At 37.9% G+C, this 70,917-nt stretch overlaps 5 protein-coding genes and 1 long non-coding RNA gene across 23 annotated transcripts; all 6 read right to left on the bottom strand.

The window, feature by feature from the left end:
* Positions 1-12,815: 12,815 nt before the first annotated feature.
* LOC112191845 (sugar transporter ERD6-like 5) lies at positions 12,816-16,732 on the bottom strand. Of its 2 annotated transcripts, XM_024331281.2 has the most exons (17): positions 16,447-16,732; positions 16,049-16,111; positions 15,852-15,941; positions 15,708-15,767; positions 15,273-15,338; positions 15,123-15,188; positions 14,910-14,985; positions 14,754-14,818; positions 14,571-14,663; positions 14,405-14,482; positions 14,173-14,301; positions 14,022-14,084; positions 13,890-13,949; positions 13,651-13,704; positions 13,472-13,531; positions 13,249-13,363; positions 12,816-13,135 (listed from the first exon to the last, which is right to left on the bottom strand). In XM_024331281.2, the coding sequence occupies exons 1-17, from the start codon at positions 16,600-16,602 to the stop codon at positions 13,014-13,016; spliced, it is 1,416 nt and encodes a 471-aa protein (XP_024187049.1). In that variant the 5' UTR covers positions 16,603-16,732; the 3' UTR covers positions 12,816-13,013. The 2 variants fall into 2 exon arrangements, with proteins under 2 accessions (XP_024187049.1, XP_040372348.1); XM_040516414.1 differs by lacking the exons at positions 14,754-14,818; positions 14,910-14,985.
* A 6,771-nt stretch (positions 16,733-23,503) lies between these two features.
* Positions 23,504-27,720, bottom strand: LOC112191846 (sugar transporter ESL1). Of its 5 annotated transcripts, none has more exons than XM_040516798.1 (18): positions 27,271-27,720; positions 26,727-26,789; positions 26,470-26,559; positions 26,313-26,372; positions 26,145-26,210; positions 25,961-26,026; positions 25,808-25,883; positions 25,677-25,741; positions 25,489-25,581; positions 25,284-25,361; positions 25,078-25,162; positions 24,945-24,988; positions 24,805-24,867; positions 24,673-24,732; positions 24,520-24,573; positions 24,387-24,446; positions 24,177-24,291; positions 23,504-24,057 (listed from the first exon to the last, which is right to left on the bottom strand). In XM_040516798.1, exons 1-18 carry the CDS (start codon positions 27,415-27,417, stop codon positions 23,957-23,959), a joined length of 1,386 nt encoding a protein of 461 aa, XP_040372732.1. In that variant the 5' UTR covers positions 27,418-27,720; the 3' UTR covers positions 23,504-23,956. The 5 variants fall into 5 exon arrangements, with proteins under 5 accessions (XP_040372732.1, XP_040372733.1, XP_040372735.1 ...); XM_040516799.1 differs by having other exon boundaries at positions 23,507-24,078; positions 25,677-25,711; positions 27,271-27,718; XM_040516800.1 differs by lacking the exon at positions 27,271-27,720 and adding an exon at positions 26,943-27,255 and having other exon boundaries at positions 23,508-24,078.
* Positions 27,721-33,422: 5,702 nt separating this feature from the next.
* On the bottom strand, positions 33,423-37,546 carry LOC112191847 (sugar transporter ERD6-like 5). 6 transcript variants are annotated; one of them, XR_005808013.1, is made up of 18 exons: positions 37,306-37,545; positions 36,952-37,014; positions 36,699-36,788; positions 36,549-36,608; positions 36,286-36,351; positions 36,142-36,207; positions 35,839-35,914; positions 35,700-35,764; positions 35,426-35,518; positions 35,193-35,270; positions 34,973-35,057; positions 34,842-34,885; positions 34,688-34,750; positions 34,547-34,606; positions 34,370-34,460; positions 34,043-34,102; positions 33,820-33,934; positions 33,424-33,711 (listed from the first exon to the last, which is right to left on the bottom strand). XR_005808013.1 is itself a non-coding variant. In XM_040516124.1 (18 exons), exons 1-18 carry the CDS (start codon positions 37,447-37,449, stop codon positions 33,590-33,592), a joined length of 1,458 nt encoding a protein of 485 aa, XP_040372058.1. In that variant the 5' UTR covers positions 37,450-37,546; the 3' UTR covers positions 33,425-33,589. The 6 variants fall into 6 exon arrangements, 4 of the variants coding, with proteins under 4 accessions (XP_040372060.1, XP_040372058.1, XP_024187053.1 ...); XM_040516124.1 differs by having other exon boundaries at positions 33,425-33,711; positions 34,353-34,460; positions 37,306-37,546; XM_024331285.2 differs by having other exon boundaries at positions 33,427-33,711; positions 34,370-34,423; positions 37,306-37,544.
* A 7,303-nt stretch (positions 37,547-44,849) lies between these two features.
* Positions 44,850-52,789, bottom strand: LOC112191742. Of its 8 annotated transcripts, none has more exons than XR_005808206.1 (11): positions 52,361-52,789; positions 52,165-52,289; positions 50,525-50,590; positions 50,164-50,208; positions 49,645-49,886; positions 49,021-49,158; positions 48,857-48,932; positions 47,879-47,968; positions 47,704-47,751; positions 46,469-47,535; positions 44,850-45,448 (listed from the first exon to the last, which is right to left on the bottom strand). It is a non-coding gene; the product is annotated as an uncharacterized LOC112191742 (long non-coding RNA). The 8 variants fall into 8 exon arrangements; XR_005808207.1 differs by having other exon boundaries at positions 49,645-49,912; positions 52,165-52,281; XR_005808202.1 differs by having other exon boundaries at positions 52,165-52,281.
* A 656-nt stretch (positions 52,790-53,445) lies between these two features.
* Positions 53,446-55,752, bottom strand: LOC112193199 (probable LRR receptor-like serine/threonine-protein kinase RKF3). Its single transcript, XM_024333270.2, has one exon. The coding sequence runs from the start codon at positions 55,531-55,533 to the stop codon at positions 53,707-53,709; it is 1,827 nt and encodes a 608-aa protein (XP_024189038.1). The 5' UTR covers positions 55,534-55,752; the 3' UTR covers positions 53,446-53,706.
* Positions 55,753-67,569: 11,817 nt separating this feature from the next.
* LOC112193126 (probable LRR receptor-like serine/threonine-protein kinase RKF3) lies at positions 67,570-69,750 on the bottom strand. Its single transcript, XM_024333162.2, has one exon. The coding sequence runs from the start codon at positions 69,627-69,629 to the stop codon at positions 67,776-67,778; it is 1,854 nt and encodes a 617-aa protein (XP_024188930.1). The 5' UTR covers positions 69,630-69,750; the 3' UTR covers positions 67,570-67,775.
* Positions 69,751-70,917: the final 1,167 nt, after the last annotated feature.

Below are 70,917 nucleotides of genomic sequence, written 5' to 3'. Positions count from 1 at the left end.
ACGTTGGATTTGCGCTTCCAACAATCGTCCGCCACTTAAATGTCCTTGCTAGGCGATCTCCTTACCGCTAGATTTGCGGATGTCACTTTGATGAGACAGTCTTCCCGTCGTTAGGGGGAGATAAGAACACGAATGTTCAACAGGAACGACAGGAATTGTCGTGGTCTGTGCCCACTATGTCTCATCTTGATCCCTATTAAAGTGACGAGATCACACAAATATGCTGCAAACATGCCTGCAAGGAAGAACGTCCCTACGAGAGGACGTAGCGCCACCCTACACGGAGGTAAGCATGGCGCCAATGCCAAAGAGAGTGGCACTCTGGCGTTACAGGCCATGGCCCCAGCTAGGATGCGTGGGAGGCCCGTGGGTTCGAAGGATACTTTGGCACATTCCAATCCTTTAATCATCAAGACTCAAAATCCGTCTCATGAGTATCTTCCGGGTTATGGTTATCGTTGGGGGACGCCTCAACGTCAAACCCTATTCCTGAGAATATAGAGCTCTATGAAACTTACACTAGTGTACATGAGACGTGGGATAGAAACTCCATCAGAATTGATGATGTAGTTGCGTATTTTGTTGCGCATGAGTTTTTAAGTCAGATGATATCGAACCATACTCCGTTGATGAATGAATACCAATGTAGAGAGTTTTTGGCCTAAATGGAAAGATGCGATCCAGGTTAAGATGGATTCTCTAACGAAGAGGAAGGTTTTCGAGCTAGAGATACCAACACCTCCTAACATAAAACCTGTTGACTAATGGGTCTTCGTTAGAAAGCGTGATGAGAAAAAGAGATGGTAATCTCGCCTTATGGCGCAAGGCTTCTCACAAAACGCCCTGGAATCGACTACGATGAGACATATTCTCTCGTAATGGATGTCATTGCACTCCACTACCCTGTCAATTTGGTAGTTTCCGAATAAACTGAACATGCAGCTTACAAATGTGGTCACTCAGTATCTCTATAGGGATCTAGATACGGAATATACATGAAGGTTCATGGTGAACTTCATTTACCCAAGTCAAGTGGCTCTAGACCACGGAGCGCGTTTACAATAAGGTTGAAACGCTCACTAAAGTGACTACTTGATTGGGAAGGGATATGCCCACGCGTTTCTATAACAAGTTTCGGATTCCATCGTGGTTCATGTTGGACATGATCTTCATTAGAAGCCCTTAAAGAGTTAAGGGAAACCGCTGAACACTTGAAATCCGAGTTTTGAGATGAAGGATTTTGGGGAACACGATTATGTCTCGGTTTGGAACTTGAGCATCGTGTCGATAGATGTTTAGGCATTTTGACAAGGTCAAGACTTCAAGCACCCCCATGATCATCCGTAGTCTTGATCCTGAAAAGGATCCTCTTCGTTCGAAGGATGATGACGAAGATGGGCTAGGGGAAGAAATGCCCTAATTAAGTACAATAGGCGTATTATTGTACCTAACTCAATGCACAAGACCGGACATCTCATATGTTGTGAACTTGTTAGCTAGATATAGCTCTGCGCCAACGCGACGCCATTTGATTGGTGTAAAAGATATCTTTCGATATTTGAGATGTACGATTGATATGGGCTTGTTCTATCCCTACAAAGAGATGATAGATTCGGACCCATCACACACCAGATACGCCGCCAACGCTGGCCTGCGTTCTCTATCCCCATCCCAAAACGACAAGTGTTTTGGAAGGTTTTGCTGATGTTGGGTATCTCTCTGACCCACACAATGGTCATTCCCAATCTGGTTAAGTGTTCACCATGGGAAAAGACCGTGACATCTTGGAAGTCTACATAATAGACCCTAGTCGCTATATCTTCGAACAGTGCAGAGATCATTGCTCTTCACAAAGTGGTTCGTGAATGTATATGGATTGGATCCATAATTATGCATGTTCGAACAATTGTGGTTTGAAGTCTACCACAGATGAGCCTACGAGCATTTAGGATAATGCTACTTGTTTTGAACAAATGAGGTAAGGCTACATCAAAAGCGACAACACCAAGCATAATCAGCAACAACATACACTCCTCGAGATCAAAGTGAACTAGGTTCGATCTGAGGACAGTGAGGCAGACTTGTTTACTAAGTCATTGCCCAATACCACGTTCGAGAAACATGTGGCAAGAATTGGCTTGCAGAATTTATCTGAACTCCCATGATCGTAGTCATCAAGGGGAGGCGCAGACATCAGGGGGAGATGTCTACATGTTCGTCTCGAATCTTGAAAGGTGTGTTGTGCTCTTTTTCCCCTTCGACCGAGGTTATTTTTGTCCCACTGGGTTTTTGTTACTCGGCAAGGTTTTTAACGAGGCAACGAGAGAAGCACCGCGTTTGGGCAACACAAGGGGGAGTGTTGAAGGAAAACATAATTTGTGTTTAGCCCAAACTCTAGGTTACTTGACCTAGTGGTAATAGGATTTAATTAGAAGGATCTAGAATCCTAATCAATGTAGAATTACTTTCCTTGTATGATTGAGATTCTATGCATTGTAATCCTCTATATAAAGAGGCCCCTATTATCAATGAGAACACACAGAAAATTCCTCTCAAATTCAGTTTCTCTACAACAGATTCAAATTTTTTTAATATATAAAAGGTAAATTAGTAAAAAAAATTCAGTTATGGAGAGCAAGCTCTCTTATCTTAATAATAGTATAGATATAGAGTTGTCCAAAATTACTTACAGAAATTTGAATTACTTTACATTATCCGATGGATCCAACCTTCAAGATGACATGACATTAATGCCGCCCGCTTATTGTTGACATCATTTGGACATGGCAGATTTTCCGTCAGATACAATCACACAAAAAGATTTTATCTCTATGAAGACACTCTCACCGAAGAGCTTAAAAGATGACGCTTAACTTTGGGTTAGAGGTATATGACCCCTAGGCTATTAACGTAATTCTAAAAATACATATATATTAAATAGGATCAATAAAAATAAAAATAAAAAGAGTCTTAGGGGTTACCCACTCATACAAATATTGAGCCACGTTTTGAAAAAAAAAATTACAATTTTTTCTTTTTTTTGGTTAAACAATGTAAGACCCGGCTCAGCTCGTTTTGGAAGACCCATCTTGGTTAAACAATCTAAAAATACACAATTTTATCTTCTAATTTTATGTTGGAGGAGCATACAATCGGTAACAATTTGATGCAACAAATCAGTATATCATGTATTCACACTTGGTGCATCTTCCATCTTTCTTAAACATTTGATATTTCACTGTTTTCTTTCCATCTTAAGAGTTGGCATTGATTTAGCAAATAGGGTAAACATTTGTCCCAAATGAGAAAGATGTTTACTTCACAGTGTCAATAAGAGTGACTTACAGCACAGCCATAGCCCAAGCAGGGGCAGACCCACATGGGGACCCAATGGGTCCCGTGCTCCATTTTTTCAATTTCTGTACATAGAAACTTGTTTAAATAGCCTAGAGTATAGCAACCACAGTATCAGCCAACTTGGTGTAGTGACAAGATATGCACGAATTTCCTCAGGTTCGAATCATAGATGTTGGGAAAGTTGCTTTTTTCAATTTATTTCTTTCTTTTCTAGAACAATAATATATTTTTCCTTATAGTTTTAAAAATTAAAAATAAATTATATCTCCCTAATGAAAAATTATCTAATATCAAAAGTTATAAAGTTCATTAATAAAATCTATAATTTTGAGAAAAATATTAATAATACCTTAATTTTATTTGACTTTACTATTTTTTATTAATATTTTGGTATATATTTACATTCTAATTTTGTGCCCCACTTGATAAGAAATTCTGGCTTCGCCACTGAGCCTAAGGAACCACATAGTGCGACCAATGTGCTCAGAACCACAACAAAGGTGGCCGATGAGGAGGACCCAGTTGGTTTTATGACGTCACTGTAACCACCTGAAGCTTCATTATTATTGGACTTTGACCCTGATAGACTTAGTAGCCCTTCTTCCATGGTTTCCCTGCCCCTGGCTTTCTTCAGGGGAACAATGATCAAGTTACAAGAAAAAACCGAAAGGAGATGAGTAACAGGAATTGGAGTTCAATTATTGGTCTACATTCCACAATGAGAAAAACATGGATGTGCACAGTAGAGTAGAGCAAAGTAGCACTGAGGTAAAGACTTGTGGACTTACAGTTGGAGCCATGAGTTGGGCATTGGGTAGGTCAAACTCCAACATCTCTCTCTCTTTATTTTTTATTTAAAAAAAGAATTCCTTATTTTATTTAAAATTGGGTTTTTGTCCATTTACCCCATTTCTATATATTTTTTTCTCACTTACTCTATTAAGTTTTTTTAATTTCCTCTTACTCAAAACACTCTAAGGAGGTATTCCCTAATACCCCATTAAGATTTTTTTTTTAATATCATTTTACCCTCACCTTTGTTACTTAAAGAGAGAAAGAGAAACAATAGTGGACTTTGTCGGAGGCCCGTCACCGGTCGCAGGATTCCGGCCAACTTTCTCCGGATTTTGGTCACTGGCCACCACCCAACGAACTTTTTTGAAAACCTCACCGGAAAGGTCTATTGCCCCCAATAAACATATATTGTTCCCCAATAGAGGGGCACTAGACCTTATTGCTCCTCAATAGACGTCTATTGCCCCATAATAGACGTTTATTAGGGGTAAGAGACGTCTATTGCCCCTCAATAGACTTCTATTGCCCTCCAATAGGACTTTGAGTCTCCAGAATAGGAACTAGTCTCCCTAAATTTAGACAAATAAAACTTTGATTATAGAAAAAAAAAAAAAAAAAAGATTACATCAATTCAAAACATCTATTGCCCCTAATAGACGTCTATTGTCCCCCCAATAGACATTCAAAACTGTTTTTTCCCCATTCCTTCTGTCCCAAATCTGATTTGGGCACCCAAAGAAATACTCTGGGCACCAAATCGAAGGACACCCAGAAATCTGGTCAGATATCACCGGCGGCCGTGCTTGCTGCTCCCTCTGATCCTCGAAATGATAACACAAGCCAAGAGTGAAGGTCTCTGCCAGGGTTCCAACGTCTCCGCCTCAGCCTGGACAGCACCTCCACGTCACCGGCACCACCGACTTCTAGTTTGGGGCCGATCTGAAGATAGAGAGACTGGGCACCAAATCGGAGCAAAAATGCTAATATAGGCCAAAAGCGAAGGTCCCTGCCAGGGAGCTAATGTCTCCAGCTCAGCCTGAACAACAACTCCACATCATCGGCGCCGCCAACTTCTGGTCTGGGGTCGATCTAAAGATAGAGAGACTGGTCTGGAGTCGATGTGGAGAGAGAGAGAGAGAGAGAGAGAGAGAGAGAGAGAGAGAGAGAGATCATATGTCTTGGGTCGAGTGCCGGAGCCGAATGATAAGGTAAGTCGCCGGAGCCGAAGGTCAGTAAGGGAGAGACAGAGACAGAGAGAGAGATCGGGATGAGAGAGAGGAGAATGGTGCGGCTGTAATTCTTTAATTAAGTTGAGGGTAAAATAGTCATTTGACGTTAAATTGTGTATCTGGGAACAAAAATCTGTTGTTGTGGTAAGTGGGATAATTTTCGTTTATTTTGGTGCTTTTGGTTAAGAACCCTTTAAAATTTTTGAAATCAGAATCATATATAGAGCTGTCCAAAATTACTTACATAAATTTGAATTACTTTTGATTATATTAATATTTATAAATATTTTTTTATTAAAATTTTTTGTAAGTGTTATTAACGTAATTCTAAAAATATATATATATTAAATAGGGTCAATAAAAAAAGGGTGCGGCTATTGTCACCCTACCATTTTTTTAGTTAACCCTACAAACATTTGAATTATTGAAAAACTATATTACCAAAATATAAAATGACTAATAAGTACACTAATTTTCTAAAATCCAAATATGTAAGAAAAAATAAATATATAAGTAATTAATTAAATACAAAGACTACTTAATTTCTTATTGGATAACATTAATCTTTATCTTCTCCACCCAAATTTGAATTTATTACTATTTTTTTGTCTTTTTGTCACCTTCTAATCGTTAATTCGTTATTCAATTCACAAAATTATTACCTTTAACTTCATCAAAATCTTTGCAATATTCTTTATGAACACTGAAAGTAAAAATTTAAAACACGAAGAAAAAAAATCAATCTCTTCTTCATTAATCATAGTTGTAAATTTACTAAGAGTTTTTCTATTAGAACCTCCAAATTTGCTCACTTGACCTCTATGCTTTTTACCCCTCTTATCAAATTTTCAAATACTAAATTTACTCACTAAACCTCATTAAACTTCCTCAAATAACCTCACTCATATAATTTGCAAACAAATTATTAATTATCTTTCAAATAAAAAATTTAGTCATTTCAATGATTTAATCACTCTATAAATCTTAACTAAATATACATTTCTTAATCAAACTTGAGTTTCAAAAATGAATGTCTAATCAATAAGAAAAGTTCATGGCATTAATCCAAGTACAATAATGCGCCTATTGCACTTAGATATGGGACTTCTGGCACCAATATCTCTTTGTTATCATCTACAGGATGATACGGTTATTTCTAGACTTCGGACGACTATGGGTGTGCTTGGTTTTATCCTCATTAAAGTGTCTTAACATCTTCTAGATGTAATTTGGTTGATGGACCAAAATTTCATCTGCACTGTCCTTGGGCTTCAGGTCGAGACAATAATTTGTTTCCCAAGGCCTTTCATCTCAAATTCTGACTTCAGGTGCTTTGCGGTTTCATTGATTTCTTTAGGAGTATCAATCAAATTCATGTCTTTGACATAGACTGTCATAATTGCAAACCCGAAACTTGTTTCCATAATAAACACGCATGGGCATAGTTTATTATTCACATATCTCATCCCGATCAAATATTCACTTAGACGGTTATACCACCTCCGTCTAGATTTTTTCAATCTATAAAGTGAACGCCTCAAAACTAATGGAGAGCGTGTTCTGTGATCTAAAACTATTTGCATCGGGTATCATAAGTTCTTCAGGCTAGGAACTTTCATGTATATCTCTGCATTATGATCCCCATAGATAGAGGTGGCAAACGGGCCGGCCCGGCCCATTTTAAGCGGGTCTAGTCGTGCTTCGTGCCGTGCTTGGGCCAGCCCATTTATTATCATGCTGGGCTCGTGCCGGCCCATTTACTTAAACATTAAGCTCGGTTCGGCCCATATCGTGTCGGGCCATGCTCGTGCCTGGCCAATAAACGGGCCGTGCTCGTGCCTATCCACTATAAAACACGATTTTAAAATATTAATTTGAATAAATAAAAAATAATTTTATTTAACTATTTAGAAAATTCAAATAAATTAAGTTCTACAATATTTTTCTCAATTTTAGTTTTTTAAGATTAGTTTTCTAATAATTTTTTATATTCCACTACAAGAAAGAAAGAAAAAAAAAACTCAAAATATATTGCTTTTAGTATATTATTGTGAGATTAATCTTTATTAATATAATGAAGATTTAGTATCATATTATTCTTTCCTTCATTCCATAGTTGTATTATTATGAGATTAGTCTTTATTCATAAACATATATTTAATATTTAGAAAAAATACTTTATGTCAAAACAAGGATATAATGTTTTTTTTTTTTCACTATTTTGACAACATAAAAGAAATAGCATTGGTGGAATTGGTGGAATTGTCATGAGATTTTAAGTAACGAGGGTCTAATATTCAAATCTCATCATTGTGGTTTTTAAATATTTTTAAAAACAAAATGAAATTTTGTGTTTGAAACGGGTTGGCCCAAATATGTCGTGTTCGGACCAGGTTGGGCCAATGGGCTAATATTTCTAAGCCCAACCCGGCCCGTTATTCTAACGTGTTTGGGTCGTGCCGGGCCACTAAAGGGCTTGGGCCTTGTCTGGCCGCTTTTAAGCGTGCCGGGCCCGTGCCGTGCTCGTGCTTAGCTGCCCGTTTGCCACCTCTACCCATAGAGATAAGCTGCGACCGCATTCATAAGCTGCATATTCAGTTTTTCGGAAAAATACCAAACTGAAAAGTTAGCGGAACGTTTTGACGTCCCTTACAGGTGAATACGCCTCCTCATAATCAATCACAGGGCGTTGAGAAAATTCTTGCGTCACTAGACGAGCCTTGTGTATCACAATCTTGTTTTTCTCATTACGATTCCTTACAAATATCAAATTCTACAGGTTTTAACATGGGGAGATGTAGGAACAACAGGTCCAAAATACCTCTCTCTTTGTCAAGACATCTAATTTGACCTGGATTTCTTATTTCCTTTTTTTTTTTGCCAATCGTCTCTTCGTTAATATTGATCAACAAAGCAATGTTCGAGGTCATCGCTTATTATAATTTCGGTGGCCACCGCAAATACTAATATATCATCGATGATAATCTCAATTTGATTCCAAATCTCACTAAATTTATCGAGATTTCTCTATTCTCGGGAATGGGTTCAAATGTTGGAGCGTCCCTTAACATGGTCTCTTTTAGGACGTACCCATAATCCAGATTTATCTCATGAGATGAATCGGTTTGAAATTGTGATGTGAAGAGGATTTGTTTGTGCCAAGTTTACCCTCTTCTAGGGATAAGAATCCTTCGAACCTAATGGTCTACCTCGCTTCTGGGCAGCGACATATGACTGGTTAGCCACCATGGTCGTACCTTGTCTATCTGGGACTACACATCCTATATGGACTTCTATCCTTGCAGGCACATTTGCAGCAGGTATATATGATCTCGTCACTTTTGCTAGATCAGAGAAAGTTTCTAGCATATTGTATTCTTATACTCTATAGATCTAGAATTGTCCGCACTTCACTATTTTCATGCGGTTTGGGGACCAAGATGAGACATTGTGGGGACATTACATCTTAATGCACACCATTCATCAGGAATAGTCATGTTCTTATCTCTCCCTAACGGCAGGAAGACTGTCTCATCAAAGTGACAATCCACAAATCTAGCGGTAAAGAGATCGCCTATCAAGGGCTCTAAAGAGCACATAATGGATGAGATTCATAATCGACATACATGTCCATCCTTTGTTGAGGACCTAATTTTGTACGTTGTGACGGCACATACGACACAATTGGCACGTGAACTGCATGAGTGTAAGTGCGAAACATCAGGTTCGTACCCAGTCACCAGTTGTAACGCGAAGTAAGGTTGGTAGCAGTGGGCCTTAATGGGACCAATATAGCTGCAAGCAAGATTGCATAGCCCCACGTAAAAACTAAAAGCTTGGTGCGCATTACCAAGATTCTATTTGCGAGACCATCTTGGGCGTGAACATAGCGAACTATATGTTTAGCATCAATCCCAAGGGATATGCAATAATCACCGAAAGATTTCGATGTAAACTCTCTGGTATTATCAAGTCTTATAGACTTTATGGGATAATCTGAGTGGTAAACCCTCAATTTCATGATCTGGGTGAGAGTTTAGCAAAAGCAACGTTTTCTTGTGGACAATAGTGTAACATGTGATCACTTTGTCAATACATCAACCAAAACCATTAATATTTAACTGGTCCTCATGGTGGTTGGATATGTCCACAAATTTTCCTTGCATTCTGTGCAGAAAAGTGGTGGTCTATGTACTAGTCTTTGAATATGATGGTCTTGTATTGAATATTTTTAACTAGTATGGCATAGTGTGTCATTATATACAAGACCCTTATTTAGAATGGGATGCACTTGCGATGAGTTGAGGATACGGTGCATCATAGTTTGACCTGTGTGTCCCTAAACGGTCATGCCATAGAAAGTAGTTGCTTGAATTAGTTAGCTTCTAGCTAATAGATTTCAATTTTCTCCAATGTACGCTTCTGGCCGCACACTTGGAGGTTATGCAAAGATATCACACTCATTTTTCTCAGTGGTTTCAATGTGGTAACCGTTGGTTTGAATATCCTTAATACTCAATAACATTCTTCTGGAACGTGGAGATTATAAGGCCTCATTAATGGCAGGTTCAGTACCATTGGATAACATACAATGGGTTTTGCCATAACCCTCTATCAGGTTGGATTGACCTGATTCGGTTGGCACAGAGGCATGAACAGACATAAGTTTAAAAAATATCTCTAATCTGAGAGTATGGTGTGTGTAATAGAACTTTTAACCAGACAACAAATTTCCCCACAAGACATGCCTATTCAAAAATTTAATTCAATGGATCACATGTATGAATAAGTTTATTGAATTAAATATATTCAAACATAACCACATTTCTACAATCCAAAATAATTGAAAACATAAATCACCAAAATCCGAAGATGTTTTATTCATTAAGATGAAATAGATATGATATAAGGGGCCAATTATACTCATGTCTTCGAGTCATAATCCTCGGTATGTTCAGTAACTTCCTGAAAATCCATGATCTCTAATGTGGAATCAATAGAAAATGACCCTTCAATAAAGTTGGTATTTCAAGTTCCGCGACCGGCGTAATACTCATCTACTGCTTAGGCTATCGCACAACAGGTGCGGGACCAGTAGTAAATTGTTCCACATTGATAACAAAGATCATGCTGATTTTGGTGGCGGCGGGCCGAATCAATGTTCCTTTCCACTTTGACTTGTTGGGCAGGGGCAATATAACATGGGGCCATGTTTTGGGTCGGTTATATGGGCCCACCTCTCTTTCTTTGTCTCGAAAGATCGGACTTTTTGTCCCTTCCATGGCCACAATTTCTCATTTCGCAATTAGGTTTGTGATGAGTGCTTCAAGCAAAAGTGTTTCTTAGGTACCGATGGGCTTGGCTTGATCATTCCTCAGCAGGAAGTTGTTGTTCATTTCAGTGAACAACAAGATAGTGATCAATTCTGAGAATTAGTAAAGTGCCTCTCTTTGTATTGTTTTGGGCAGATTGGCTTGTTCAATATCTTGCTAATCATGTCTTGCTTCAGGCAAGAAAATGGTCATTTGATGGTTAAAGTACTCTTCCAGATCGACCCAAATAGTATGTGGATCCTCTTCATTGGATACTTAACTTGGAGTGTTTTCTCCATATGTTTCTTTATGAAAATTATGGCACTCGCCTTAAAAGCCTCAGTGACGACATTGTCAATATCGATTGTTGATCTCATCTTCTTTGTAGTCAGATGAATTTTCACATCTTGAGTCCACTTTAGATAGTTTCTTCTGGAAACCTCCAAAGTAACAAAGTCAAACATGTTGAGATTTGACATATTTTACAGGAAAGGAACAAATAATATTAGTGCTTTGGGTAATATCGTCCATAAGCAAGTAATGAGAACTTCAGGTTCTATAACATGGTATGAAAAAATCGGATTAGACATGTAAAATCTACTGGTTTTATCATGTGTGGTGAATTTATGAAAGAAACTTCCAATTTCTTAAATGGCATTATCGAAACTACAAGTTCGATTTATGTATGAACTACTGGTTCATTTAGAACTTCTAGTTCATTAGGTACCTGCATTTTCTACACATATATTCTAGTGCGAAAATTTAGACAAGTAACACAATAATATTGAATTGAGCAAATTGAAATAATCTCACAAATTGGATAAATAAAAATCACAAATCAATTGAGATATTAATTGCATGCTAGTAATATAACAGATTAATTATCACACAATTATGTGAATAAATGTTTCTGGCAATTAATTACACATATTATATATGGTGAATCTATTTACAATATGAAATCATTTTTCCTTTTATTTTTGATTCTGCTGGACCAAAGAATGAGTGAGCTTGATAGTGAAGCCTATCGGGCTTAGTCTGCGGGCTTGTGACCCGGGCTTTCATGTGTAAGTCAAATGGTGTGTGAGACCTGCTGGGCTGCTAGGTCCTGCTGAGGGAGAGTGAGCCTGCTAGGCTCAAACTGGTCTGCCAAGGAATAAAAAGTTATTACTCAACCATTTTGGTAACTCCAATTGAATACGATCAGGTAAGGAAAGATGAGGTTTGCGTGGAGTGAGGCTCACTTAAGAACACAGCCTCATCTGAACCTTACCTAGACATCGCATCCAAATGAATGAGCCTACTTTGAGAAGATTCATAACCTTTGTTATGGCAACACATGGCCAGTTTTTGTTGTAGCCTTGCAACTTGGGCCTGAGCTTCTAGCTCGGATTTGTTGTTGTGACTTTAGACTTGATTTTGAGCTTCTGACTTAGCCTCATTTAATATTCACAATTATAACATCAATATATGTTATTAAATCAAAACGTAAATAAATTAATACAGCGGTTATGTACCTATGGAAATGGGTTCAAATCCCATTAATGCTTCTGGCATTTCATATAGGTAATAAATTGGGTAAATGCTTCTGGCATTGTGGTAATATTAAATATGAATCATACATGATACATGTCAATGTGTCATGATATATGTCAATCAAATCCAAAAACATGAACAAATATATATGACAGATATAATCAAATCCAAAAACATGAACAAATATATATGACAGATATATATGTATCAACCAAATAAATTAATAAAGTAAATTTTAGGGGTTCCCGCATCATAGTGATTGTTCATATTCAATCAATAGGCTCAATAAGCATGAATATAAAATTAGATTTTGGAAAGAAAAATACTTGATGAAGAACAGACGAATCTTCAGTTTATATGTGCAGAACTGAGAAGGTTATTTTCTCAGCCAATCCAATAACTCAGGAGTTATTCGCCTCTTTTCTTGATTGAATGATGAACCACCTCTTCTCCGCAACTCGCAATCTGAATCCTAGAGCTTGTCTTGCTGATAACGTGTTGTAAAATGATAGTAACAGAATTTAAGAGAGGGAGAGTTTAGACATAGAGAATGAAGTATGAGAAAATGGAGTGATTATATTCATCTCACAATGAGGTTTATATAGGAGTATCTCAGGTTTACAAAATGTAACTATTTAACGATTACATCAATCACTCGTCTGATTACAATCAATCAATCGCTAATTATATTCTGTTAATCACCAATCAATTTAATTGGCGTATATCACGCAACACTAATTGCTATTACATGAATAGCCACATTAATATTTACAACGTCATCTTTTTAGAGAAAATAGGCAATTGATGCTTGCATTTCTTCTAGATTTCGCCCTTTAGTTTCCGGCACTAGCATTGCTACGAACAGGACTGTTAACCCGCTAATGGCTGAGAAGAAGAAAAATGTGCCTGAAGTAGGGAAGTGCGACACCAATTATTAGACTGTACATAACTTGGGAAGCAAGAAACTGAGAATAGAGAGAGAGAGAGAGAGAGAGAGAGAGAGAGAGAGAGAGACGTACTTGCTGAGCTCCATTGCATCATGAAATTGAAGGTGTATGTTACAATCCAAGCAGAGGACCAACTTACCAAACTCAACAGGCTTCCAGCTGAACCTTTAACGTTTATGGGGAATATCTGATATGGATATTCCAACTTTGTTACAAAAAGCTTCATTAAGATCTTTTACAATCTCGAATAAATTAGCGAAAGCACATGAAGCTCAAGAACAATAAGCCTACCCACCTCTGACATTATAACCCAGGGTAATCCTGCTACGCCTATTGTGTATGATACACTTTGACCCTGAGTGAGAATGACCATGAGATTTTCATATGCTACCAACTTGGAATTGGTTAAAGTTGAAAAGATGACCAACATTGCCAAGGGAGAAAATACTTGTCTTTTGGTTAGAATGTGCTTACCAACAAGCCGATGAACACCAAATTGGGAGTGACCCCCTTCCACAGATTGAGGTCCTGCAAATAGACCATAGATCAAAGTATGATCAGATAGATGTATATGAAAGCAGAAGATTAGTGAAATATAGTTTGGAAAGAAACTTGAAAGTAAAATGCCAATCTCAAAGTATGATCGATCAATTTTATATGAAGCAAACAATAATGCAGACAGAAGATTATCACTATACAGTTTGGGGTGAAACCTGAAAGCAGAATGCCAATCCCACAAGAAACAAACTCAAGCACAATCCACCAGCCGAAACCTGCAAACATTCGGTCACCTCAGTAGGAACTTGATGATATTCAACACCATATAGTTGGGGTATCCCTCTCACCATTAGAAGTGGTCGTCTTCCAACTTTGTCTGTTAAGAGCACACTCAAGGCAACACCAGGAATCTGTGAAAGAAAATATCCAAATATTTGAGATGTGATGCTTTAAACACAGTTCTCTATCCATTTGCTGTTGTGAAACTTGTATCTTTACCCCAATAAGAGCAATTGATATAGTCCCAACGCTCGTTGAAAAACCTGCATCTGCAAATATAGAACTTGCATAACCAGATACTGCATTGGCACCACCAAAATGTTGCAGGGACATGAGCCCAACTCCAACCTAAGAAAACTCAAGCATGTGTAGAAAGGTCAGTCTGATCATGAAAAGAGAGTAGAGACGGTACCTGAAACACTATAATGTTTATAATCCTTTGAGGCCTTACAATTAGTGAGTAAGAATATCTCTTCTGGAACAAGTCTATGACTTTTCCCGAGTGCTGCTCAAAGGTTTTTGTATAATCCTGCAATAATGCAAGAGCCTCGTCTTATTCATGGCTACCAAACAGTATATTTTTACAAGAACAGGAAGTCAGAAAGAGGAAAGCTTACCATGATTTCAGCTGCTTCTTGAGATATGTCGGCATTCTTTCCTCTAAGATGCTGAAGAACTGCTTCAAAGTCTTTTTGTCTACCAATTTTGGCCTGCAGAGAAGTACTATATCAATATACTTGAGCAGTGTAGTTCAAAATTCACCACCCAGCGTTTGTGTTCAATTATAGAATTGGACTCACCAGCCACCTTGGAGACTCTGGAATGAAAAATAAACCTATAGTGTGTACAAGAGATGGAATAGCACCTGAATGCAAAGCTAACTAGAATCAAGTGCTGGATTCAATTTTGATGTAAATCAATTTATACATGGACTGAATGACCAACAGATGATTTACTTATCACGGCCAAGGTTCGCCAGGTTATGGCAGTTCCAAGGAAAAATGCCAGTGCTACGCCACAACTCATCATCAACTGTGCATGTAATGGCATTTAGGCAAGAAATGAGAGAGAGAGAGAGAGAGAGAGAGAGAGAGAGAAGGGAAACACTTAGAATAATAAGCTAGCAGTTGATCTCATATTCACAATTGATCTTGAACATATGATCATACCTGATGAGCTGAAGTAAACCTTCCTCTCAGATCCTTGGGTGTTATTTCTGCTATGTATACAGGTACCTATTTTTTAACAGCATTTTGATCATAACACGTGTTCTATGGATGAGTGACAAACGAAAGTAATATATGCAAATTTCTAATTACCACATAGCAAATTATCGCGATGCCAACTCCCAATGAAAACCTTCCAATATCCAGCCACCAAGCACTCTGCATCAAGGATTCAACTCAGCTACTGATTAAATCATCAGTAATCTTGATCTTGCATTCTTAAATACTCGATTTACATTATTGGAGGTTGCCAGAAATCTTTAAACTATTACCAAGGTTCAATGAAGTATCTAAACAGAGTTCCTTTGAATCTTTTCAAGTAAACCTAAGAAAAATAGGCATTCAAGTCCACAATATGGACAGAAGTTCAAGTTAATCGGCTATCCATAATCTATGAAAATCTATCACATTATCAAAAATCTATCCTAAGCTGCTTCTATGAGCTTGAAATAACATCCATCTTTTCCTAAACCATGTAGTACAGCTTGAAATCATCAGAGGTACATGAAGATGGGGAAGAGAAGAAACCTGTGCAAATGCCATGGTGAGCCACCCAGCAGCACTGAACACTTGTGAGAACCACATTGTCTGCAGAGAACAAAATAAAATTTTTGAATACATAAACTGACAACCTGAACCAGGCCTAGAAATGAAGGGAATCCGAAAACTTACACCTCTACGACCAATGAGATCCGTTAGCTTCCCATTTACTAATGCACCAATTATTCCTCCAATTGTCAAAACTGAACCAAAAAGTGAGTACTGCATAATGTTTGAGAACAAAGTTTTTCAAATGCAAAGACCCAAAATTTGACAGAAGCAAAAAAAACAAAAATAATAATAATAATAATAATAATACTAGTACTTACTGCTGCAATAGTAAGGCCCAAGTCTTCCAAAATTCCTGATTCAGCAGAGGATGAATATCCTACCTGCAAAGGTTTGTCATTGTGTACTCCCAATCCTTAAAGCAAAAAAGTCTTCTGCACTATTTTTATCTCTAAGATTTGTGTAAGGAGCATTGAATTAATACTAACAATGTTATGCAGCAAAGCATATAGAAGTATAGAACAAAATAAATGAGTCCTAGAAAGTGCAATTTCACAGCAAAGCATTCTCAATACTCATCAGACTTATCATTAGTTCAGTAATAACATTTTATTTCTTTTTTAATTCACTTTATACTGTTTCATCCTAAAATATGGTAAATTTGGCAGAAAACACCCAAATGAGAAAAATATGCTACTTTACTTTGAGAGTCACTTACAGCACAGCCATAGCCAAAGGAACCACAAAGAGCCACCAATGCGCTCAGAACGACAACGGGGGTGGCCGAGGAGGAGAACCCTCCTGGAGTTATGACGTCACTGCAATCACTTGAAGCTCCATTTGACCCTGACAGAGTTAGTAGCCCTTCTTCCATGGTTTCTCTGCCCCACAGTCACTTTCTTCACGAGAACAATGAGAAGGTTGTAAAGAAACCAAAAGGAGATGAGTAAGAGGAATTGGAGTTCAATTATTGGTCTACAATAAGAAATGCACAGTAGAGTAGAGTGGCCCGGTGGTCAAGAATTGTTGATTGAATTACAGTTGGACCAAAAAGTTGTGTAGTTTTTCTAGTCTCTCATTGCTTTGAAAATATCATCCCTTCACGTAATGAAACAACTTACGCCTGTACGACCAACGAAAATGTTCACCTGGTCAGCAACTGACCAAGAAAATAATGTTCAACCACCCTTAGATGCAAATCCAAGGGCAAATAGAATTATTATTAAGTTGAGGTGTTTTGTTTTCCACCCTTGGATGTAAATCTAAGGGTTGTTGAGCATAAATTTTTTGGTCAGCAACTGACCAGGTGAACACCACCGGTACAACCAATAAGATCGGTTTTTTTTTTTTCCATTTACTGAATTGGCCACTAATCATCCCTCCAATTCTCATATTGGAACCAAAATCCAACGAAAATACTAGTACTTACTGCAGTAAAATACTAGTACTTACTGCCGCAACAGTAAGATTCAACTCTTCCATATAATCTGATTATGGGTCATCATGGGCCGGGTTAGGGCCGGTCCTACCCTAAATTTTAGGGCTTAGGATCGGGCAGGGCCGGGCCTAGTCAAAGTCAACAAAATTTAGGGCCAGGTAGGGTCGGGCCGGGGCTTAAATATGCTAACCCTTACCCGCCCGAAAAGCCTGATTCGCTAGGGCCGACCTTCCGAATAAGGCCAAATAGGGCCGAAATGGGCCTTATTTTGTATAACCAAAAAAAAAACATTGTATTTTTTCCTCAAAATGTGGCTAAATGATTATATAGAAAATTACACACAAGTGTCATTTTGAAACTTAAATTAGTCTTAAGGCCACAAAAGGTTTTTTGTACACATAAGGCCACTTCTATCTTCAAACTATTTCTACCTTAACGATTTTACCCTTCGTGGAAGAAAACCAACTCCATCTCTCTCCCCAGTCCCCAAACAAACAGAAATTCACTTTTTCCTCTCTCTCTCTCTCTCTCTCTCTCTCTCTCCCCTCCCCCCGATCTCTCTTGCCTCTGTAATCACCGAAAAACATCAATTCCGGTCACCATCTCATCACCGTCACCATCAATTGAACCAGGACACAAATCCCAGCCACCCATCGCTGATTAAGACTCCGGCCACCACACGCAATCCAAGGCTGCGGTGTCGTTCCTCAACTGTAATCGAGCTCCGGCCACCCTTTCAATTAACTGCCACCACCAATGAGTTCAGAGGAAGCCGGACATCTATCCGAGCCCACCGGTCGGACCAGACATGGTCGCCGTGCACAAATCACCCACCGGTTCGAGCACAAATACAAGACTCGCAGATCAGCAACTCCAGATGCCACAGAATCAATTGGATCTCCCAGATCCTTTCGACTTCGCTGTTGTCTCCCTCCGCCGACTCCGGTCTCCCACAGATTACTGTTGCCGTCGACGGATTCCATTGGTTCTCCCACAGATCGACATCGTCTCTGCCTTCGAAGCCAAGTCCAACTTCTTCTGGCAGCTTCAACCTCGTTCGGTCGTTCCCATCGCCGGGATCTGAGCTTCAGTTTGAATCCGTCATTTATGGTCAGAGAGCTCTCCGATTGGCATGAAATCGAATCGGATTCAAATCCCTTCCAACCACCGCCTTTGTTTCATCATCTCAATTGCCTCTAATAACGATGTCCTTGAATTTTTAATTTTTTTTTTTTAGAGTTGGTTTGTTTTGTTATCTTTTCTGTTTTTGTTAATGATGAATGTTATTCCTCATATGAATTGACTGTGTAATGTGCGAGTAATTACTTGTCAATGTCGGTGAGAGTAGCTTTCGGAGTTGGTAAGAGTAGTTTTTTATTTTGGTGAAAGTAGCTTTATGTTGTTGGTGAGAAATGTATGTTGATGAGTATCTTTTGTTGTTGGTAAGAGTAACTTTTGGCGGTGATGATTGTAGTTTTTTGCAGTAGTGATAGTAGTTTTTGACATTTGGAAGAGTTGCTTTTGTTAGTGGTGAAGATAGTTTTTTGTAGTGATGATAGTAGCTTTTTACTTTGGTGATAGTAGCTTTTGTTGATGGTGAGAGTAGCTTTTTAGTGTTAGTGAGAGTAGCTCACTGGTGTTGGTGACAGTAACTTTTGTTATTAGTTTGAGTAGCTTTTGGTGTTGGTGAGATAAGCTTTTGCTATTGGTGGGAGTAGTTTTCTGGTGTTGGTAAGAGTAACATTCATTGCTGGTCACAGTAGCTTTTGGTGCTTGTGAGACTAACTTTTGTTGGTGGGGATATTAGCTTTTGGTTTTAAGAAGCACAGGCTTTTTTGGTAAGTAGTAGCTTTTGTTGTTGATGATAGTATCTTTTGTTATCTCGCCGGAAGTTACCGGAAATCTCATCAGAGTAGCTTTTGTTGCTAGCTACAGTAGCTTTTGGTGCTAGTAATAGTAGCTTTTGGTGCTAGTGATGATGCGCTGAAAGCAAGCGCACAATTTAACCCTGAAATATTGTTAGTAGTATAAGCAAATAGGGATCGTTCTATTCCGGGGATTGAGGGTACACCTGTCATTGTGAAACAAATAAAGAAAAGTATTATTTACAAAAATAAAATAAAGAATAAATATATACAAGTGAACAAAAATAAGGGGGGGGGGGTTTTAAGAATTATAGAATTGAAAATTAAAATAAAGAAAATATAAAAACACATGTACAAAGAATGAAACATAAGAAACAAAGATTAAACCCAAGTTTATCATTGAATTCGAATTAACCCTACATTGTTCTTCCAAGTCATGTGAAAGGAGTTGATCATGTGAAACATTCGAAAGCAAACGATTTCCCATATTTTACTTTTCAATGCTAATTAATCTAAGTGAAAGCACATAGACTAATCCTATCAAACATGTAGTCAAGCCCTAGAAAGCTAGTCAATCATGACATGTTCAACGCATGAAACACATAGAAAGGCTATCAACTCAAGTGTACAACTTAGTATTAATAAGTTCACCTAATTGCAATCCTCTTCAATTGAATTCGATTTTTGTCCAAAACCTTTACTACTTTTAATTTAAGTTCATAACACAAAAAGTTGAATCATGTTCTTAAATCTAGCACCATTCATATCAAAACCCTAAGTGTTTTGAACCACATAAGATTAAAATACAAAAGATATCTATAAAGCAAATTCAATCGAACAATCACACATAAGCAACTTTGGAATCACAACATAAGAATCGAAATTCTTTATTTAAACATAGAAGTTGGGTTTAAACTTTACCCTAAACATTATTGTTAACTAGAAACAAGTTCATATGAATTCAAACAAGGAAAACAAAAGATCATTACAAGGAAAAAGAATAAATTACACCGTGAGGGGAGATGGAGATGGAGAGCTTGAACGTTGGAATCTTGAATCTTGGAAGCAAGTCTTCAAGGTGGACGATGGAGGCTATGTCCTCACGGCTTCTTCTTCTTCTCTTTACTTGAAAATGCAAAACTAAGAACTAGAGAATGGAAAAGGAAAGTGGAAAGGAAATGGAGAGACAAAGAAGATGAGATGGATGAAGGAATGTGTGGGAAAATGGAAATGAAATGGAGAGACAAAGAAGATGGAATGGATGAAGGAATTGGTTTTAGAATGAGAGGAGAAGGTGTTTATATAGGGAAGAAAAAGAAGAGTGAAATGATGAGTGGAAGAAAAATAATGAAAGTGGAGTATGAAAGTGATTTGTAGAATATGGAAAAGAAAGAGAAATGATGAAATGAAAGCAAAGCATGAAGGTGCAGCAACATAGAAGTGATGATGATCTATTAAAGAGATTGTAGAAAAAATATATCCAAGGAAAAAGAGAAAAGCATCTAGCTTTCTTCATGTGGGTGGGAAACATGAATATGTGGTGTTGAGCTGTTTTCAGGTCAGTTTCTGCCCCTTTATTCCTTCAATTATTTCTCCATCAAAACTTCATATTGGGCCTCCGATTTCTTCATATCAAATGTTCCTCTATGAGTGTAGATCATCCTGACAAATTTTCAGAGCTTCAATCCATGTGGTTGGGCCGGAAATATTGCTGGACCTCTTACAGGTCCAGTTTTCCGGTTTTGCTTCTGTAGAAAATTGGGCTGATTGTTTGAAGGCCTTCCACTCATATTTTGCTCTGGCACTCTTCATAAGAAATGATCATTTGGGTGTCTAGAATGGATCTGGAAGGTTTCAGCTCATTTGAAGTTCATTTGGTCAGGCGGCCGCTCCTTCTTCTTTGCTTGGCTTGGTTTCTCCTGGCCGGAGTAGGAATATGTGTAAAATTGATCTTTGAGTACATTTCCATTTTTCTCCATCATTTCCAGGTAATTATGGACCTAACGCTCATTTCACCTTCATCTACTCCAATGTACCTAAAAATAGAAATTGAATTAAAAATCGATTCAGTTAAGAAATTAACTAAGCAAAATGTGAGGAATTAACTATTAAAATATCACATTAAAATGCTCATATCAAGTGACAGTAGCTTTTGTGGTCGCCGGAGACCTGCCGGAAGTTGGTCGGAGATCGGCCGGAGACCTGCCGGAAGTTGGTCGGAGATCGGCCGGAGACCCGCCGGAAGTTGGTCGGAGGTCGACCGGAGACCTCGCCGGAGAGGGGAGAGAGAGTGATTGTTGACTTTGTACTCTAATGGCATTTATGTAAATATGTTGGTTTTTAATATCCAAAATATAACACCATTTTTCATCTAGTGGCCTTGTGAGGGAAAAAAACTAGTTGGTGGCCTTATGGCTAAGAAAACATTCAAATGTGCACTTATATGTAATTAACCCATGATTATATAAGTAATACAAGACTAATTGTTTTTTGTTGATCATATTTAATACACACACACACATAGAAATTAACTTATAACATTTATTAATTTAGTTAAGGTGGTTATATTCAACTAACTATCTCTCTAAATCTATCAATATTAATTGTTGTGTAACAATTAAGGAAAATAATAGTTAAAGAAAACAAAGCCTATGTAATAGAAAATAATAAAAATAATATATAAATTTTAGGGTAGGGCCAGGCTTCATTTGCATGACCCTTACCCTACCCTATTTGAGAAAGGGTAGGGCCGGCCCTATGGGCCGGGTGGGCTTAGGGTCGAAGGGCTAAATGATGAGGCCTGATTTAACAGGATGAATATTTTATCTAAAAAGAATTGTCATAATATAATTTATGTCTAGTGCCTGAGCTAAAAAGTTTTTAACACTATCTATCTCCTCATTTTCTGTAAGGACTCTTGAATCAATATTTATGAGTCATTATAAAAAATTTGATGGCAGGATAGATACGACCTAAAGAACAATGAAACCAGTGAAACTTCCTTTGAAGCTATTGGTTTCCATAAGAGCACCAACAATGTTCATGAGAATTACCAATTCTTACACTTTTCTTCTTTCTTACTATGATTTTTCACTAAATCCCTAACCCTAAACTCCAACGCGCTACACGCGCACCTACTTTGGTGTAGTTTCAGTCGAGGTCCTCTCGTCCGACGGCTCTCTACTTCGGTGGGGCTTGCCTCGTAGTCGCTGTGAGGCTGCCGGACGGGCGATGATGGTCTAGGGGTGCACTATGGTTCATGGATCTGCAGTGGCTCGAGGTTTTTTCGTCTGATCGGTCTTGCTGGGGTCGAAGCTTCTATGTGGCTGGGGAAGTCATGGATCTGATTCAAGGGATGGCACGGGCTGGTGTTTCTGGCAACTACGGCAGCGCAGCGGCATCATGTGATGCAGCCGGTGCTCTAGGGGCACAAGGGATCTTTTCTTTTTCGATCGGGTCTGGTGTCGTTCGGGGTATTTGTTGACGGTGGTGGTGTTGTGGTGTGGCGGTGGCGGGCTTGCGGCGTGCGGCATCCTCAACAAGGGAAGACAGCAGCGCAACAGGGCTAGGTCAGCTTGGGCCTCGGGCTCTGCTCTTCTTTGGGCCATTTGGGCCGTTAGTTAGCTGTTGTTTATTTTTCTAGTTTCATTTAGGCCTTTTTGAGGTAGTCTAGTGGATTTATTTCCTACCTAGTTTTAGTATTTGGTCTTGGTCTTGGTCTTTGTCAGTTTAATTCTCAGTGTATCTAGTTGTACACCAATTGAGGTCTCTAGGCGACTAGATTCACTGGTTTATGAGTTAGGTTGGGAGGATCAGACCCTCTAGCGCCTCCGGCGTAGTACCAAAGGGGGATCCCACTTTGTCTACGATGTATTCAATGTCAAATGAGTGACCTAGTTTTTACGTACCACTGTGGGTACTAACACATCTTCTTGTCTGTCTAATGACAGCGAAATGGTATGTAAGGGTCATTATGGCTTTTCATCAATATATTGGCTTTGCCTTCTTAAAAAAAAAAAAAAACTATGATTTTTCACTATCCATTTTCAATCTAACATATGATGAATTTTTACCCTATACAACCAGAGAATAAAATACACCCAAATCAGAAAAGTGCATACTTTAGAATGCAATTAGTGAGAGTTACTTAGAGCACAGCCATGGGAGAAGGAACCACACAGGGCCACCAAATCAAGTGCTGAGAAAGACAACAGGGATGGCTGAGGAGGAGGGCCCTACGAGAAAATCTCAAAATCATGGATTGAACCAAAACGAGTATAGTACCACTTTAGTCAGGACAGGTTGACGTTCAGTTGGTTCAACCTGAGTTCTTTTTTTGGAATCAGAAATTGAGTTGTCTAAGATTGCTAGTTACAAATTTAGAATTGCGCGCTTTAGTTACATCATTAACAAGAAACATGGTTATGGATCCAACCTTCATTGTCGCATTGCCATCAGCATCATCTCCTACCAGATCTTCTGATAGAAAGTCTCCAAGTTTCTCAAAGATGGTAAGGAAAAGTAGCTAGGGGAATATATGTTACAAACAGTAACTTGGAGTTGGATACATCAAATTATTTGATTGTATAACCTCCTGTCAATTTGTTAATTAACATGATTTGTTTCATTATGCTTGATTTCATGATACTATGTATCACACGATGCTAACCCTTACAAGATATGGTCTTGATGTTGGTAATTGACTACTTTTCCAGAAGCAAGTATCCACATGAAGATTTACACCCTCACCTGAACAATTTGGAGGATGATACTTAGCTATATAAGGGCGATTTGGAATTCGCACTTCCAAATCATTTACAAAAGCATATGAGCCATTTGTTCTCTTTGGTTTTACAAACCATTTACATTCTGAGTTTTCTTCATCATTATAACATACAAGTATACAATATGTATAGGTCATCTTATTAATGAAAATGGGAGATTGATGCTTGTAATTCTTCTAGATTTCTCCCCTTAGTTTCCGGCACTATCTTTGTAACGAACAGAATTGTCAAAATGCTAATGGCTGAGAAGAAGAAAAATGTTCCTGAAGTAAGTGCAGGTGACACCAATTATTAGACTCACACATCATGTAACCAGCAAGAAACAGAGGGGAAAATTAATATAAACAAAATATTCAGATACCTGCTGAGCTCCATTCCATCACATAGTTGAAGGTATATGTTATAATCCAAGAACATGACCAATATACCAAACTCAACAGGCTCCCAGCTGAACCTTTGATGTTTACTGGGAATGTCTTGATACAAAAAAAATAAAAAAATCCTATTAACTTCCAGACAAGAACTTGGTTAAATCAGGATAACTTTGAGAACAGAAATTTAGGGTACCCACCTCTGACATAATAACCCAAGGCAATCCAGCTATACCAATTGAGTACGATGCACCATAAACCTGAAAGGATCAGGAGACAAAATATGTGACCATGTTTTAGCAAGAGAAGAAAAGGATTACTTGTCTTTATTACCATCATGCCGATAAACACAAAAATGGGAGTGAGCTCCTCACACAAGTTGTGATCCTAACATAACAGAAAAATATACTCCAATGATGATCATTCTTATATGTAGCAAAAAACAACATAGAAAAAGAATTTTGACAATTTAATTTTGGGAGCAACCTGGAAGTAGAAAGCCAAGCCAATAAGAAATGAACTCAAGCACATTCCAGCAGCAGAAACCTACAAACATCTGGTGAATTAACTTCTTGTTGATATTCAACATCAGATATTCAGATAGTCTCCAGTTCTCACATTTAAAAGTGGTCGCCTTCCACATTTATCTGTTAAGAGCACACTCAATGCAATTGCTGGAACCTATCAAAAAAATATCTCCATATTTGAGAGAACCATCAACAAAACTCTCTATGTACTTGCAGAGATGAGACTTGTACCCCAATAATAGCCAATGATACTGTCCCAATGGTACTTGAAAAATCTGCAAGAAAACAAAATTTATGAAGACCATGTTTTCGGTGATATTGTATTCAAGTATATATGAAGCAATTTTGGAAATTTTTTTATTACCAGCATCTATAAATATACTGCTTGCATAATAAGCTACTGCATTGACCCCAGAAAATTGCTGTAGTAACATTAGCCCAACTCCAACCTAAACAAATTGAAATATGTGTAGAAGGTCAGAAAGATCATCTAATGGAAATGTGAGACAGGAAATAACATGACATGACATGATTTCTAAATTTGTCAATGTCTCCTTTGAGTCAGCTTACAATCAGTGAGTGAGTATATCTACGCTGGAACAAGTCTAGTATTCTTCCTGAGTTTTTCTGAAACATTTCTGTATACTCCTGCCACAATATGAGAACCATCTTATTTCTTGTTTGCATGTAGATAGTTGTAAACTCAAAAAAATATAGTTCCCTTCCAAACAGATAGCTCTTCACAATAACATGAACTCGGAACTGTCTAAGTTACCATGATATCAGCTGCTTCTTGAGAAACAGAAGCATTCCTTCCTCTAAGACGCTGCAGCACAGCTTCAAGGTCTGTTTGTCTACCAACTTTAGCCTGCAGAAGAGTGTCTCAACATTTTATGGAATCCAACCGGAAACTTTCTCTAGTCATATTAACATTTTCCATGGAAAAGATTGAATTGGACTCACCAGCCACCTTGGAGACTCTGGAATGAAGAATAAACCTACAATTTGCAGTAGGGATGGAATAACACCTGAAATTATTATCTATCAGTATTGAGTGTTTTATCTAACTTAGATGCAAGGATCGGATAATTTACCGAGTACAGCCATGGTGCGCCAATGTATAGCATTTCCAATCAAAAAGAACAATGAAAAGCCACAGCTAATCAGCAGCTGCAGTTAGTGAATTTAGCTAGTAAGAGGAGCAAGCACAAAGATAGTGATCAACTCAGAACTTTATCTCATCGTACCTGGTTAGCTGAAGTGAACCTTCCTCGAAGATCCTTGGGTGTTATTTCTGCTATGTAGACAGGCACCTGCTTATGAATAAGAAGTCGTTTCATTATATATGTAAGTCACAGATTTCATTGTCCACAAAAAAAATGTAAGTTACTGACTTCAAACTTTTTGTAAGCAACAAGATAGACTTATTACCACATAGTAAATGATACCAACACTGAATCCCAATGACAATCTTCCAATGTCCAGCCACCAAGCATTCTACATCAAGAATCAAACTGATCAACTACTGATTTAAACCACAAATTTGATCATCCTTGCATTCATGCATTAAATGTATATGGAGATGGAAAGGAAAGAAACCTTTGCAAAAGCTATACTAAACCACCCTGCAGAACTGAATATTGCAGAGAACCACATCGTCTGTTTGGTAACATGGACAGGAAAAGAACAGAGGAGTTTCAAAATAGTAACACCTGAGTAAGGTCCAGATATTACATACAGGTACTGCAAAACTTACACCTCTACGACCGATGAGATCTGTTATCTTCCCATTTACCAATGAACCAATCACTCCTCCAACTGTCATTATTGAACCAAATACAGTGTACTGCAACTCGACAATTTAAGCATAATCAGAAGATCAATTTATCAAATGCATACAACTGAAAAGTATAGATAATAATTAATTAAGTTCTACTTATGTGCAAAGGCAACACCCAACAGTGTTGAAGTTCAGTAAAATGTACAATATAATAACATAACAATATTTCTTACTGCTTCAACCGTAAGGTCCAAGTCTTCCAGAATTCCAGATTCTGCAGCTGATGAATACCCTATCTGTAAAGCAATTATAAGTGTAATGCTTCAACAAAGATAAATGTATTTTATCTCCTATTTTCTGTAAGAGGTATGCAATCGATGTCTATCATTATTAATAACTTGATTTAGCAAAGTAAAACAAAAACTGGTTGATTTTTCACAAAAACTTACCAGGACCCTGCTTTTTCCATGATTTTGTCAGACTCCTCAAGAAAATTAACACAATTTATTAATCCAACAACCTTGTGTAGGCTATGAAGTTACTAGTCTCTCCAAACTATCCGGGACCAGAAAATAAAGAAACTAGAAAGTTATAACAGAAAAGTTTAGAAAAATAAATCAAGCAAAATCCTAAATAACATGGGAAACAATTTAGGATCACCCCAGCTCTTTCCCCATCAATGTTTTATTCTATTTCTGGCCGGTTCAGGTCATTTGTTTCATTCATCATCTTTTTACCTAACTTTCTTCTTATATGAACAAATAGTATGTGACTCACAGCACAGCCAGTAGAGAGCGAAGCACAGAGGGCGACCAAAGTGCCCAGAAGAACAACGCTGGTGACCGAGGAGGACTCTCCATTGGCATTGGACATAGTCAGTAGTCCTGCTTCCATGGTTTCTCCTTCCAAGGAAACTCCTTCCATGCCTTATTTCCTTGGAAGATGATGATCAAACTTTTGCCAGACACGATGACTACTTAGAAGACAGGGAAGCACTCACCAGAAATTCTTGTGGAACTTATTTCAGGTGACGTTCCGTTTCAATGAAACAGGAGACTCGATCATCTATTCCACAATGATGGTTTCTGACTTACAATTACGTCTCTTTCCACCGGTCATATATCGTGGGGAGGTGGTATTCGTACTTCAGCAGTTAGGCCTGATACGTACAGTTATATCATTGGATCAATTAGGACACTCGTGTATAACGAAAAAGTTTGCAATACATAATGTCACTAGTCCTACAGCGCATTATTATTTATCGAATTGGCTATAGTGTTGGAATGTTGGTAAAACAAGGAATGTGTGCCAAAGTGTTGAAAAAGGTTTCCTTGTATTGTCGCGTTCTTGCACCGAACTAAACTAGGTAGCAAAATGGAATTGGGCCGGGTTGACTTGCAGTTGGATCATCCGTTGGCAACTCATATATCAAGAACCTGAATGGGAATTGCGACCAAGAAGCTATTAAATTGTGCCATTAGTTAGTTATTAGAACGATCGATGTGTGTAAGAGCAAAATTAATGTTGTTGGCACCTGATCTTCGTTTCCTCTGGGGAATTGCGAAAATGTTCATCATCACAGAGCTTTATAATAACAATCTTACATATAGCAGCCGTATCACGTAAAATTTTTAAAGAAATTATTTGTATTCCTAAACTACCCCTGCTTTATCAAATTATAATACTTAAAACATCTCCTTTAAAGGCATTGATTGGTCAGTTGTCGTAGACATGTGGTATGGTTGACATACACAAGATTTTCTTGTAACGATATATTACTGATCAACCATTAGCTATTATTTCAATGACGGGATCTGAGATTTTCAGGCCCGAAGCGATTTGTAAAAATTTGATCACCTTCAAGAGAAAAAGACTCACTAGCGTAATACCCGATTGTGCTATATCTATCTATACTATTATTAATAGAAGAGGCTTTGTTAGCCAAAACTCAAAATTTTGACAAAAATAATCCTAAAAGATTAAAATACTTTGATAATAAATTGGGTTTTTGTCTATTTACCCCATTTCTGGATATTTTTTTCCCACTAACCCCATTAAGTTTTTTTAATTACCTCTTACCCAAAACATTCTAAGGGAGGTCTTCCCTAATACCCCATTAAGATATTTTTTTTTTTTAATTTTAATACCATTTTACCCTCACCCCTTTGTTACTTAGAGAGAAATAGAGAACATGGAAGAGAGAGAAACCATAGGAGACTTTCGTCGAAGCCTGGTCACCGGTCGTAGGAATCCGGTCAACTTTCGCCGAATTCTGGTCACCGGCCGCAGGAATCCGGACAACTTTCGCCAGATTCCGGTCACCGGTTGCCGCTAGCCGGAATTGCTGAAAATCTCACCGGAAATGTTTTTTTGCCTCCAATAGACATCTATTGGCCCCTAATAGAGGGGCAATAGACCTCTATTACCCCCTAATAGACGTCTATTGCCCAAATAGTCTATTACCCCCTAATAGACTTCTATTGCCCCTAAGAGCAAGTTCACCCGTAGTCAAGAAAAGTCGAGGCGTCGACCAGTCAAGTTACTGTTCACTGCCACTGGACATAGGTTTCCACACGTTTTCTTTTTTGACCAGTCAAGACTGTTCACTTTTCATCCAATTTCACTGGAAATTTTCACAAGGTGTAATCCTCAACTTAAGGATTGGATAATAAAGTACACGACACGACGAGTTTGTAAGAATTTTCAGGGAATTTTTCGGACACCCGAGCTATATGTTATGATTTTCGAAAGTTTTGGACTAAAGAAATTATTAATGGAAAATAGAAAATTACGTGGAGCGATCTGAGCCATCCAATCCTCCACCGCTAAATCCCAGCCCATGAAGCAAATTAAGCTTTGTGTATAAATAGCCCTTGCATCTGATCAAGGCTCCAGATCACTCTAGAAGCAACCTGAAGCCTCGACCCGTGAATGGGGAGACTGCGACCCGACACCATAATCCGGCCGGTGCTCCACCGTCAGGCCACCTCCGGCTGGCGTACGGCCACCGATCTTTTCCTATGGTCGTCGCGGTCACTGTTCGCTCAATCGTCGGCTGTGGAGGGAGAATCGACAGTGAGAACATTGAAACTTTGCCGACGGGTTCAGCGAATTCTTGCGACTCTGGCCATCGTTTGGGCTGCATGTGGTATGAAAATCGATCTTCTCGTCAACGTTTACATGTTTGTATGATTAGTTTTCGAATTCGATCAGGTTTTAATGATTTCCGTTTCTGGGTTGGTTTCGACTTCACCGTGTTCTTCAACACTGGCGACTTCTCTGGCCTTTCTGGGCTTCGTTTCTTGCTGGGCTGCACACATAGGCCAACAATTGAGAAGCTTGTTAAGCTTCTGGCGTGAGAATCACCAGTTCATCATCATCCTGGTCTGGGCAAGGAATTTTGGGAAGCAGAATGAGTTGCAGTTGATTCTCGAAGGTAAATTTCTAGGTTGTCTATCGCTGACGTCGGCCAAGTCCGGCTTTGGGCCGAGCTGGCGTCTCCTTAGACTGGTAATAATTTTAGTCAGGGCGTTGCCCTTTTTCTTGGCCTCGGTCAAGGAAAGCCAAACCTTGGCTGGGCAAAACTACACTGGTGGAGGGATGAGTTTCCCCTTGCCCAGTCAACACATCATCAATCCTTGCTGGTGCCCGGTCAAAACTACACCGGTGGACTTGATCTAATAGACGACTATCAGCCATGTATTGCCCCCCAATAAAACTTTCGTTTGCAGAATGCAAACTAATCTTTCTAAAATTAGATAAATAAAAATTTGATTAAAGAAAAAAAAAATCACATCAATTTAAAACATCTATTGTCGGGCAATAGACGTCTATTGGCCTCTTTTTTTTCTTTCTTCTGGGCTTTTGCCATATTTTACCACCAAAAAAAGAAGAAAAGAAACTAATTTGGGTCAAGCACCAACAGACCCGACCTAATCAAGGACCCGGTCGGAGTCACTGCAGGTATAGTGGTGGAGAGAGAGAGGCTGAAAAGCTCTTATCGATCTCTCTCTTCGGAATTGGAACCGGAAGCCTCCGATGTTGTGCTGGACGTCAAACTCAGTGGCTCCATTTTCGATCTTTGGCTGTCGAAGGCGAAACCATTTGAAACCGGACTGGAAGAAAGCTTCGATCTCGTCCTCATGGTCCGGAGCCTCCATGGCACGGCAGTGCAGGCGTCGTGTTGTGGGGGGAGAGAGAGAGAGAGAGAGACTGAGTGTTTTCCGATCTACATCGGAGGATGAGAGAGAGTGTGAGCAGATTGAAGGGATGAGAGAGACGAAGACGACAACGGAGGCAAATTGGCCAATGACGTCGTCTGTCCGATTCCGACGAGGAAGGAGCGAAGGGGATAGAGAGAGAGAGAGCCGACATCTGGTGTGAGAGAGAGACCGGATCTGAGGGAGGAGAGAGATTAGAGTGGCATCATGTAGTTTTTTAATTAGGTGAAGGGTAAAGTTGTCATTTCTCTTTAAATTGGGTTAGTGGAAATAAAAATCTATTACTGGGGTCTGGGGTAAGTGAGATAACTTTGGCTCATTTTGGGGATTTTGGTCAAGGACCTATAAATTAAATCACAAGGGTAAATACGACAATTATAAAATAGATTTTTCTTAAAAAAAATAAAAAGAAGTTATTCCACAACACACTTTTTTCTCCCACTATCTCTCCCTACAGGGGAATTATTAGGTAGTCCCGGAGTACCACGTGGCACTGCCATGTGGTGGTCCCAACCAATAATATCACTCAAATCTGGTGGGGACCATGCAGAGGGGGTTAAAAAAGAAAAGAAAAATTAAATTAGAAGCCAATCAGAAATAACTACAAGTCACATGGGCCAATAATATCATCCCGGACCACCACGTGTACTATGGTCCGGGACCATGTAATAATTTCCCCTCTCTACAATAACTGTTTTATTCAATTCTTTTCTTTTTTATTTTCTCAAATAAATAAATAAACTACTACACATGCTGACATGCAAAGCATGTATAGAGAAGCCGAGAAGGCTAGTTTAAATTATATGAGGCGAAGAAATGGGTGGCCATTAGGGTGACGGTCACTTAATTAGACCTCACTCCAGGTCCGGCCCCCGGTCCTTTTTTGGGACTTAAATCATAGATTAAAGCACTAATGCGAGTTTTTCTTCCCATGTTGAATAATATCGGTGTTGAATATGAATGTATTCATATTGCATGAAATGATCAAAGTCAATCCAAAGAGCGGAACCAAATCAAAAAATTGCTACTGCTAGTAGCCTAACCCCAGTAGAAGTTAGCCAAGTATAAAATCACTCACTCTGATCACAAAAGCCATTAACCCTAATCCTGCTCTCACTTCTCTCTCCCTCTGCCTCTTCGATCTTCTGATCTCATATATTCCTCGGTCGCATTCTCTATCATGGAGGCAGGTACATTAATAGTGATTAACAATGTCATATTTTCGGTCATTCTTAGGCAACGAAAAGCCGTTTCTTTGTATAAATGCATGTTGGCTGTAATAGAGGGGTACGTTTATTCCTCTAATTTGCTACTTTTTTCATAAATGATCATACATGCATGGTGGGATTGGTGGCCAGTGATGAACATCGAGGGATCATTTTTTTTCTTGTGATTCTAATCCTTCTATGTTATATCTGTCCTAGCCTCTTACTAAGAAAGTCTTCAAATTTGTCCAAGTTCAACAAATATCTTTAATAAGGTATGCTCACCTAAGGGACAGTTTTTAAGGTACTGTGAGGGACAAGTGAATCTGACAGCTGAAAATAAATGCACAGTTTTAAGTTATTAAAATTTCTGTTTTTATATTTAATACATGTGGTTAAGATGATAGTCCGAAAGCCAAGCTCTTTCACTGTTTTTATAAATTCTGGTGCTTAGTTGTCCTTAATTTCTATATGACAGAACTAGGGTTGGAGATAGTTAACGAAAGTTGTCAGCCTGTCCAGGGGTGCCCCCGCGTCGGTCGTGGCTCCTTGCTTCATCGAAGAGTGGCGGGTGTTACCGGACGGGGTCTTGGGATCTCAGGGGTCCTACTTTGCTCTTCTTTTTGCTGGTCAAGGTGAGGTACTTTTCTTCTCTTCTCTTAGGTGGCGTCGTCAGTGTGGAGGATGGATGGGTGGCGGTCGGCGTGGAGAAAGTGGTCAGAGGCCAGATCATGGCGGCAGTATACCATGGATCGTATGGCGCTGACTTCTAATCTATGGTGGGTCGCTAGACGGAGATGGCAGATGTGGTGGATCTGAGTTTTCAAGATGGTGAGCATGGCAAAGGCAAGGCACGGTGAGTCTTTCATCGATTTCTTGGTGATAGATTTGTTGTGGTTTGCTGTATGGTTCAGGCACCTTCGACTTGGGGAGCTTGAAGACATGGGGCTGCAATGGTGGTCTGCCGGTGGGTCACCTAACCACAAGGGTGAGGAGTACTGTGGCGGCAACTATTTTCTTTTGGTTAGAGTCTTGTTTTTAGTTAGGTTGTTGGTTAGGTTACTTTGGTCAATAGTTGGTCCCTACTCGTTTGAGCTAGGGTTGGGTCAAATTGATGTGCCATGGATGTGGTGTCTTTCCTAGGGACGAGTTGGTTTAATTTCGGTTTTATCTTATCGTCAATGTGCTAACAAGCGATCCTTGCACGTGGTCTGGTTTCATTGGGACGCGGTGTGGAAGAGGGCGCTGGTTTCTTTGGCGGTTGTCTATGGGGTGTTATCGAGTTTCTCGGGGTTATCTATAGCCTGTGAGGTTGGGCGAAATAGATGGTTAGGGGTTGGGCTCTTTTGGCTCATGGATGTCATTCTTGATGACGGACCCGTAACTAGTTCGGTTTTTAGGGAGGAGAGTGGGGAGTTCTTGTCCACCACCGGTCATTCCCATATTATGTAATCTTGGTTATTTTCAATAAAGGATACTTATTCTCAAAAAAAAATTATGTAATCTTGGTTATTTTCAATAAAGGATACTTATTCTCAAAAAAAAAATGTGGTTAAGATGCATTTGTCTCTCACAGTCCCTTAAAACTGTATCTTAGTTGAGCAAATCTGTATCTTTAATTACAAAACCATTTTATTCTGACTTAAGGGAATGCTATATATACAGAGGTCATCATCTTTGATGGGAGATTGATGCTTGTATTTCTTCTAGAGTTCGCCCCTTGGTTTCTGGCACAAGCTTTGCTACGAACAGAACTGCTAAACCGTTAATCACTGAGAAGAAGAAAAATGTTCCTGAAGTAGAGTAGTGTGACACCAATAAGTTGATATAAATAACTCAAGTTGCAAGAAACAGAGGAGGAAAAAAATTAAAAAAAATTTAAAAAAAGATTAATGACAGACCTTCTGAGCTCCATTCCATAATAAAATTGAAGGTGTATGTTATTATCCAGGAACAAGACCAATAAACCAAACTTAACAGGCTTCCAGCCGAACCTTTAATGTTTACTGGGAATATCTGAAATGCAAATCGATCATCGTCATTGTTACAATAGTTTATTGTTCTGTCAAATTCCAGAAAATAAATTAGTTCTGAAAGCACACATGAAGCTTAAGAACTAGCTACCTCTGACATAATAACCCAGGGTAAACCTGCCATGCCAATCAAGTATGATGCACCATAACCCTGAACAGTAGACAAAGATGCTGACACATTTGTCTAAGGAGAAAAAATGAGAAGGAATTTTGTTCATATTGTATAAGAAATTCTACTTAATTTGCATTATCGCTAGCTTGCTTCGGTAAATAAATGTAGCTCTACTCGATGCAGTGGCGGAATAGTTTCATGTAATGATAGCTCTACTCAGTGTAGCGCTACCACTACATGGAATCTTCCATTTCATGGAGTTGGTCTACATTAATGCACCAAAACGGACCCCATATATTTTATTACCAACATGCCGATAAACACAAGAATGGGAGTGAGCGCTTCCCACTGGTGTAGGTCCTGCAATATCAAAAAAAGAACAGAAGAGAGAAAAGTACTAATTCAAAATTAGGATTGCCATTTGTATATGAAGAATATCAACATAGACAGACAATTGGTATCAAATTTAGTTTGGGGAGAAACCTGAAAGCAGAAAGCCAAGCCCACAAGAAACAAACTCAAGCACATTCCAGCAGCAGAAACCTGGAAACATATGATAATCCATTTCACTTTTTAACTTATTAATATTCAACATCAGAAACTTTTATTCTTTGTGGTTCTCACCAGTAGAAGTGGTCGTCTTCCCAATTTGTCCGTTAAGAGCACACTCAATGCAATAACAGGTATCTGTGAAATTAAATTACAAAGATCTACCCATTTGAGATATGGACCGAACAAAGTTCTCTATTCACTTGCATTTTTGAAACTATTTACTTACCCCGATAATAGCCAGTGAAATAGTCCCAATGCCACTTGAAAAACCTGCCAGAAAATGAAAATGATATCATATCCTCTGTTATATTAATGACTTTATATATATGAAGCAATTTTGGAAAGCTTTTGATTTACCGGCATCTTCAAATATAGAGCTTCCGTAATAAGCTACGGCATTTGCACCCCCAAATTGCTGCAGTGACAGTAGCCCAACTCCAACCTAAATCAATTCAAATATGTATGGAAAGGTCAGACAGATGATGGAAGGTGAAACAATACAAGATTTTTTTTTGGTCTGAAAAACAATACAAGATGTTAGTTTCAATTATATTTACTTTTGAGTTAGGCAGCTTACAATGAGTGAGTGAGCATATATCTTCTGGAACAAGTCAAGCAATGTCTCTGATTTCTGCTGAAAGATTTTTGTACACTCCTGCCGCATAGCACGTGTTATTTCTTGTTTCAGAAGAAATGTTTTGTTAATAAGTGATTGAAAAATTGATTCCCCTAGTTCTGGACTTGTGGCTGCTGCTAATATGTAAACAGAGAAATTTACAAAATAACATCAAGTTTGAGCTAGCAAGTTACCATGATGTCATCTGCTTCTTGAAATATGTCAGCGTTCTTTCCTCTAAGGCGTTCCAGAACAGCTTCAAGGTCCTTTTGTCTACCAATTTTAGCCTACAGAGACAACAAGTGTATCGATCAATCTTTTGAGCATTGTAATTCAAAGGAATTTCATGCCGTTTTTCAAGTGAAAGGACTTTTATATATGCTGATCCTTAAGATTGATGAGCAATATGAAGAGTCGTCCTTTCTAGGACTAGCATTCCTCGTAAGATATTGATCAAATTGGACTCACCAGCCATCTTGGAGACTCTGGAATGAAAAATATGCCTAGAATTTGTAGTAGACCTGGAATAGCACCTGCATATATATATAATCTATTAGTATTAAGAGTTTGACTGAAATTTGTTGTGCAAAAGAATCAGATTATGTACCGATTGCCGCCATGGTGCGCCAGGTTATGTTATTTCCAATGAAATAGAATAAGGAAAAGCCACAGCTAATCATCAACTGTGCAGTCATGAAATTGAAATTTACGTTAGTAAGTGATAAAAGTAATCTGGGGTCTGATACCATGATAAAGTAATTTGGGGTTCACATCCAAAATCAATTGGCAATTAATAGAGTGGCCCAAACCCTTATAAACTCATAGGCAAGATCTCATTTTTCTCATGTGGGATGTGTATATTCTCAGCAACAGAGAATATATAATGAGTTGGAACTTTATCTCACAACACCTGATTAGCTGAAGTGAATCTTCCTCTGTGGTCCTTGGGCGTTATTTCTGCTATGTACACTGGTACCTGCTTATGATCAGAAGTTGTTCATTACGTGTTACAAGGACAAGTTTTAAAGACTTGATCACAATAATTCACAATTACCACGTAGTAAATTATCCCGACGCTAAATCCGATTGAGAGTCTTCCAATATCCAGCCACAAAGCATTCTACATCAAGCATTGAACTAATTAACGACTAAATGGCTATGAGTAATTTGTCAAAAAATCTAGTCGAAATTGCTTCCTCAACAACAACGACTGAAGTTCAGGGCTTAAATGAGCTTACATTGTTTTGATGAACCCCATATATATGAACATTTAACATTCATTAAATGTATATATAGATGGAAACAAAGAGAAGGAACCTGTGCAAATGCTATAGTGAGCCACCCTGCAGTACTGAATATTGCAGACAACCACATTGTCTGTTTGACAATATTGACAGGAAAGGGACGTAAGGTTTAGATAATACTGCAGTGGGTTTAGAAATTAAGGTTCCATCAGCAAGAACTTACAGCTCTACGACCGATGAGATCAGTTACTCTGCCATTCATCAATGAACCAATGACACCTCCAATTGTCATTATTGAACCAAAAACTGAGTACTGTATGATGAGATGACGTTTTATCAAATGCATACTGTAGACTTCAGATACTAAAATCTACTTTATATGAAAAGATTACATTCAACTGTCTTGAAGTCCAGTAAATTGTATCAAATGCATAAAAATATGTTAAAGATCAGTAAATTATTACTATGGTACTTACTGCTACAAGAGTAAGGTCCAAGTCTTCCACAATTCCAGATTCAGCAGCTGATGAATACCCTGTCTGTAAAGCAATTAAACGGTATCTTACCTTGTTCAGACTTCAGACACAACAGCTGATTCTATTTATAACTCTAATAGTGCTTCAGCAAAGATATATAACACTGATTTATCTCATAGTCTTCTACAAAGTAACAGTGTTTGATTCAGCAAAGTTCGTAGAAAAAGAGCAGGATAAAGGGCAAGTAAATTAATTAAGCAAATCTTGCTCAACTTCCAGAGTCACCAAGACCCTGGTTTCTACGAATCGGATAGATTCTTTAACAAAAAATATCGGAATGGGTGGCGGACTTACAGCACAGCCGGTGGAGAGTGAACCACAAAGGGCCACTAAAGTGCTCATAACAATAACACTAGTGACTGCGGAGGAGGAGGAGGAGGATTCCCCATCGGCTTTGGAAATACTTAGTAGTCCTTCCTCCATGGTTTCTGTTGCCATGCCTTGTTTGATTATTACAAAACAATGAATAGCAGAGAGATACTATCATGTCATATACCATCTGTATCAAGCAATTCATTTCAATCAAACTGTTACTATCATGTCGTGTACCATCTGTATCAAGCAGTTCATGTCAATCAAAAAGTTACGATCCAAAAATGTCAAAAGAGTTGGGTCCATGTGACACACGTGTCCCACTATTGATTCTCTTTCCACAATTAACAACCTCCTCCTCGTTTTAATGTCACGTTTACTTACTTGAAATGGAAAATAATCATGAATAAGAGACAAGTGGAATGAGAGAAGAAATGAATCGGTATTGATTCCGGAGGAATGATTCCTAAACCCATCTCCCCCATTCGTAATCGAATTCCTGAGTATTCAGGAATCGATTCCTGATAAATAGGTGGGAACTACACCAATTCTGATTCCTTTATGTGTTAGTAAACACAGGAATTCTTTTACTTGGAATCATTCCGATTCCTTTATGTGTTAGTAAACACAGGAGTGTTTTTACTCTGTAATCATTCCATTACATTTCATTCCATTCCAAGTAAGTTCGGTTCATGGCTTCATGCTTTATTGAAAATGTATCGATGCAATTAGTATACTCGTATATTATAGTTGGTTTTGGTAATCTTCATTCCTCATGAATGAAAATGTTGTTATTTGTTGTTACGAACTTTTCATTGATTATAATTAAGTTGAAAAATTTTATAATATATATTCGTATCTCATACATATATTTACAAATGTGACAATAAATTTGTTGTTATTATAGTAATGAACGTAAGTCCTATTTTGTGTAATCTTAGTTCCATTAATGATAATCACACCACCTACGACCTTATTACAAGTTTTTGGACAAATTTGTTGTCAATGTTGTAATTTTAATTTAATTATAGGTAAATAGTGTAAATGAATATGATAATTTTATTCTCAATATTGTAATTTTGATTCATATAACTTGTAATATTTGTTCAAATAGATGTAAAATGAGTGTATGATAACAAAACTCCTTTCTATTTTTAGTTGAAATTCATATAGACATACAAAACTTAAGTTACTAAAGAAAAAAATATAGGGTGGTTCTAGTTGGACCTCCAAATTTGCTATATGGAATTATGGACCTCCATCATTTTTCAATAGTTATTGAACTTTGTCAACTCATATAAAAAGACATATAAGGATACAGAGAGAAAGAGAAAAGAAAAAAAAAACTCTTCTTACCTCCCACAACAAACTAATGACGTTTTTCTTTTTACTTTCAAAATATGTTCTCCCTTCAATCTCCCATGCTTGATATATGCGAGATGATACATTTGTAGAAATTTTTAAATTGTTATTGTTTTCTATTAAAGTCCCATATTTTGAAGATGGAATTAGATAAGTTTGGCCTTTAAGTGTAAGCAAAACTGCTCCTTATTCGTTTCAACTTTAGGAAGAGATAGATGAATGCAATAGTAACATAAAATACTTGTAATTTCTCAATTTGTTCTGCTACTTCCGTTAACTTTTTCTTCAAAGTTTATATCTTCAATTCTCCATGGCTTACGACACTCCAAAATGTTGGATTGATTCATAGAACCGAGGGAATCAACGTCAAAGAATCTCGCTTTTAGGAAATGCTCTTCTTTGAGTTCGAGCTTTAATATCCGGAAGACTCACGAGCAGCGTTAATACCTGAAACTTGACTTATTTGACTAGTCCAAATCTGCAATTTGGTCAATTCATTCTGCTTCTTCTTCTCTTAGTTGAATTAATAGAGATAATAATATATATAAAAAATAGAACAAAAGATTGTTGAAGAATAAATTTAATTGTTCAATGATATTTTGGTAAAATTAAAGAGGTGCACTTAGCTATTTAAGTATTTAAAAAAGTGAATTAGAGGTTCAATAAGTAGAAGAGGTCCAAATAGCAAATTTGGAGGTCTAACTAGAACCCCTCCCAAAATATATGTTACTAAAAGAAGAAAAAAAACATTGAGTATGGATTATAAAATGAGGAGTGTAAATTTCACTTAATTATCTCTCTTATTACCACCGATCATATATCATTGGAGAATTTATGGTACATTAAGTTTCTATAACAAAGGGTTCGAAAATGCATAAAACTTTCGGATTAGAGATTAGAAGTATGTATGGTTAGAGGTGGATTCTTCCCTTTTACTTATTTTTCTCCGTTTTCCTCATCTGGTGCCTTGGAGGTTTCTTGTGCAGTGGAGCAATTGCTTGCATCGTATCTCTCAAATGCATTTCAAATTGATCTAGCAAATTGGCAATTAAGTTGTTGATGCCTTGCCAACCATAGTGCTTCATCAGATGGCTTTACTTGGTGGGATTCAACTCCAGATTTTATGATGGTCTTCATAATTTTTGATTTCGTTAATTTATATTCTTTTGATAGGAGGTTAGCGGCGTTTCTTATACCTGTCGTACCTCTTTCCTCTCTGCAACATTCTTTTCTTTAATAAATTTCACTCATTTGGTCGGTCAAGTTTTCATAAAAAAATAACAAAAAAAGGTTTCTATAACAAACAAATAGCAAACAAATTCTATCACTTTTATGCAATAATGGTAGTGTGGTAGGCCAAAGTGTGATTTGCCGCTGTCTTGACCAAGGTTTTAAATATCTGCGATATATCCGATATCTCCCCCGATGTCTCCTTTTTTCGACGGACCGATATATTTAGGGGGGTAAATATCTTATCTTTCACCGTTTCTGCGAAATTTCTCCGACATCGTCAAATATCCCCGATATATTAGATATTTACGATATATCCCCGATAAAGTGAAGAAATATCTGTAAAATTTGAGGTAAAAATATGGCTGTTTTTTTTTTTTTTTTCCCTTTGGGGCTTATAGTCTTTGATTGCTGACTAGTGAGCAGTGACTATTGTTATTTACACTCATTCGGACAAGAGGGGCAGATAGATGCTTATGTTTGTCTCTTTTTATTGATTTTAAATTATGGTGAAGCCCTAGAAAGCTGGTTCATGCCTAATTGCCTAGACAATCTCTATTGGTGATAATACTGATGATAAAAAAGCTCCAATTATTTAAAAGTAGTAATGGATGGTGACCTAATTCCCCAATCCCTAGTTCCCTACTCTTGTTGTCTGGTCCTAGGCTATGGTGATAATACAGATAGTTCTGATGATGGTGGAGAGGGTGGAAGCGGAACAGGTGGTGGAGGTGAAAGACATGACTATGGAGAATCTTCTGTGGATGGAGGATTCCAATTTACATGTGAAGGTAATTTTGATCATACCACCCAAGATGAAGACCACGGAGTGAGAACAGCTGGCCATGGTGCTCAAGAGAAGACCCGATATGGGAGGAGGACAAGAGGTGCAACTGATGATCAAAGTACCCCATCTGATGTTTCTTCAATTGCCTTAAGTTTTGACTCAATCAGTTTAAGCACAGAGCGCAGTGGGATCTCAAATGAATCTCATGAAGGCAACAATCAATTTGGTTATGATGCTTATGGATATAATCAATATGGAGAAGTATATGATCAGTCATCTAATTGGGTTCATCCTTATTATCCCCTTATAGGAGAAACAGTCGGCAACTCTAAAGAGATCTATAACTATCATGTTCATCACTACAATTCGCACTATATGGGTCATATGTCTTGGTCTGATTATTGCATTTTCGTAGACCAGCGAGCGGCTTTTCAACCGCCTAGAGTCTCTTTTTGGATGTAGATGAAGTTGACATTCATATGTATTTATATGTAGTTCTAAATTTCTAATAAATTTACTTTTTTCAAAAACGACATTTTCTTACCCTGTATCCCCGATATATCCCCGATATTTCCGACATCTCTCTTTTTCAAAGTACCGATATATACAACGATACCGATATTTAAAACCTTGGTCTTGACTACAAGTGGCAGTGAGGTGGTCTTTTTGGGTTGGATGATCCGTCAGCAACGGATCGAGAACCTGAATTTTATATGCAATACGTACGTTATCGGCAGACGTCGATTATTTTTACGAGATTGGACCATGCCCTTCCCTCTTCTTCTTGTCAATTTGAGATTTTCTCATGGCGAAAAGAAATGTCCTATAACCATAAGAAGAACAAGGAAGTTTTATGGCTATGTGTTCATCAACCTAACTCTAACAAAAATATCGTTAACTGATGTACTCATCCTAAAACGACATTTTACCAACTATATATCGTCTTCTACAATGCTATGTCTTTTTCGACGTAAATGAAGTATTCCTGTGCAATGTTTAATTATTTGGAGGAGCTATCTAGAATTATGGGGTTTAATGCCACCTTGAGTTCCTCCATAATTTAACTGGCACCCACCAATTCTTGGATGAAAATTAATATTGATGGTGTGTGGCAACATGCATGTTTCATGTAGAGCTAGTTACGGTGGTGTTTTATTCATGAATTAAAGATTGAGTAAGCTCTCAAATTCATCCTAGTCATGCTCAAATGCACATTAGTAAGTTAATTAACTAGACTCCTAAAAGTGCATGTAATCAATTACATGTTGCATAGAGTACGTAAGTGCTTGCACCTTATTTCACGGATGTATTTTTGGTCTTCTCATATATTTAGACAGGGTAATTAAGTAGCTAATGATCTTGTCAGTATTGGATTGTCCATGATTGTTAAGCAGTTTGTGTTGTTTCTATTGTATTGGCATAAATCTTTATGATTGTTCTTGAGTGGAGTCCAATTCCTCCTCTATGGCTATTTCATTTTTTTCATTTTCTCAATAAATTGGGATTGGAGAGTTGTTCTCTTTCCAGTCTCAATTATAACAGAAAAAAAATGTACATCAGAGACTAAATATGAGCACAAATTTTCTTATCGATCTATCTATACTATAAAAATGAAGTTTGTGAGTAATCATTTTATGGTATTGGACTATCACATGGCATTGCCGGTCAGAGCCAATAATATCATTCGAATTTGGTGGGGACCATGTAAGGGGTGAATATCTCATATGGACCAATAATATCAGCTCGAACCACCACAAGTACCTTGATCCGATATGGTAATTTTCTGAAGTTTGGTGTCAAAGGTTTCACCAATTTTTGATTTGCCCAAAATATCCTTCATAATTAAAATTAAGGGGTCGTGACCACTTACGCAATTTTAGCCCAAAAATTGTCCACTTACTCCACTAAGAGTTTTTTAACCCCATTTACCCAATCTAACAGTGTTTGACAGTATTGCTCTCATTTTAATTAACAAATTACACTCATATCTCTCTCTCCTCCCCCCTCATCTCTCTCTCTCTCTCTCCCTCTAAGCCACCACGCCCACCACTCCACCATCGATGTCAGCCTCCACCTCCTCCACTCTGTCCCACCGTCGAACCACCAGAGGATGACGCCATCCAACTCCACGATCCCAACCCCTCTGGGCTTCGCCGGTTTTGTTCGTCAGATGTCTGGGAAACTCTCCACGCAGGAACCGGGTATGGGCTTCGCCGGTTTTGTTCGTTAGATGTCCGGGAAGCTCCGAAGATCCACGCCTGAATCGGGTCTGGGCTTCACCGGTTTTATTTGTCAGATGTCCTGGAAGCTCCGAACCTCCAAGCAGGAATCGAGTCTGGGCTTCGCTTGCAGGTCTCGGACGACGTCAAAACTGTGGTCTATTGGGGGGCAATAGACAGATTATTGCCCCCCAATAATTTCTTAACTGTGGTTAATTAATCACTGAAATTAGAGTTTTGATAAGTCTTATGTTGTTTTGAGTTTATTAAAGTACAATAATCTGTCAATGATAGAAACTGATGATTTTTGGGGTGGTCTATTAGGAGGCAATAGACAGATTATTGCCCCGCAATAATGTCTTAACTGTGGTTCATTTTTGACAGGTCATTTCAACAAAATGCTGCTAGATTCATTAACCAAAATAATTAGGTTTATTGGGGGGTCATAAAAAGTTTATTGCCCCCCAATAATTTTTTTTATAGATGGTCAGAAGTAACTCAGTTTGGTTTAAAATTAGTTTACAAAATTACAGGTATTCAAATTCAATACTTGGTGAATTTAAGTCCACAACGAATTGGCTTTTTTTTCACACTCTCCACTTCACTTGAAACGCTTCACACTAGGCCTCCCGGGTGGCCTCTTAACAAGAATAAATGCACCTAACAACAAAAGGATCACCCATATTCCTGCAAAAAATAACAAAACAAATATATTATTGCCCCGCAATAAACAGATTATTGCCACCCAATAATATATCAGAAATACCAAAACACATTAGGAGCAGTCTTTAAACAAAAAGGAAAATATCACTGAACACAATTATAGAGACTTTATAACAATTAAGACACATTATTGCCCCCCCAATAGGAAGATTATTGCCCCCCAATAATCTCGACTCCGGTTGACGATTTTGCCCACAATTCCAATCATTTTGCAACAATTCCAGTTGACCGTTTGCCCCTTCACACTGATTTGACTCCGATTGCAACGACTCCGGTTGCAGCCCGGGACCGGAGATACAATCAAGTTGCGATTTCAGTGATGATCAGTCGCCGGCGAGAGAGACAGAAGCAAATCGAAGACGTACTCGATTCTACTGGCGGTCGTCGATTCCTTCAGAAGGTCCAACCCTGCCTCGCCGAGCTTCTCAGAGACGAGGACAGTCGGCTTGGCATCGAGCCTGCCGCGGAGAGCACTACGAAGAGTTTCGGCGCGGAGATGGGGAGAGCCGGAGTCGTGGGCGACCTGCTGGAGGGATGGAGGGAGGGAGGGAGGGAGGGAGAGAGAGAGAGAGAGAGAGAGAGAGAGAGAGAGAGAGAGAGAGAGAGAGAGAGAGAGAGAGAGAGAGAGAGATTGATCAGGGCAAAACAGTCTAAAAATATGTAGAAAACAGGTCCAACTCTTATAGTTTTGGGTAAGTGGGGTTTAACAATAAAAATTATTGTGTAAATGGGCAATCTCTTAGAGTGTTTGGGTAAATGGGGTTAATTAACCCAAAAAATGAGTAATTGATCATTTCCTCTAAAATTAAAACTCATAATAAAAATAATCTAAAATGTGTATTATAGTAAAAACATACAGTGAAAGCATGAATATGAAAAATTGACGAAGTAGATGACGAGGAAACTCTCATGTTATTCGTTTATTCATTACTAACATGTCCATTACACAGGTATAAAGCCAGTAATGTTGACCCAACGGTGTTGAATGTATTGACAACTATTTTAATTAAATTAAAGTCACCCAAATATGGGATCAAATTGAGAAGCACTAGAATAGGTGCCCGCGCGTTGCTGCGGGTTTTCAAACAAAATCTGTAACTTTGGATGGCTAGAGACTTATGTTTGCAGCTAACATTACCATTATGGTAATATGAATGTTCTGATAATGTGCAAATATACAATACAACTGCTGTTGACACAGCTTGTCAAAAATATATATTGTTCTACTTATAGGTTATACAATACAACTGCTGTTGACACAGCTTGTCAAAAATATATATTGTTCTACTTATAGGTTATACAATACAACTGCTGTTGACACAGCTTGTCAAAAATATATATTGTTCTACTTATAGGCTAACCTAGCTACATTTGATCTGTCTGCTGAAAAGAGGTGTCGGTGTTGGTCACCACATATCAGCTGGGTTGTGGTTCCCACTGAGATTTGATGTTGCTCATTTATCTAATAGTCTGGTCAATCATTTTTCTGATGTTTTGTATACCAGCTATTTCTACTTGCACTGTAACATGTAACAGCTTTCTACAATTTGACCACAAAATATGATCATATGCCTTGTATTTGATTCCAACTTGGCATAAAGCAGTCTTGACTTTTCACTTGCGGTTTAGAGACCCTCATGGGCTCATGGCAAACATTTGAACTCAAGAAACTTTTTCAAATCTGATCATTTGTTTCAGTCTGTTTGCATCCACTTCTTGGAAGGTCATATATGTTGGTCAAGCTATCTCATTCAACGAAGTGGAAGTCTGAGGTCGAACCCACTCCAACTTTTTTGCATCAGTTCTGTAGCCATTAGCACAAACTTATGTAGTAAATATGGAGACTTTCTAAAATATATAAGATAGATATTCATCATAGTTAACAGATTTACATGCACATGAAATTCTGAATGCAAATACACATTTCTAGTGCAAGGAATCTCTGACTTCTTAGACTTAAAGTTCACATTTTGGATACACAGGAGAAAAGGAAAGAAATTATTTACAAATTAAAAACTAACAATAAGATAATTACAAATCGGTATCATCTGAAACACCGAGGCATCTCAGAGAACCCGATCCTCCTTCAAAAGGTTAGAGTTTTCCTCCCATGACCCATGTATTATTAATGTTTAAGTGGATATGACATGATGATTATGGAATTTGAAAATAAAATTTTATTTAAAGGGATAAAAGATAAAGTTAAATCTTGATGGATTATGGTTTATTTATGATTAGCTGCTACCATAGATCTTTGTACTGAGTATGTATAAAATCTAGGTGTTTTGTACTGGGGATCAGTATAAAATCTAGGTGTTTTGTACTGGGAATTAGTTTTTGAATCAAGAAAGCATTCTGATCGAAGACCTGGAATAAGGTTATTAATAACCTGAAAATGCCATATAATTTATTATGAAGTCATAAGCCATAAAGATGTGATTGCTCTAGAGACGAAAGAAAAGCAAAGCAATTTATATGATTCATATATGAAAATTTGCGGAAAAGATAAGATGGTGAGAAAGATTGTAGGGATCTGATGACCATAGAAGCAAAAATTTTAGGCAATCTCAGCAATTTATATTTGAACAAACAGCTAGAACACCAACAGCAATCCAAATGAGGATAAAAATAGGCTGAAAACTTTTATTCAACATATAAATTGGAAACTGCAATGAGGGGTCTAGAATTTCTTGCGTCAACTTCTTGTTAACAAATCATGCATGTCTGTTATTGCTTAGAACCATAATGGACTGCAGATCAATGTGCAATGCTAAAAATAGGCTAAACTGATCTATGCAGAAAGGAAAAAAGAAGTGCATCTGACCTCATCGAACATTCAACGCAGCCTACATCTATCTCCAACCTGTAAAGCTGAAACAATTTTTTTTTTTCAAAGGATCACAGCCTCAAAATTTGTTATCTACATCAAACTAATCCCATGGGATACCAAACAAAGATAATAACCAAAATTTCAAAAATTAAAATCCAAACAAAGAAGGATCAGACTGTATCTCGAAGTTTATAATTAAACATCAATATATATATATATATATATATATATATATATATATAAAAGTTGAGAAGTCAACTGTCTGCATAATAACACTGACAACCCAGAATAAAGATGCAAAGAGATTATTTTTCAGGATCTTCAAAAGGAACAAACAGTGCAAGCAGCAGCAACAATTGTTCAACAGTTCACAAATGGAAAATCGGGATTATAAATAATGCAGCACACATAATCTAAGGTGATTTAGGAAATGGCGCACAGGCAATATAGAAACTCTGCATATTCAGATTGCTGATCCTCTATCCAAAATAACATTAGTTCCCTGTTTCTGATTCTTGAAATCTATGTTTCTCACCTTAAGAAGAGCATCATGTGAGTATTAACTAAAAATGGATTCGTGACTAAAACCAAGCAAATTTGACCCCAAAAAAAAAAAAAAACAACACCAAAACCAAAACCATCCAAAGGAAATCTAGCATCACATATTGTTCATATCTAACTCATAAACAAACTAAAGAATATCTAATTCATATGCCAGAAGTGTGAGGGAGCCTATCAATACTTTCTTATTGTTACTTGGGTCTGCAAAAGTACCAACAATTGTAACAGCAAATTGAAGATGGAGGTTTTGTTAACAGATTATAGACAAATTTTACAGAATAAACAACTGTTAAATGTCATAGACAAAGCTTACTGCTTCTATTTCAACGAAAGTATAAAACTGTTCAAATGCTATTCCAATGAAAATGTCAAACTCTTTCTTATCCTTGCACGCACGGATGAAAACATTTATCCTCATGATTTGTTTGCTCCTTTTGCTTTGGTTGATATGTTCCCTTCTTAATGAGGATTTTGCAGTACCTAATTTGCTTTTCTGTTCTCTGTAACCAAAGTTGAATTTGTACCATAACTCTCTTCAAGCAAAGTAAATATAAACAACTAACAAACATAGATACAACTTATGAACAACTGAGTCAAACAGTTTGAACTTAAAAACCAAAGACAGAATAATCAATTAAATTCCAATTAAAGACAGAATAATCATTTACCTGAATCCAAAACGCTTGACAAATTCGACAGCACACTGTTCCGAGAATCTACAAAATGGAAAACCAATATTTAAAGAAGCTGACATTATCATGTGTATATAAATGATAAACTTAACACAGAAAAGAAAAGATCATGCACGCAACTAAAATCAGCAACTGATCTAACAAAACTCACCTGAATCAGAGTAAGAGATGAATATAGCACTAAACAACAGACAACAGAACAGTGGCGCAAAAACAACCCCTAAAATGTTTTGCATAAAATCTGCAAAAATCAAACAAAAGAACAATAAAATCCTCAAACCAATCATAAAACTACCAAAACTAACTTCAATAGAAAGTTCATTATTGTGTAAGTAATACTCCTAATACTTTTTTCTTTCAAACACCATGAAATATTACTCCTGCCATACAATATGTCCTTCTCTACTGAATGATCAAACAATCAATACACAAAACTCGGTCAGAAAAGAAGCAAAACAGAAACCGGTTAGAGAGTGTAACTTGAAAACCGGATCCTTATGTAAATCCAATTCCAATAAGTTAATCATTTAACTTAGTGCTATAGGAATTCAATCAACAAAATTGTTTATGTAACATTACGAAAACTTAGCAGGTTTCTAGTTTGCAATTCCATATAATCATCATTAAATCCACATATCTACCCATTCTCTCTTCATGACAAAACAGAGCCCAAAAAAAAAAGAAAAAAAAAGAATGATTTCGCTGCAAAGAAAGCAGAAAAAAAACACACCCGAATGTAGACACATTCATCACCAAGTAAAGAAGGCTGATTAATGTTTACGATAAAGAGAGAATGGGCATCATGTGGAGATCGTCAGACATGCAGAAATCAAACCCATAGAGCAATCAAACCAAAACCCTGTTTCATAAACCATCTTTCAAGCATAAGAAGAGTTCCTCAACAGCATATCATCTCACACCAGCAGACCACCTCATATCAATTTTCTACTCTACTCTCGGGCTATGGCTTTAAAATTGAACTAAAATGTTCAAAGGTTACAACTTCAAAAAAATTCATCCTCTACAGATCTCAGGAAAAAAAAAAAAAAAACCTTTTCAAAAAGTTTCTAAAAATTTAAAGTTGAGCATGATTTCAAAAATTCCTTAACATGTATTCTCTTCCATTTACCTTGATTTACAGATTCAACCTTCTCCTTCTCTTCAGACCTTGGAGACCAATTTCTTACAACAGTAGCATATGAAACCTGCATACAAAACCAATCACAGTTTAACATTAAATAGGAACAATTTACAATTACAATGGACAAAATTGAGAGAGGAGAATTAAGGAACCTTGAACGTAGAAGCAATCTATGTCTCCAAGCATGAACAATAACTCTGGAATTGGATGTTTGAAGCCACACCTCAGCAGCTCTCCTGCCTTTCTCAACACACCTCCACCTCAAGGTTAAGCCAATAACCCAGAAACACCTGACATCACCAAAACCCCAAATCAAAATTCTTTCAAAAAGAACCACAAATTCTTTCATTCTCCGTGTTTCTTGATTATTACTATTATCGGAAAACACAAAAACACACACACGGAGAACATGCAGAACATGTTCTTTGGAATTCTCTCCCTCTCTTTCACTCTATCAACAACAGAAACACAAAGCACAGCCAAGAACAAAGAGAAAAAAAAGGAAAACATCGTGTCTATCAGCTTGAGAAAACAGATTACGTGAAACCCAAAATTTAACTCATCACCAAAACCCACTCTTTCAACACAAATCAAATTTGACGAACTGTAAATCCAAAAAACAGCCAACAAAGAAACCTTGAATCGAAGAAACACAGACACAACCATGACATGCAACATCAGAACTAAAATTACCCGCAAATCGGTTGCAAGTAATCTTGCCAAAAATCCTCAAATGCAAATAAAACACCGATTGCACAATCCTCAACACTATTTACCTCTCAGTGGAGCGAGGTATTATAGACACGATACTGAGAACCACCCCAGGTGTCGAAGCAAGAAAAACACACACCGAGGGTTGGTGGTCCAAGAAAATGAATTCCCTCCACTCTCTCCCTCTCTGTGAAGCGAAGAAGAAAGACACGGGGATCAGAGCAGGCAAACAGGTGTCGGGCAAGAGAGAGCTGACACAGGGACAAAATAGTCTTTTCAGCCACGACCGGCTGGGCTCGCGCTGGCACTGTTCATAAGCCGATGAACAGTTAACTGAGAATTAGAAGATAGTAAATACTAGATACAGTTTCCCGCGCTTTGCTGCAGGAGTTAATATGATACTAATGAAACTGAAAGTGAAGCAGACAAAAGTTTTGGAAATTGAAGTAAATATCTAATCTAAGAGGGAGTGCAAGGAGTCTGCACAATCTAATTGAGTCTTGTTTAACAAATCCAATATCCAACTATTCAAACACTTCTTGGATGTCAATCACTCTGGTACAGACCGAAAATCAAAAACTTACCTTCAATCACTGAAATCCCAAACCCAGCAACACTTCTTCTGTTTTCTGCAACCCAATTTCAAAAAACAATACAAACAATCAATAACCAACAATATAGACCATTGGCTTTATTCAGAATCTTAGTTATATGAAAATAATAAAGCACAACTACATCAATTGAATGAAAAAATTACAGCAATATTGAACCAAAAAAAACGGCACTGATTATATGTGTAACCCAGCCGAAACAAAAACAAAAACACGACCTTCAAACCTTCAATCCCTACTCATATCCATAACAACCAATCGCTCTATATTACTATCAATTTTATCATTATTTTCAATATTACATACAGTTAACAATTGAAAATCAAAACCTTACCTTCAACCACTCCAAATCAATCACTGAAACCCGAAACCCAGCAACACTTCTTTTGTTTTCTGCAACCTAATTTCAAAGAACAATACAGACAATCAATAACCAACAATATAGATCTTTGGTTTATGATGAAAAGAGCAGATGTTACTTATATGAAAATAATGAAACACAACTACATCAATTGAATGAAAATATTACAGGAATATTGAAAGAAAAAAAAAAGGGCACTCATTATATGTATGACCATAACAACCAATCACTCTATGTTACTATCAATTTTATCATTATTTTCACTAATACATTAAAACCAAAAACACACTTCACTTTTAATAATGGTTTTGTTTTGGTTGTGGCTCACGGAAGAACAAATTTCTGCGTAATGTGCACATTATTTGGAGTCCAGTAGAAATTCATGAAGTTTCCAGGGAAGTTCAACCAAAGTTCAGTTGGGAGTCCTTGAGTACAATTTTGCATCCAACTGAACAACACTACCAACTGAATTTTGCCTGAACTTCCTTGCAGACTCCTTGCACTCCCTCTTAGATTAGATCTTTACTTCAATTTCCAAAACTTTTGTATGCTTCATTTTCATTAGTTTCATTAGTATCATACAACTGGCAGCGCATGGACGACTCTTTTAAAGAAGAATCAGGTAGTAGTGTGGTGCCTTAAAGTTACAGGAAATATTAGTTATGTTGAGGACTTATTCGGATAACTTTTCCAATTAAAAGTATCTTCACCCTTTGCTCAATCTCTTATTGAAGTAACTCTCGGGGATGGAAATTATGAACAGCTACCTAAGAAAATCATGGGCAATCTCTGTTTATGTAAATCAGGAATCTTAAAGACTCATGATAAACAAAAATTAGTCAAAGTGATTAGTATACCACATTACCACATCTTATAACTGTAGTACAGATATGAGTTATGTATGTATTTTGATGTTTCAATTTTTGACTTTTGAATGCAGTTTTGATTTATGTTTCTCAAATTAGTTTTCCGATTGTTTCTACATCTTGAGTGATATGTATAGTTAATTTCAATTGCCCCTACTTGACTGTTTATGATATGATATTACAGGTGTTGGGAAAGGTGGATGCTCTGGAGAAAAAGGCTGCCTCTGTTGGAAAGAAACATGCATCTATTTGTGCTAAGGTTGATATCTTGGTTGTTGAGTACTTATGATACAATTTCAGCAATGTCAGAGGTTATATTTTCTCTTCTGTTTTATATGAATATTGTGCAAGTTAACATAACATTTCAGTCATGAATTTTGGTCTGAAATAATTGGTATGTTGTTTTGAAGGTTTTAGAAAAAAGAAAGAAAGAAAAAGAAAAAAGTCTTTGGTTGGGAGCTTTAGTACTTCGCACATCAAGTTTCTAATGATGCATAAGCAGAGACAATGGAGAGCAGAGTGTTGTTGGTTTAAAAACAACCTCTACTATTGGCAGCTACCCTTTTTCGGTTCAATCAAACACAATAACAAAACCATCATCACTCTCATCTCCATTCAAACCAAAGCTTAAACCGAAATCACCTTCATTCACATTTTAATATACAAATACATAAAATTCAAACACAAAAACCTCACTGAAAACCACAATTTTCCACGACTGAAAAAAAAAAAAAATCAAAGACATACCTATTGAAAGCTTCCTCCCAAACCTTCCGAAACAAACCGAAACCTTGCTCCAAAAGGCCACCAAAATCTTGAATCTCTCCTCTTCTTCTTCCCATGCCGGCGATCTATGATCAAAATCTGAAATACTACATCAAATCGATCATTCAAAATCCCAAATTGTATATCAAATCCGGCACATAAACTCTGTAAACCAAACCTTTACAACTCGTTATCAGCCCAACAACCTTCGTATCTGCGAGCTTGATCGATGCACCTGATACTGTGAAACAGTGAAGAGAGTTATCTGGGTTCCACGGCTACGGTCAATAGAGGCTTCGACTGTTTCGACTGTGCTTTCTCTCTCTTTCGCTTTCTCTCTCTTTGCGGAAAGCTAAGAAACACACCTCACACTCCCGAGTCTCGATCCTTCTTCACCTGTCTGGCTCTCTCGAGCCTTCTTGATCTCTCTCTTCGTGGAGCACGCAAACAGAGCCACGTGGAAACCAACCAAACCAACCAGAATGCAAAAAAAATGGCAAACTGTAATTCAGAACAAAAAAAAGGGCAAAAGCGTCGGTTTACTGTTCACTAAAATTAACAGTCCTTATGAACAGGGATTTCCGGCTTTCTGCTTTAGATGTATGTATAATAACCTGTAATCCAAAACAAAAATAATTTGGCAAATTTGGATCCCAAATGATGTGGCATTTGCCATGTCATCACTCAAATAAATTCTACCTATTTTCAACCCAATTAATATTTTTTACAAATAAATTTTGAAAACATTATTGAGTAGAAGATTCGATCTTCAAGATATACGAAGGAAGAAACAATTCAATTGATCAGAGATTTCCATTCTCTAAGCTAAAATCAATCGAGTGAATTCCAATAAACAAATTAAGAGTAGATTGGTTTTGTTAACTTATGGGTGATTACCAGGTTAGCAAAAAGTTAACTACTGTTGTAGGTTTGCAATCTTCCCAAATGTGGAAAGAAATTTGTTGAGAATCAAAATTAAGGGTAGAGACTGGTTTGAGCCATGTTTATAATTGAGTTTTATTATGGGAGATACTTGGAGACGTAGATGCCTAGGGCTTCACATCAAATATTGGAGTTTTTCATGCTATAATCTCCGCATATAATTAGAATATAATTGGATGATGGCCTGCGATGGTTGAATACCCCAACATAATTCATATGTGCTGGTTGAATACCATAGTGATTAAAGAATTCTCACAAGTTTGTGAGCATTTTTTCTTTAGAAAAAGAAAATTGATAAAAGTTATAAATACACCTAGGATATTAATAAGCAAAAAATCAATCCAAAGTAACAAGGAAAAAAAATCCCAAATGCACAACCAACTTTCGAAATATAGGCATTACTGCCCGTTTTAAGGACAATGGAATCCTGCCATCAAATAGAATTTACTGAATTAGCGTATGTTAGCCTAGTTCAATACAACTTCATACCACAGACATTGATGAATATAAACGATCACGTTACCCCAATTAATCGAATATTTACACTTGTTGTTCTTGATCAAGAAGCTAGCTTCTGGATCTCTAGGTATCATCCATTTGTGCTAAAAGAGAAAAAGGCCTATCTTGAATAGAAGGAACTGGAGTAGCATCATTTTCAAGTATTTTCACAATGTGATCCATTGTTGGCCTAGCATATGCTATAGGATGAGAGCAAAGCACCGCAACCAAAACATACTTCTCCATCACTTCTGGTACACCCGACTCTGGCATCCCTTCATCAATAACACCCAAAGCTCCACCTTCCCTAACTTGTGACCATGCCCAATCTGCTAACAACAAAGGTCTATTGTCATCAAGAACTCCCACAACTGCTTTCTTCCCACTCAAAAGCTCAAGAAGTACAACCCCAAAGCCATACACATCGATTCTTTCGGATAACTGCCCATACAAAGCATACTCGGGAGCAACATATCCAAGTGTCCCGGCTACTCTTGTGCTCACGTGTGTCTGTCCCTCCGGCGTGAACTTTGCAAGCCCGAAATCAGCTAGTTTTGCCTCAAATGCTTCGTCTAGAAGTACATTGCTCGCTTTGATGTCTCTGTGAATTATTGCAGGCTGAACTCCATAGTGCAAATAGGCCAACCCTCGAGCCATTCCTAGAGCAATCTTTTGTCGAATAGGCCAAGTTAGCTTCTTGAATCCTGGTTGAAAAAGGTGCTGATATAGGCTTCCATTTCTCATCAAATCACAAGCTATTATTCTCTGATGTCCTTCTCTTGGCACCGTCGTGGTGCAATAGCCTCGTAACGCTACAAGGTTCACATGCCTAACACTAGCAATGACCTCAACTTCATGTGCAAAAACTTGGTCTCCAGCAGCAGAACAGTTCTTGAACCTTTTCAGTGCAACTTCAGAACCATCTGGTAACACCCCCTTGTAGACATTGCCATATGCACCCATACCAACTATGTTCTCTCTTGAGAAATTCCCTGCAGCCTTTCGAATTTCTTCAAAACTGAACTTCAACGATGACGAATTAGTACCACTCTCCATATCTGGCACTACCTCGACTCGAGCCAAGTTTTCTCTCCTCTTCTTCCTCCACTTCTTGTGCCACATCCAAAGAAACCAAACCACCACAAGTGCCGCAACAAAACCATCGACACAACCAGACAAAATTCCCCACATCACTGCATTCGTGTTCTTGGACTTGGGACTAGCTGAACTAAAATCAAGCAAGAACAAACACTTTGCAGTGCCTATGTCAGTTGGTCCAAACCTGTTAGCAAAAGCTGCAGCATATATATAAAGGTACCCTTTACAGTCTTCAACATTCCCATCATCTGATCCTTTCCAGTAAGAGGATCTGACACTATTCAAGCTACCCACACAAGAAGCACAAGCCGAATCGGTCTTCAGAGACTGGTCACAAGAGGATTTAATTTGCTGCAACTGGGAGGCTGGAACCAAATTTTCAAAATCGGATCTACTTGTAATGTTCATACAAGTCTCGGAAATGAAGTTGGTCTTGTAGCCGCAACTGAATCTGATATTGAATCCCGGAATGAATTGGTGGACTAAATGTTCATATGAATCCCAGCAGGCCTCTAAGACATTTGGAGGAAGAGAAAAGGAGCCGTTTGTTCGGAGATACTCGGATCGGAGGAGACGAATTCCTTGAAGCATGTACTGGCATTCAGTGGAGATGTCCTGTAATGGAAATGGGAGATCGTTTTGGGTGACGAGTTTTTGGAGGGAATCTGTGTCCCATGGACACATAGGATTGGTAACCAGATTTCTATGTGCAGAGGTTTCATTGTTAATGGTTATGGAATTGGCAAAACCTAAGCTTAATCCAAGTAGGAGGAATTGGAAAAGAGACATTTGAGAGTGAAATGAGATCTTCATGGAAAGATTTGTGGTTTTGATGATGGGGAAGAAGACTCTGGCTTGTTTGAGATGGAAATGGGATTTTGACTTTGGGTTTTTGGGAGCTTGGAAATGCTGAAAGTCTTGAGTCTTCAAATGTGACTTGTTATTGGAGGGAAGAAACTTCTAAGGTAACTTGTGGATTTGGTCCTAACTGACTTTTGAATATGGGAGTCTTGGGTTTGTCACTCAGCTCTATGAGCACTTCCCTATAAATTGTTGGTCTAGAATTTAATGAAGATATTTGGTAATATGTTTGAAAGCGACTTACGAACAGTTTTTAGCTGAGCTGCCAAAAGGGACTTGGGAATGTTTGTCTCTTATGGCAGTCCACCTGTAAGATACATGAACTGTAATTCCTTCTAGAGGCATCATTAATACGTTAATTGGTTGGACTACAACTCAATGGTGTATTCAGTATTCTAATTAACATCTTGGCGTTTGTCCTAAGTAATGGAATCAATTAACCCTTTAATTATGTTGCTAGTGGAGTATTTATGCTAAGTTGCTAAACTGAAACACTAAGGTGGCGTTCGGTAACGTTTTCAAGTCATTTTTTTCATTTTATAAAATGAAAATGGCTTAAAAATGCGTTCGTTGGTCTGTTTTCAAAAATGCAGAAAATAATTTTTGAAAATAATTTTTTATTTTACTCGTAAAACAGGAAAACGACAAATAGACGTTTTCACCTTTTCATTCTCATATTTTAGAAAACACGGAGATATATTTTCCAAAACAAAGAAAAAAAAGAACGTGTCCTCTTCTTCCATATTCTCACGTCGCTCTCTTCCTCTCAGGTCTCTCTCTCATCTCTAGTCGCCATCTTCTCTCGTTTTTGAAAATTATTTTTGGAATAAACTACCGGACACATTTTCGGATCTCAAAAATCCAATCTTGTTTTCTCTTTTTTATTTTCAAAATTGGTTTTTGAAAAATCATTTTAAAAAACGTTATCGGACAAGCCCTAAATAACTGGACTAATCCTGATTAAGATCCTTAATGTAACTTTGACTGGCAAAAATAACAATATCTTCTTGTTGGGAACTCTGCTTTGTGATGTAAAATATGGGATGGAAATGGAGCTTAAATCCAACGCTACCAGTGAGATGCTTCCATCATCTAGAAGGATAGATAGAATCATCAAGACGGGGTCAGCTATTGGTGTCCTATTCTAATGTTATTGCATTTATCTTTATGTGGATCAACACGATATAAAGATAATTTATATACTTTAAGCAAAACAGTCAAACTGTTTCCTAATTTTTTAGATGTCTGGTAATTGACCACTATGACTTATTAAATTTGATAAATTACTTCCTAACTTTACTCTATTCCGTCGATTTACTCCATATGGCTAATTAATTTTGACTATAGTTTTTTAGATAATTTTATGCAACTCACCTCACCATCTCAATGTATTTCATATTTTTCACTCCATATGAGTTACTTAAGAGATAAAATAGAAAATATAGCACATTTATCAAAAGTAAAATGCCTTAGTATCTCATGATAAATTGGCACACAAAAGAAAGTTAGGAATAATTTAACATTATTTATTAGAAAATAAAAAGGAGTAATTTAACAATAAGTGTTCAAGTAAATCTCTATTTGTATGTCTGACTCAAACTCTAGGTTATTTGACCTAGTGGTAATAGGGTTTTAATTAGAGAGAATATCTTAGAGATATTCATTCATTGTATGATTACCTTTCCTTATACAATTCAGACTCTATGCCTTGTAATCCTCTATATAAGTCAACAATTTTCTCTCAATTTCTGATTTCCTAAAACACGTTATCAGCGCGAAGCCCTAACCCTGAAACAAATAGCCAAACCTTGATTCAAGAAGCTAAAAACCTTGAATCCGAATGCAAAATCTTGAAGCCTTTTCTGCCTCCACCTCACACGTTGAAGCACTCGATCCCAAGAGTCCAGAACCGGAGGGGCCACCCGAAGAACCGGCCAGAAACCTACCGAACCGGCCACCGAAAGCTCCATACAACTCGCAGCAAATATTCCACCGGTTCACCATCTTCCGGACCTCCAATTTCCACAAAATTTTGGTAGCAGAACCCTCTTGATCTGAATATTCAGGAACCAGAATAAAAAGTCCAAAAACCGGCCAAAAACTTGCTGAACTGGCCACCTGTTCATCCAGCAAAAAAACCGGCAGAAAAGAAAAGAAAAAGAAAAGAAGAAGAAAGAAGCAGCCCAGGCCAAAAGGAAGAAGTCAAAGCCCAGCCCACTGACATCAGCCTGCCAATTCAGCAACCGCCACGTCAGCATCTGGACCCACTGTCACGTCATCAGCTGGACCTCATCGCCACGTCAGCAACCGGACCCCACTGCCACGTCAGCAACAGCATCAGTACCAGTGCCACGTCAACATTCGGTCAACGCTGGTCAACCACTTTTCCGGCGATTTTTTTGACCAACTTTTCCGGTGACCTATTTTGAGATTTTTTTTTTCTCGAAAAGTTCCCCTTTTTAGAGTTTTTACATTTAATTTCTTTTCTTTTTTGGGGACTTACAACCACTCTTCTTCTACCCCCCTTTCTTCATCATAGGGGAGACCAAATTAAGCCGAACTGTGGGGGTTCGTGCTCACTCCAAGCTTAGAGCTTATTGAGATCTCCAAACTTAGAGTTTGTAGAGAATTTATGATCGACCACTTACGTCATTGTTTCGATCTAATCTAATATCTCTTGGAATCGAATTTATTGGAAGCGACTACGCTCGAAAATTCCTAATTTCTTGGAAGTGATTACGCTCAGAAATTTTATATGTTTTCGTGGTAGCCTATTTCGCTCCGAAACTAACCCTAATTTCTTGTTCACTTTCAGGATGAGTAACCTGAACAAATTGAACTTTGCTCCATTGGGATCAACTGGCTCTGGATATCACAGGTGGGTTCGTGATGTCCGCTAGCATCTCAAGGCCGATGGAATCCTGGATATGATTCATGACACCATGGATAACGTCCATCATGGTGATGGCGCCCCAGGTGATGCTGCAATCACCAACTTGCTTCAAACAGCATTTCAGACTCTCAGGCCTAACCAAAATTCTCATTGGTTGCTTCTAAACCCTCTAGCTCATTTTACAAAAGTCGTTCCTTAGAAAAATTAGGACTGAGACCATCCTATGCAAAGGATATGAAAATACTCATTTTGTTCTTACATAGAATCCGTGGGGATTCTGTGGACTGATTCAACCAACTTGCAAATGTTTAAATATCTCATGATGTTGGTTGACACACAAACACGTTGGTTACGTGTTGTGCCATTGTCCACTTGTAATGCTGCTTATGCTACACTCCTAGCACATACCATATGACAACGGGCTCACTCCCCGGATCATCCTATTCAGTCAATTGGATTTGACATTGCTAGATAGTTTACATCGAAGACTTTCGATGGTTATTGCATTGGGAATGATGTTGGACACCATATTCCCATGAACACACCCAAATGGTCTCCGGAAAAGACTACGATGGTAGCCCGGACATTGGTAATGCGCACCAATCTTCTTATATCCGCTTGGGGTGATGCAATATCACATGCAACTATGCTAATTAGTCTACGACCTACAGCCACTCAATGTATATCTGCGTTACAGCTAGTAACTGGATATAAGTATTTTGCACTTACGCACATTTGAGTGAGCCCTTTATGTGCCCATTGCGCCGCCACAGCGCTCTATGATGGGTCTTTACAGACGAATGGGCAACTCAGTTGGATTTCAGACTCCAACAATCGTCCGCCACTTCATGCCCTTGCTAGGTGATCTCCTTACCGCTAGATTTGCGGATGCCACTTTGATGAGACAGTCTTCCCATTGTTAGGGGGAGATAAGAATGATAGGAGCATTTTAATGTGATATTTTAATAGTTAATTCCTCACATTTTGCTTAGTTAATTCCTTAACTGAATCGATTTTTATTTCAATTTCTATTTTTAGGTACATTGGAGTAGATGAAGGTGAAATGAGTGTTAGGTCCATAATTACCTGGAAATGATGGAGAAAAATGGAAATGTACTAAAAGATCAATTTTACACATATTCCTACTCCGGCTAGGAGAAACCAAGCCAAGCAAAGAAGAAGGAGCGACCGCCTGACCAAATGAACTTCAAATGAGCTGAAACCTTCCAGATCCATTCTAGACACCCAAAGGATCATTTCTTATGAAGAGTGCAAGAGAAAAATATGAGTGGAAGGCCTTCAAACAATCAGCCCAATTTTCTACAGAAGCAAAACCGGAAAACTGGACCTGTAAGAGGTCCAGCAGCATTTTCGGCCCAACCACATGGAATAAAGCTCTGAAAATTTGTCAGGATGATCTACACTCATAGTGGAACATTTTTTATGAAGAAGTCCAAGGCTCATTCTGAAGTCTTGTTGGAGAAATAATTGAAGGAATAAAGGGGCAAAAACTGACCTAAAAACAGCTCAATATCCACATGTTCATGTTTCCTACCCACATGAAGAAAGCTAGATGCTTTTCTCTTTTTCCTTGGATATATTTTTCTTCTACAATCTCTTTAATAGATCATCATCACTTCCATGTTGCTGCACCTTCATGCTTTGCTTTCATTTCATCATTTCTCTATCTTTTCCATATTTTACAAGTGAACTTAGATCCACTTTTATTATTTTTCTTCCTCTCATCATTTCACTCTTCTTTTTTATTCCCTATATAAACACCTTCTACTCTCATTCTAACAAACATTCCTTCATCCATCTCATCTTCTTTGTCTCTCCATTTCCTTTCCATTTTCCCTCTAAATTCCTTCATCCATTCCATCTTCTTTGTCTCTCCATTTCCTTTCCATTTTCTCTCCATCCTCTAGTGCATTCAACATTTCAAGCAAGGCCAAGGGAGAAGAAGAATTGCCGTGAGCATCATCCTCCATCACCATCCTTGAAGCTTGCTTTCGAGATTCAAGAGACCACATCCTCAATTCGTTCATCTCATCTCCATCTCACGGTGTAATCCGATTCTCCTTTGTAACTTTTGCTTTGATTTCGTTGGTTTTGTTCTAGTTGACATATGTGTTTGAATGAATATTAATTTCTGGAATTTTATGATTAATTGAGAATTTTCAGTTTCATATTATTGTGATTCGAAGGTTGCTTATGTGGGTTTGTTTAATTAAATTTGCGTTATAGATAACTTTTGTATTTTAATCTTATGTGGTTGCAAACACTTAGGGTTTTGATATGAATGGTGCTAGGTTTAAGAACATGAAATCGACTTTTCGTTTTGTGTAAACTTGAATCAAAGTAGTAAAGGTTTTGTGCAAAAACCGAATTTAATTAAAGAGAATTGCAATTAGGTGGACTTTTCCATACTAAGTTGTACACTTGAGTTGATAGCCTTTCACTATGTGTAATGCGTTAAACATGACATGATTGACTAGCTTTCTAGGGTTTGATTGCATGTTTGATAGGATTAATTTAGGTGCTTTCGCTTAGGTTAATTAGCATTGAAAAGTAAAAAATGGGAATTCATTTGCTTTCGAATGTTTCACATGATCAACTCCTCTCTCATGACTTAGATGAACATATTAGGGTTTGAATCAATTTTAATCATATGTTTCGGTTTTTGATCTTTGTTCTCTCACTCCATTTGTATTTTTATGTTTTTGCATTTTAATTATTTTGTTAACTTAGTTTTATTTTCGAAAATCCAAAAACAAAATCCTCCCTTTTTTCGTAAATAATGTTTATAGTTGTGAATATATTTGTGAATATTATACTTTGTTTTAATTTTAATTGTTTAATTGTTTAACAATGACAAGTGTACCCTCAATCCCCGGAATAGAACGATCCCTATTTGCTTATACTACTAACGATATTTCAGGGTTAAATTATGCGCTTGCTTTAGGCGCATCAATTTATGAAGAGTGCAAGAGAAAAATATGAGTGGAAGGCCTTCAAACAATCAGCCCAATTTTCTACAGAAGCAAAACCGGAAAACTGGACCTGTAAGAGGTCCAGCAGCATTTTCGGCCCAACCACATGGAATAAAGCTCTGAAAATTTGTCAGGATGATCTACACTCATAGTGGAACATTTTTTATGAAGAAGTCCAAGGCTCATTCTGAAGTCTTGTTGGAGAAATAATTGAAGGAATAAAGGGGCAAAAACTGACCTAAAAACAGCTCAATATCCACATGTTCATGTTTCCTACCCACATGAAGAAAGCTAGATGCTTTTCTCTTTTTCCTTGGATATATTTTTCTTCTACAATCTCTTTAATAGATCATCATCACTTCCATGTTGCTGCACCTTCATGCTTTGCTTTCATTTCATCATTTCTCTATCTTTTCCATATTTTACAAGTGAACTTAGATCCACTTTTATTATTTTTCTTCCTCTCATCATTTCACTCTTCTTTTTTATTCCCTATATAAACACCTTCTCCTCTCATTCTAACAAAAATTCCTTCATCCATTTCATCTCCTTGTCTCACCATTTCCTTTCCATTTTCCCAAATCTTCCTTCATCCATCTCATCTTCTTTGTCTCTCCATTTCCTTTCCATTTTTCTCTCCATCCTCTAGTTTTAAGTTTCTGCATTTTTAAGCAAAGAGAAGAAAAGAAGAAGAAGCCATGAAGCCTCCTAGCCGTCATCATCCACCTTGTGCCGTGATAGTGAAGTCTTGCTTTAAAGATTCAAGATCAACGTCTCAAGCTCTTCATCATCCACTCCCTTCATGGTGTAATTCTATCTTTTTCCTTGTAATTTCTTTTGGTTTTCTTTGTTTAGATTTGTAGAACTATGAATTCTAATTAACAAATAATGTTAAGGGCAAAGTTTAAAGCCCGTTTATATGTTTTGAGATAAAGTTGTGATTTCTATATGTTGATTTTTATGTTGCTTATGTGGGTTTGTTTAATTAAATTTGCATGATAGAAAACTTTTGTATTTTAATCTTATGTGGTTGCAAACACTTAGGGTTTTGATATAATTGGTGCTAGGTTTAAGAACATGAAATCGACTTTTCGTTTTGTGTAAACTTGAATCAAAGTAGTAAAGGTTTTGTGCAAAGACCGAATTTAATTAAAGAGGATTGCAATTAGGTGGACTTTTCCATACTAAGTTGTACACTTGAGTTGATAGCCTTTTTCTATGTCTAATGCGTTGAACATGTCATGATTGACTAGCTTTCTAGGGCTTGATTGCATGTTTGATAGGATTAATCTAGGTGTTTTCGCTTAGGTTAATTAGCATTGAAAAGTAAAATATGGGAAATCATTTGCTTTCGAATGTTTCACATGATCAACTCCTCTCTCATGACATTTAAAATCAACTATAGGAATTGTAATTGGATTTCTTGCATATGGATGTGGTTTTGATCTTTGTTCCTTGCGATCCACCCTTGTATATATGTTTTTACATTTTCTTTATTTTATTTATCTTAATTTTCAATTCTATAATTCTTAAACCCCCCCCCCTTTTTATTTTGTTACTTGTATATATTTCTATTCTTTATTTTATTTTTGTAAATAATACTTTATTATTTTAATTCTTTATTTGTTTATACAATTGTATATATTTATATTATTTATTTTATTTTTGTAAATAATACTTTTCTTTATTTGTTTCACAATGACAGGTGTACCCTCAATCCCCGGAATAGAACGATCCCTATTTGCTTTTACTACTAACGATATTTTCAGGGTTAAATTGTGCGCTTGCTTTCAGGCGCATCAAAGAACACAGATGTTCATCAGGAACAACAGGAATTATCGTGGTCTGTCCCCACTATGTCTCATCTCGATCCCTACTAAAGTGACGAGATTACACAAATATGCTGCAAACATGCCTACAAGGAAGGACATCCCTACGAGAGGACGTAGCGCCACCCTACGGAGGTAGGCATGGAGCCAATGCCAAACGAAGTGGCACTCTGGCGTTATAGGCCATGGCCCCAGCTAGGATGCGTGGGAGGCCTGTGAGTTCGAAGGATACTTTGGCACATTTCAATCATTTGATCATCAAGACTCAAAATCCGTCTCATGAGAATCTTCTGGGTTAGGGTTATCGTTGGGGGACGCCTCAACGTTAGAACCTATTTCTGAGAATATAGACCTCTATGAAAATTACACTAGTGTACATGAGATGTGGGATAGAAATTCCATCATAATTGTTGATGTAGTTGCGCATGAGTTTGTTGAGTCCGATGATATCGAACCACGCTCCGTTGATGAATGAATGTCAACGTAGAGAGATTTGGCCTAAATGGAAAGATGCGATCCAGGTTAAGATGGATTCTCTAACGAAGAGGAAAGTTTTCGAGCTAGTAATGCCAACACCTCCTAACATAAAACCTGTTGACTAATGGGTCTTCGTTAGAAAGCGTAGTGAGAAAAAGAGATAGTAATCTCGCCTCATGGCGCAAGGCTTCTCATAAAATTCCCTGGAATCGACTACGATGAGACATATTCTCTCGTAATGGATGTCATTGCACTCCACTACCTTGTCAGTTTGGTAGTTTCTGAATAACTGAACATGCAGCTTACAAATGTGGTCACTACGTATCTCTATAGGGATCTAGACACAGAATATACATGAAGGTTCATGGTGAACTTCATTTACCCAAGTCAAGTTGCTCTAGACCACAGAGTGCGTTTACAAAGAGGTTGAAATGCTCACTAAAGTGACTACTTGATTGGGAAGGGATATGCCCTCGCGTTTCCATAACAAATTTCGGATTCTATAGCGGTTCATGTTGGACATGATCTTCATTGGAAGCCCTTAAAGAGTTAAGGGAAATTGCTGAACACTTAAAATCCTAGTTTGAGATGAAGGATTTTGGGAGAACACGATTGTGTCTCGGTTTGGAACTTGAGCATCGTGTTGATAGATGCTTAGGCATTTTGACAAGGTCAAGCCTTCAAGCACCCCCATGATCATTCGTAGTCTTGATCCTGAAAATGATACTCTTCATCTGAAGGATGATGACGAAGATGTGCTAGAGGCAGCAGTGTCTTACATGAGTACAATAGGCGCATTATTGTACTTACCCCAATGCACAAGACCGGACATCTCATATGTTGTGAACTTGTTAGCTAGGTATAGCTGTGCTCCAACGCGACGCCATTTGATTGGTGTAAAAGATATCTTTCGGTACTTGAGATGTACGATTGATATGAGCTCGTTCTATCCCTACAGAGAGATGATGGATTCAGACCCATCACACACCAGGAACGTCGCCAACACTGGTCTGCGTCCACTATCCCCATCCCAAAAAGACATAAGTGTTTTGGAAGGTTTTGCTGATGTTGGGTATCTCTCTGACCTATACAAAGGTCATTCCCAAACTGGTTAAGTGTTCACCATGGAAAAAGACCTTGATATCTTGGAGGTCTACAGAACATACCTTAGTCGCTATATCTTCGAATAATGCAGAGATTCTTGCTCTTCACGAAGTGGTTTGTGAATGTATATGGATTGGATCCATAATTACGCATGTTCGAATAATTGTGGTTTGAAGTCTACCACAGATGAGCCTACGAGCATTTAGGATAATGCTGCTTACTTTGAACAAATGAAGCAAATGCTACATCAAAAGCGACAACACTAAGTATATCAGCAATAACAAACTCTCCTTAAGATCAAAGTGAACTAGGTTCGATCTGAGGACAGTATGGCAGACTTGCTCACTAAGTTATTGCCTAAATTCCACTTTCGAGAAATATGTTTGTAGCATCATATGGGAAGTTATCCGAACTCTAATGGCAGTAGTCATCAGGGGGAGATGCAGACGTCAGGGGGAGGTGTCTACATATATGGTCTCGAAACGTGAAAGGTGTGTTGTGCTCTTTTTCCCCTTCGACCGAGGTTATTTTTGTCCCTCTGGGTTTTTGTTACTAGGCAAGATTTTTTATGAGGCAACAAAAGGAGCACCACGTTTGGGCCGCACAAGGGAGAGTGTTCAAGTAAATCTCTATTTGTGTGTCTGACCCAAACTCTAGGTTACTTAACCTAGTGGTAATATGGTTTTAATTAGAGAGAATCTCGGAGAATATCTTAGAGATATCCATTCATTGTATGATTACCTTTCCTTGTACAATTCAGACTTTATGTCTTGTAATCCTCTATATAGAGAGGCCTCTATTATTAATGAGAAACACACAGCAATTTTCTCTCAATTTCTGATTCCCTAAAACAATCCCTGATTATCTCAAAACCTTGATTTAATCCCATGACATCCGTTTTTGTTTCAAATTTGAAAGATATCTCGAAACTTAATTTCATGATATTTGCTACTGCTAGTAACTTAACCCTAATAGAAGTTAACCACATATAAAATCCCTCTTGCCGTTAACCCTAATCCTGCTCTCACCTCTCTCTTGCTCTGCCTCATCGATCATCTTCTCTGTATGTTCCTCGTTCGCATTCTCTATCATGGAGGCTGATACATTAATAGTGATCGGTCATTCTTCTACAGCAGTGGTTTCTTTGTATAAATGCATGGTGGCAGTAACAGAGGGGTACGTTTATTCCTTTATTAATGTGCAACTGCAACTTTTTTCTTTAATGATCATACATGGTGACCGATAATGAACACCACCGAGGGATCATTTTTTCTTTTGGTTCTAATCCTTTTATGTTATATCTGTCCTCTTACTAAGCAAAATTCGGGTTCCGTAGTGAGTTAGTAGCTATGTAGTTACAGAAAGTATAGTAGCACAAATTGAAGAATGAAGCAAAGTTTTATGTGAGATCATCGATCTTGATGTTATTGTATTTTCATCCGAATGATCTTGTTGGTTTAAATAATTTCTTCCGTCTTTGGCTAGTGCAGAAGCTAGTGGAACATAGACTCCATGGAGAGCTCGCTGAACTTTTGGATGAGGAGTTGCAGAGGACGGGACTCCTGATCACGCAGAGGACATTCGGAGTCTGTTGTCACTTTTAAAGAAGTGGCATGCATCAAGAACTTCAAAGTCACCGTCAATGACCCTTTTTCTGACCAAGTACCAGAATAATATGATCTTTTAGGTCTCGCTTCAGAACCAAAAAAGGGCTAGACATGAAACTGATGAAAGAAACCAAGCAGAAGATCATCAGAGACTTGAACCTTGGTGATGACAAACTTCAATGACTAGCTATCCTGTCCTTTTTAGTTTACCGCAGGGCTCATGCTATATAATTAGTTCCACAGCCAGAAATGATCTTTAGACAGATTACTGTTAGATATCTTTACAGTTTTTGCACACCCTTTGTCGCCGATAGTTCCACAGCCAGAAATGGTCTTTAAACAGATTAATGTTACACACCTTTTACAGATTTTGCACACCCTTTGTAGCATAGAAAGTACACATACTTTTGTTGATCGACGGTTATGCATGTGGATAAAGATTTATAGGGAGCTTCTAACTGGGCTTGTGATCCAAGTAAAAAACAGAGCTTGTGTATCTCCTCGTCTATATACATATGGCCTTCAGGCCTGATGGAAAATTGATCGAAGTAAATAACAGAGCTCGTGTATACCATTGTCAATACAAGGTTATTGTACTTTTTTCTCTTACTTATTTGTCAGATACTCTGAATGAACTGACCCAATTTCCGGAATACTACAACACTGGCAAACATGTTTCAAGTTGTAACGTTTCTTGTTCTTGACCCAAAGTTATATGACAAAATTCATGAGTTGTTGGCATAAACTATAGGGTTAGTATAACCAAGAGTCCAAGACAACTGACAATCAACCTACATTAAGTGTTGAAAATAGTACTCTAGCTTATTTTAACAACGCCAGAACTGCAACCTGATTTTTAATATACCTGGTGATCGATGCTTAATGATTGTCTCCAATATACCAACAGACTTCAAAAGTGAAGACCTAATCATGTTGCATTAAGATTCATATCATTAAAGTTCTTGTCGATAGAGCTGGCATAGGATTTGAAAACCCTTACTAATCAGAACTCCACTATGAAAAATGTCAGTACAGAAAATTTTTCAGGGGGATTGTGTGTTCCACCCTAAATATAAAGTTCAATGAAACTAATTAAAATGGTTGGTTCGTGGATAAGAATCCCTTTCCATTACAAGCTTAATGTCTATGATAATTTCAATGAAATCTGCACCTTTAGTAACATACTTCTGTTTTAGTATTTATCTTTCCAACAATGGAAACTGAAACCTGAAACATACAAACAACCATGATCGAGGCAGAGGAAGCCCCCAACATCTCAACTAAATGATCACTAACCAGTATTGCTTGAAATGTAACTCGAACCACTAGAGCTTGCCGACTGATCGATTTTATGAATAGGGGCGTCCATGTTTGAGGGAACTTGAAAATCCCTTTCCAATATCTTGACAATTTGGTCCATTGTTGGCCTCGCATGTGATTCCGGATGAGCAGAAAGAACTGCAACCATTACATAGTTTTCCATTACTTCCTTAGAGCTTAAGTTCTGAATGCTTTCGTCTATAACATCTAATGGTCTGCCTTTCCTCACTTGTGACCAAGCCCAATCTGCCAAAAGCAAAGTTGTGGTACCACTAGCTTCAATAACTGCTCTCTTTCCACTCAAAAGTTCAAGAAGCGCTATCCCAAAACTGTAGACATCGCTTCTTTCGGATAACTGCCCATACAAAGCATACTCCGGTGCAACATACCCAAATGTCCCAGCCACCCTTGTGTGCATATGTGTCTGTCCTTCTGGTGTGAACTTTGCTAAACCAAAATCAGCCAGTTTTGGCTCGAATTCTTCGTCTAGAAGCACATTGCTTGCTTTGACATCTCTGTGGATTACAGCAGGCTGCACTCCATAGTGCAAATAAGCCAAGCCGCGAGCCATTCCAAGTGCAATCTTCTGACGAATTGGCCAGCTGAGCTGTTTCTTCTTCATCCTTGAATCGAAAAGATGTTCGTAGAGACTTCCATTGTTCACCAAGTCACACACCATTATCCTTTGGTGGCCTTGCCTAGGCACTTTTATAGTACAATAGCCTCTCACCGCGACAAGATTCACATGCCGAATGCTAGCAATAACCTCCAACTCATGTGCAAACATTACATCTCCGGCAGCAGACAAGTTCTTGAACCTTTTCAAAGCTACTTCAGACCCATCTGCCAATGTACCCTTGTACACATTTCCATAGCCTCCAATCCCAATTATGTTCTCCCTGGCGAAATTATCGGTGGCCTTTTTAAGTTCCTCAAATGGGAACCTAGCCAAGCTGGTATTCTCACCTATAATTTCCGTGGCGGAAACAAACCCCGACGTCTCACTTTGATCCTTCATCTTCTTATTCCTTCTCCTATGCCTCCCCCAAAGAACCCAAACCACCAAAAATGCCACAGTGAATCCACACACACTTCCTATCAACACAGCCCAAAGCAAAACCCTGTGCTTGTTTTTAGTCTTTCTATCAAAAGAATTGAAGTTTAGTGAGAACAAACACTTGGCTGTACTCAAATTTATTGGTCCCTTCCTATTACCTAAAGCTGCAGCATAAATATATGGATATCCATTGCAATCTGCTACATTCCCATCATACCCTCTACCAAAATGAGACATATTCAGACTCGACAAAATGCGCCTACACAAAAAACAAGGGGAATAATCATCTAGAGACTGGCTACAAGCACCCTCAATTACCTGCAATTCTGATTTGGGAATCAAACTTTCAAATTCAGACCGAGTTGTGATATTCATACAAGTCTCTGACAGCAGAGCGGGCTTAAACCCACAAGTGGATCCAATTTTTAAATCCGGTATCGACTCGCTGATCAAGGCTTGGTATGCATCCCAGCATGAGATTATGGTATAGGAAGGTGGGGAAAAGTACCCGGTGGATCGGAGATAATCCGATCGAAGCAATCGGATTCCTTCGAGGATGTACTGGCACTCAGTCTGGACATCAAGAACTTTCGGAGCACCTTCGAAGATTAATTCTCTGAGAGCCTCAATGTTCAATGGACATGATGAAAAAAACCCCCCCAACTCTGTACGTGGGGTTTCTTGGCCACTAACAAGGAAGAGGCCACAACTAGGAAAGCTAATTGGTACTAATCCAAGATAGAGGTAGCAGAAGAAGAAGAACAGCATGGCGTTAATTTGCTACGAAGAAAATTGGACTTACGAGAGTGTTTGTTTGACAATGAAGATTTTTTACCTTCGAGAAATCCGAAAAGTCAACAGCTCTATGTTCATTGTCTTACAACATTCTCCTGCTCTATGATACAAACTGTGGTTCGACAGTAATATTTGTGGAGGGAAGCGGCTTGGAAAGTACAAAATAACCGACTCTTAAAATTGGGGGTCTTGGGTGTATACTGCTCGCACCTCTCAGTGTGTTTTGATCAGATGATTCCGGACCGTCTGACTTAAAACCTTGGAGGTTGGATGGTCAAATTCAGCTTGCGCATGATGTGTATATATAGCACAAGTTGCTTCAATCATGCCACCAAACAATATCATTAGCCTTGTCTTATATTATGTTTGAATAATTTTCTTTCCTTTTTAGTAATAATCTATATAGGTTTTTGCTAATAAAAGAAGACTTCTTGGTATGAAGCGCTCCAATCACCATGTCACCTCGTCGTGCCTCCAGAGTAGTTGAAGTTAATTGGCTCCCACCCTCTATTGGTTGGGTGAAAATTAATTCTGATGGTCTGATGGATCATGGAAACATGAAGAGGGAGTTGGTGGCTATGGTGCTATTTACCAGGATTATAAAGGTACATTTCTTGGAGCTTTTGCCTCAAATCTTGAGATTCGTAGATCGATTGCAGCGGAGATAATGGCTATCATAAAAGCCGTTGAGTTTGCTTGGGTTCGAGATTGGAAACATATTTGGTTGGAGGTTGATTCATCTCTAGTACTTGATTATATCTGTACACCTTCTCTTGTCCCTTGGTCTCTTCGAGTTCGTTGGTTGAATTGCTTATACAAAATCTCTCATATGAATTTACGAACTTCTCATATTTTTCTGGAATGAAATAAAATAGCTGATGCATTGACAAATCATGATACGTCTTGTTCTAATTTGGTGTGGTGGGATGATCCTCCACATTTTATCGTGTCTTATTGTAATAGTGACATTAGAAGTCTGCCTCAATTTCATTTTTTTTAATGCAGCCACGTCATCAACATCAATTGTCAGATTGTCATCCAATCTCTTAAATAAAAAATTAAAATTAAAAGAAAAAAGAAGAGGAGAAAATAATTGGGCTGGGCTGCCGCGCACGACCGAGCACTGTGCCTTGCAGGGCAAGTATATATAATATATAGCTTTTTTCTGCAGAGACGCAAAGATGAATATTGCCAAGAAGATGGTGGCAATAGGCTTAATTTTGTACTGCTGGCTGTGCTGCAATCGTCGGATTGTCGACTT

This window comes from Rosa chinensis, chromosome 3 (genome assembly GCF_002994745.2).
Source record: "Rosa chinensis cultivar Old Blush chromosome 3, RchiOBHm-V2, whole genome shotgun sequence".
Lineage (NCBI taxonomy): Eukaryota > Viridiplantae > Streptophyta > Magnoliopsida > Rosales > Rosaceae > Rosa > Rosa chinensis.
The sequence above is the reverse complement of the archived record's forward strand: the minus strand, read 5'-3'. Positions and strand labels throughout refer to the sequence as shown.

Coding starts and splice junctions, on each gene's coding strand:
- LOC112191846 (XM_024331283.2), bottom strand. CDS start 27,417: ATGGAAGGAGTTTCCTTGGAAGGAGAAACCATGGAAGCAGGACTACTG. Junction 26,373..26,469: donor ATCTCATCGGTCGTAGAGGT/GTAAGTTTTGCA, acceptor GTTACCAAACAG/ACGATGTGGTTCTCTGCAAT. Junction 24,868..24,944: donor TATCATTGGCTATTATTGGG/GTACAAGTCTCA, acceptor TTTTTTTGATAG/GTTCCAGCAATTGCATTGAG.
- LOC112191847 (XM_040516124.1), bottom strand. CDS start 37,449: ATGGCAACAGAAACCATGGAGGAAGGACTACTAAGTATTTCCAAAGCC. Junction 35,058..35,192: donor TATATGCTCACTCACTCATT/GTAAGCTGCCTA, acceptor GAATTGATTTAG/GTTGGAGTTGGGCTACTGTC. Junction 33,712..33,819: donor TATGGAATGGAGCTCAGAAG/GTCTGTCATTAA, acceptor ACTCTACTTCAG/GAACATTTTTCTTCTTCTCA.
- LOC112193126 (XM_024333162.2), bottom strand. CDS start 69,629: ATGCTGTTCTTCTTCTTCTGCTACCTCTATCTTGGATTAGTACCAATT.
- LOC112191845 (XM_024331281.2), bottom strand. CDS start 16,602: ATGGAAGAAGGGCTACTAACTCTGTCAGGGTCAAATGGAGCTTCAAGT. Junction 15,768..15,851: donor ATCTCATTGGTCGTAGAGGT/GTAAGTTTTCGG, acceptor TGTTCTCTGCAG/ACAATGTGGTTCTCACAAGT. Junction 14,819..14,909: donor GCGAACCTTGGCCGTGATAA/GTAAATCATCTG, acceptor CTTTGCATTCAG/GTGCTATTCCATCTCTTGTA.
- LOC112193199 (XM_024333270.2), bottom strand. CDS start 55,533: ATGAAGATCTCATTTCACTCTCAAATGTCTCTTTTCCAATTCCTCCTA.